General features: G+C 41.5%; 4 protein-coding genes across 5 annotated transcripts; 3 read left to right on the top strand and 1 right to left on the bottom strand.

Moving 5' to 3' along the window:
- The first annotated feature begins 16,189 nt into the window (after nucleotides 1-16,189).
- Nucleotides 16,190-17,848, top strand: LOC116310247 (H-2 class I histocompatibility antigen, Q10 alpha chain-like). The gene is made up of 2 exons (XM_039621609.1): nucleotides 16,190-16,260; nucleotides 16,774-17,848. Exons 1-2 carry the CDS (start codon nucleotides 16,190-16,192, stop codon nucleotides 17,846-17,848), a joined length of 1,146 nt encoding a protein of 381 aa, XP_039477543.1.
- Nucleotides 17,849-21,670: 3,822 nt separating this feature from the next.
- LOC116310181 (piggyBac transposable element-derived protein 4-like) lies at nucleotides 21,671-23,345 on the top strand. The gene is made up of 2 exons (XM_031726917.2): nucleotides 21,671-22,100; nucleotides 22,258-23,345. The coding sequence occupies exons 1-2, from the start codon at nucleotides 21,671-21,673 to the stop codon at nucleotides 23,343-23,345; spliced, it is 1,518 nt and encodes a 505-aa protein (XP_031582777.2).
- A 13,354-nt stretch (nucleotides 23,346-36,699) lies between these two features.
- Nucleotides 36,700-50,840, top strand: LOC120443389 (polymeric immunoglobulin receptor-like). 2 transcript variants are annotated; one of them, XM_039621998.1, is made up of 10 exons: nucleotides 36,700-36,806; nucleotides 36,987-37,307; nucleotides 37,501-37,815; nucleotides 37,935-38,028; nucleotides 38,165-38,259; nucleotides 38,386-38,420; nucleotides 48,740-48,796; nucleotides 48,950-49,006; nucleotides 49,498-49,566; nucleotides 49,684-50,840. In XM_039621998.1, exons 1-10 carry the CDS (start codon nucleotides 36,761-36,763, stop codon nucleotides 49,723-49,725), a joined length of 1,131 nt encoding a protein of 376 aa, XP_039477932.1. In that variant the 5' UTR covers nucleotides 36,700-36,760; the 3' UTR covers nucleotides 49,726-50,840. The 2 variants fall into 2 exon arrangements, with proteins under 2 accessions (XP_039477932.1, XP_039477933.1); XM_039621999.1 differs by lacking the exons at nucleotides 48,740-48,796; nucleotides 48,950-49,006; nucleotides 49,498-49,566; nucleotides 49,684-50,840 and adding exons at nucleotides 38,545-38,601; nucleotides 39,222-39,883.
- Nucleotides 50,841-68,028: 17,188 nt separating this feature from the next.
- Nucleotides 68,029-70,912, bottom strand: LOC116319176 (polymeric immunoglobulin receptor-like). The gene is made up of 10 exons (XM_039621374.1): nucleotides 70,860-70,912; nucleotides 70,340-70,660; nucleotides 69,881-70,168; nucleotides 69,624-69,744; nucleotides 69,402-69,496; nucleotides 69,195-69,285; nucleotides 69,038-69,094; nucleotides 68,870-68,920; nucleotides 68,294-68,362; nucleotides 68,029-68,111 (listed from the first exon to the last, which is right to left on the bottom strand). Exons 1-6 carry the CDS (start codon nucleotides 70,903-70,905, stop codon nucleotides 69,203-69,205), a joined length of 954 nt encoding a protein of 317 aa, XP_039477308.1. The 5' UTR covers nucleotides 70,906-70,912; the 3' UTR covers nucleotides 68,029-68,111; nucleotides 68,294-68,362; nucleotides 68,870-68,920; nucleotides 69,038-69,094; nucleotides 69,195-69,202.
- Between the last annotated feature and the right edge of the window lie 1,177 nt (nucleotides 70,913-72,089).

Below are 72,089 nucleotides of genomic sequence, written 5' to 3' on the forward strand. Positions count from 1 at the left end.
TGTGACAAATGTTCGGGCCTTTGTGTTTTTAAAAGGTTCGCTGTATACTCATTTATTTGAGAAAAATGCATAAGAATAGCTCTATCTTTTTGTGTTTTTGATAACCATTATTTTACTCACGAAATAAAATGAAGTACATTGTATACTCCTAGAAATGTTTCTCTATCTTTTTGTGTTTTTGATAACCATTATTTTACTCACAAAATAAAAATGTAGTACACTGTAATACTCCTAGAAATGTTTCTCTATGTGTTGTGTTTTCGATAACCATTATTTTACACAGTTAGAAATGTAGTACATTATATACTCCTAGAAATGTTTCTATATTTTTGTGTTTTTGATACCATTATTTTACTAACAAAATAAAAATGAAGTACACTGAATACTTCCTAGAAATGTTTCTCTATCTTTTGTGTTTTTGATAGACATTATTTTACTCAGTTAAAAATGTAGTACATTGTATACTCCTAGAAATGTTTGTCAGTTTATTGTTTTTTTTTTGATAACCATTATTGTACTCACAAAATAAAAATGAAGTACACTGTATACTCAAGAGATGTTTCTCTTTTTGTGTTTTGTGATAATACACTTACAAAATAAAAATTTAGTTAGTACCGTTCAATGTGAAGTCTTTATTGTCAGATCAAGTCAAAAAACAAAAAAAATCAGATGATAAATCTCAAAAGAATCAAACTAAATACTACTCACTTGACTAGTTTGAGTTTTTACAGAATGGGTCTCAGTATAACAAAAAATAAATCTCCATTCAAACAAAAGCTTTAAAAACCTATAAACTGAGTTTGAGTTTAATAGTGTGTTGCTAAGCCTAAAACTTAACTGACAAACTTGAAATATATCCGTCCCATTTCTCTTTTATTGTTTTTCTCTGTGCTGTAAATCTTCTGTCTAAGAAAAAAAAACTAAGGCTAGCTAGTTCTGAGAATGAGACACCAAAGCTTTTTCTGAATAAATAAAGATTCATTTATGGGGAAAGCTGTTAAGGCTGACAGACATTGGTCCGTGAGCATCTGTGAGATTAGATAGATAGATGATTGATAGATAGATAGATAGAGGGAGAAAGAAAGGCCAGTGTTTGTTTAGCTTTGGAGCTGTGGGTATGTGTCCTTTACACTTCGATTAGGCTCTTGATGTGTTCAGTGGTTCTCTATTAGCACTTGTATGAAGTTATAAGAAAATATCATATAAGTTATTATGAGAAACTAGTGTGAAAAGATCAAAGGGTCCACTAACTTACTTTAATGGTTATGAATTAAACTTTATAAATGAGACACAACTGTAATAAAAAAACAGGCTGAGAATAACGGGTATATTTTATATGGCTTTATTAAGAAAAACTTTGCATATTTTGCTGGCAACTTTATAAATGACACACATATACACTTACATATTTTTTTTATGACACTTTGTTCACATAACGGTTGATAATGAAGAAGGATGAAGGTGTGACAGTCACATGTCACGAATACAAGCGGATAACGTCATTGGTACCATAACACTTACGGCAAACAGGGTTAGGACACCCGCATGTTCCATGGCTGCAAGGCATGATGTACTTTCTCTTCTCCTTGCAGCGGGTGCATACGGTGTTCGACACAGTTCTCATATCCACAGATCTGTAAGAGTTCCATCTCTTTCTGCATATAGAACACTTTGAGGAACAAATTCTCCTGCTCATAGCAATGCATCCTTCGCACATAATGTGCCCACAGTCAAATACACACAGAGAATTTGACTCGAAACACACCGGGCAACTAATAACCACCTGATCCTCCTCACTGGTCGCCTGGGATTGATCGATGTCAAGCCCAACCGCGGGATCCTCCCCACTGGTTGTCGCGGATTGCTCGCTGTCAAGCCCAACCGCGGGATCGTCCTCAATGGTTGTCGCTGATTGCTCGGTGTCAAGCCCATCCTCAGTTTCCGAGTCGGATTCCGTTGTAATAATCTCAACGTCGGAATCTGTCACAATGAACGTGACCCTACTAGAGGGCGTAGGCCGCTCGCTTACAATCAGGGATCTGGACGATTGAGGTTGAGTGGAGGCGGCAGTGCCACCAGCGTTACTGGATGTTGTAGGCCGCTCGCTTGCAATTACGGAACTGGACGATTGCGGTTGAGCGGAAGCACCGGGGGCGGCCTGTGTAGATGTTTTCGACGGCCTGGAGATCCCCATGTCACTCAAGGTTTGGTCGTCCCCGTGAGGCCGTCCGGCTACCTTCCATGTCAACTCTGCGCACGGAACGTCTGGATTGTGTACGGGCACGTACTGGTTGTATTTTTTGACAGCACTTCCAAACGACAATCGGTGTCCGGAGTCATCTGTGAAATTCAAGGTGGTGATAAAATATGCGGAGTGAGGCCTGCCAAGTGTATAATGCACAAGATCACTGAGCGAATATTCGGACGTCAAGTATTTCACCGCAGGAGCGGGCAACCAGGATTGGAACAATGCTGTGAATTTCTCCGCGTAGTCCAACAACTTGCCCTCAGGTATTAGCACATGCATTATGGTCAACATCTTCCGGTTATCGTTTCCCGCGGTGATCCACCTGTTGACGCAGTACCGGACGAGGTATCTAGCATGAGGAGGCGCTCGTTTAGCATCAACCGCGGTCACATGGCGTACAAATCCAGCAACTACATGCTCGTGTGCCATTGCGGAGTAATGCTTGCCTTGTTATGTGTTTAAGCTGAGGGTGTTCCGTTGGAACAAACAGCCTCTCTCGGAAAAAGTACTTTTCAGGAAAAGCAGCCGAAATGAGCCAGGGTTTCTTTTATACTGGGAGTCTAGCAAGGCATACCTCGGTCGGGAAACGTTATACCTCGGTCGGGAACGGTAATACATCGGTCGGGGTAACATTATACCTCGGTCGGAAACTGCAATGCATGTAATACATCGGTCGGGAAACTTTAATACGTCGGTCGGGAAACTGCAATGCATGTAATACATCGGTCGGGGTAACAATATACCTCGGTCGGGGTAACATTATACCTCGGTCGGGAAACTGCAATACATGTAATACCTCGGTCGGGGTAACAATATACCTCGGTCGGGAAACTGCAATACATGTAATACCTCGGTCGGGGTAACAATATACCTCGGTCGGGAAACTGCAATACATGTAATACCTCGGTCGGGGTAACAATATACCTCGGTCGGGAAACTGCAATGCATGTAATACGTCGGTCGGGGTAACAATATACCTCGGTCGGGAAACTGCAATGCATGTAATACATTGGTTGAAACAATATACCTCGGTCGGGAAACTGCAATACGTCGGTCGGGGTAACAATATACCTCGGTCGGTAACTGCAATACGTCGGTTGGGAGGGTTGGGTTTAGAGTATAAAGGCAGGTTGAGCAAAGCCATAGCATATGCACTTGTCTTTCTCGAACAAGACAGACCTTCAACTTACAGCTCTCAAGATGATTCTACCACTGATCCTAGCTACATGGATTGCAGTCGCAGAGAGCTCCAGTGAACATTCTCTCATGTTCACATATACCTACATGAACAAACCACCGGCGGACAAGCCTGCGTTCTACGCAGAGAGGCAACTGAACGGCCGCACTTTTGCGTCCTACAGCAGCTGGACCAACACCTCTCGCCCGGAGGCTGAATGGGTGAAAGACCATCCAACCATGTGGACCAGAAACAACTCCAGAGGCAACAAACAGAGCTGGTTCAAAATCAACACTGAGATCATGATTGCCAGAATGAATCTGTCTGCCTCTGAGAACCATGTGCTGGAGTGGATCCACGGTTGCAGAGCCACAACGGGCATCCGAGGCCGGCTGGTGTTTACACGCGGAGAGGACCGCATGTTCTTCAACGGAAAGCCTCTGCTCGCCCTGGACTATGATACCTTGAAGTTCAGAGGGTTGGACGGCGCCGGCTTTGGGGACGCTATAGCTGCCAAGTGGAATGAATTTTTCACAGCAGCAGATTTTGACTTTTACCCTACAGAGTGCATGGACAATCTGAGAAATCTGGAAGCAGTTGAAGCAGCCTTTTTTGGACTGTGACACATATAAATGACTCTTCACAATGTTTGTATTGTTACAAACATTACAGCCATAAGAATGTGTATAAAAATTGTTATGTCAAATAATTGTTTATAACAATCATAAAGAATGTGTATACATATATCACTTGTTATCTCAAATAAATATGTTTTTATGTACCTCAAAACACTCAGTCTTGTCTTGTTATTTCTGTTAATAACAACCATGTAACATCAGCCAAAAAATAGTCAGTCAAACATAGTGGAAAAGTGAGTTTAATATCATATTGAATTTTTGTTAAACAAAATACTATGGTTTAGCACAAATACTGTAATTTGAAAGAAATGCTATCATTTGGCAGATATCATTTGACAGAAATGCTATTTTTCAGCAGAAATGCTAATGGGTTTAGCATATATCATAGCCCCACACACTGACATTCAGAAAGTTTGTTTTCAGCAGAAATACTCAGCATATAATAGCCACACACTGACATTCAGAGAGACAGTTTGTTTTCAGCAGAAATACTCAGCATATAATAGCCACACACTGACATTCAGAGAGACAGTTTGTTTTCAGCAGAAATGCTAATGGGGTTAGCATATATCATAGCCCCACACACTGACATTCAGAGAGGCAGTTTGTTTCTACACAGCCCAGTAGGTAATTTACCCAAACCCTCCATGAGAATATCAAAGTGCAACTAAGAAAGAAGTAATTTCAACAAACCATTCTTCAGAACAGAAACGGTGTGCTGTTGTTAAGATATATAGAATCATTGCATATAGAGTGCAAAGTATGAAATGTAGAAAGAATAAAATGTAAGAGATAGAAAGAATAGTGCAAAGTATGAGATGCAGAAAGAATCATAGAGTGCAAAGTATGAAATGTAGAAAGAATCATTGTATATAGAGTGCACAGTGCAGAAAGAATCATAGAGTGCAAAGTATGAAATGTAAGAGATAGATAGAATCATTGCATATAGAGTGCAAAGTATGAAATGTAGAAAGAATCATAGATTGCAAAGTATGAAATGTGAGATAGATAGAATCATTGCATATAGAGTGCAAAGTATGAAATGTAGAAAGAATCATAGATTGCAAAGTATGAAATGTAGAAAGAATCATAGATTGCAAAGTTTGAAATGTAAGAGACAGAAAGAATATTGCAAAGTTTGAAATGTAAGAGACAGAAAGAATCATTGCATATAGAGTGCAAAGTATGAAATGTAGAAAGAATCATTGTATATAGAGTGCAAAGTATGAAAGCAGAAAGAATGAAATGTAAGAGATGTAAAGAATAGTGCAAAGTTTGAAATGTAATGTGTAGTCTGTTTTTTCGGAAGATATTGTGATGTTTTTCTCTAATGTCATGTACATAATGTCACAAACAAAAAAAGTTTGGCGTATATAGGTTATTGTTTATTACATATTTTACACAATTTCACAAAGTATCTTTCCAGAGCAAACATGGCAACTGGAAAGCAATTGGCATGCAAGTGTGAAGTACAAGGTCAGGAGAATCAATAGTCAACTTCAACAGTTGCATATGCGTAGGCCTTGGCCTCGGCCTCCTGGTAACATTTTCCACAGCGTACTTTGTCAAAATAGGAACTGTGAAACATACAGTCCTGACAGACAAGGTGGTCGCAAGGCAGTTTGTTCAGTGGCTTGGTGTCGTAGCATAACGGACAACACTCAGCGTCGGCGGACCGGGGCTCCTCTCTGCAATTGTTCACAGGGATTGCCAGCAACAGATCTCTGTTAGTCACATCATCCACAGAGGGACAGCCAACCCGGTCATGCTGGCCGTATCCGAGCGGACGCCACACCCATTCGTTTCGCACGGCGGCGTCACTGAAGGGGTATCCGAGCCTACGCCGCGCAGGTGCGGTTGGGACGCACATGTTGTACATGATGGCTCTGTCAGTGAATTTAGGTGCAGGCTTCTCGTCCTCCGAGAAGGTCTGGATGAAGTACAGATGTGTATTTGGGACAGCTTTGGCGCTCAGCATGTCTCGGAGAGAGTCTGTCCGCTCTAAGGTCTGAGGGTACGGAGAGCAAGGCAAAGAGGCCCCCTTGAACAGGTCGAGTGTCATGCACATGTAGGTTCCAGCAGCATTCTTGGGGACCATCATGTGCATAACCACCAAATTCTGCGGAGTGGGATACTTCTTGGCCCATCTGTTCACAAAGAACCGCTTGAGGAGATCGACCTCAGGAGGATCCAGTTTGTCCCATGGCTCTGTGTTCCGCAAAAGTCCAGCGACCATGTGAACGTATTGTAGAGACATTGTTTCTTCAGAGTGTAGTAGAAAGGCTGCTTCTGCTTCTGCTGCTGCTGCTATCGGCGAACACACCGAGAATGTGGGGATGTTCGCTCAACTGCGCTCTTAAATAGAAGTATACCTCGGTCGGGAAACATTAATACCTTGGTCGGGAAACTAAAATACCTCGGTCGGGGTAAGTAATACCTCGATCGGGAAACTAAAATACCTCGGTCGGGAAACTAAAATACCTCGGTCGGGAAACTAAAATACCTCGGTCGGGAAACTAAAATACCTCGGTCGGGAAACTAAAATACCTCGGTCGGCGTAAGTAATACGACGGTCGGGAAACTAAAATACCTCGGTCGGGAAACTAAAATACCTCGGTCGGGGTAAGTAATACGACGGTCGGGGTACTAACCTGAATACTGAACCCATCAACACCATCACACTGAGTGTTGTTCCTTCAGGTGAGTGAGTGTGTGTGTGATCAGAGGTGAAGCTGCTTCCTGGTTGTTGATGTTTGTTTGTAAAGATGTTGTTGATGAGACTTTGTAGAAAGCAGCTGGTCTGAGTGATGTGATCAGAGTGCAGTAGATAATGTCTGACAGCAGTTTGAAGAGGAAACGGATTCTGTTCTTCACTCATCACCTACCTGACAGCTGACACCTCACACCTGTTTCTCACCCGCAGGTCAGACAGGAGGAGATACAGAGGATGTTGGACTGAAAGTTGGTCTTCCAGTTGCTGTTTTCCTTGTTGTTGGCGGTGCCATTGTTGGTTGTTGGATCTTCAGAAAATATAAACAACAGACTCAGGACTCACATCCTCCTCCGCTGAACCACAGATCGACCTCTAGAGACACTTGTGTTGTTGTACAATTGAAGCAATAAAAAGAGTTTTTATTTTTCTAAATCACGAATGTTATTGTGCATTTCTTATGTATGACATACTGAACATAAGTCGCACATGGAGAGTGTGTGAGAAAAAAAAGAAAATAGAAACAAAGTTCCGTCGTCAACCTTTTTATTTTTGTTGAAGTATAATTGTCACATTTCATCACGTCAAACAAACGTTTAGTGGTGTTGAAGTACGAAATGTCAATCGATGACAATCACAGTGTTGATTCTATACTCTTCCGGACCAGTGTGTTTACCGAGATACACCCATCCGGGTCCGGCGCAATGAGCGCGGTCCAACGTACCCGCTACCAGCACCGAAACACCGTCCCGGGATACCGTGAAATCCCCGGGTTGCGCTAGAAGATGATTCTCCTTTATAGTTTTTACATCAGCGGGAGGCTGAAACCATTCCTCGGCATTATCCTTTTTGACAGAATACCACAGTTTCTGCTGCTTGAAGCCAGGGGGACTAGGGCGTATGTAGTAGTCCACAAACAAGGAGCCTTCCACTTCGATGTATCCCAGATCTCCGTTCTCAAGTTTGGGTTCCGTGCAACCGGGTCTCCTTACAGCAGGTTCTTCGATCGGCGCTCCGCTGGTCGGTTGTATGAAATTGGAGCTGACTACACATGTGCCATGATGATGAAGATCAGCATCTTCTCCTACGGTGTACACAACGCAGGACTGGTGGGTCACATCTAAGTACACTCGAAGCGTACCCCGGTCGCTCTTTTTGATATCCTCAAAGTCTGCAGATACCACAGCCTTGCCTCTAGTTGTGAAGTGGTACATGTCTCCCAGGCGCACGGCTCCGTCCGCGGTGGACACCACAATGTCGGTAGGCAATGCGACGGGATCGCGGTCTACCGCGCAGGGGTACAACTCAGATTTCGTGTGATTGGGATGTATGGTCACGTTGATGTCGCCCGTTACGCGTATATCCTCGTATGCCACACGCTCGACCGCGGCCCGAGCTCGGGTGAATTCCTTAGCGATGCAGACATCACCCTTGTACTTCTTTCTGGGCGCTTGCAGGTTAGCCATGTTGCAACACGGAACAGGGCACACGGTCCGATTCAACAAGGGGATGTCCGCCTCAGCAGGATGCCTTTACATAAATGTGGCGCAGTAGATGCGTGTATCGGGAGAGTATAATACATTGGTCGGGAGAGTATAGTACATTGGTCGGGAGAGTATAATACATTGGTCGGGAGAGTATAGTACATTGGTCGGGAGAGTGATACGGCAGGCGGGCATTTGTGGTGTGTCAGTCCGTATCGCAGAAAGACAACCCGCGCTGACACTTGTTTAGTCATTTATATGGAACTGTTGTAAAACAAAAAAAATATTGCGAGGCAGATCGATAGCATCGTGACACTTTGTGTGTAGCGCCCAACGCCGTTCGCACCCTCGGTCACCGCGAGAACCGGTTTCCCTGTGGCATTCGCTTTCTTTGTGGCGTTCGCACACGGCGTCGGAATCCTGTCGACTACTCTTAAGAACAACCTGATCTGAAACGACATTTGCGGTACCTCACAATCGTAAGGACCGGTGTCCAGGAATTTCAGTTGCCTTATCACTATTGAAAAGTTCCCCTTCTTGTATTCATCTGGGAAACTAACCACTCGGTTAGTGAAGAAGGGGTCTATCTTGTCAGTCTTTCCGTTGATCACATCCAACACGACCTTGTCATCTTTATCTCTCCAGAAAATATTGAGCGATTCAGATGCCGCGGGCTCAAGAGACACACAAGGCAACAAAATCCAGTCGTCCTTGTAGCCAACATATGTCTTGGGGGTGGAGGTTGCGCCCACACTTGTCACCGTGTTGATCGCCGCAAAAAGCGCAAGTGTCCAGAGGAAGAGCATTGTGAAAAAAAAACACAGCGGCCCAAAAGCTATAGTTGTGCTACGCGAGCAACACTGCACTAAAGTGAACCGTCTGTAGTTGGTGTATTATATAAGTAGGCGCGAGTCCCGCGGACCAGTCGGTCGGGGTGAGAATCCAGAAAAATAGCGTTGCCTCACAGCATCAACAACCAGACAAAGAGACAGCGATGAACATGGCAGTCTCGACGGCGTATCAACTTGAACGGGAATTTCGAGGCTTCGAATCCGAAGCGAAGATGTTCTTGCCAATGTCATTCTGCGGACCCGTCAGAACGACGTTTGAGCTGAGATCCGACGAACAAGGGCTTTCCAGCGACGAGATTTTTCGGAAACGATTAGGAGAGCACTTGCACACCATCAATTCGCCACAGGCGCCACACGTTCAAATCGTACAAGGAGAACCCGTGATCGTAACGCACAGGAACGACAGACCGTGGTTGGACCGCCCGTCAGAAGAACAGATACTTGCGGATTGCACCATAATGACGCCCGTGCCTCAGACCTACGACACCTACAAATGCAACGATTGCGGCGTGATCCTTAGCGGATACAAGGTCGGCGACGTGGATGTGGAGGCTCACATTTGGAAAGGGTCCGCTCGGTGTAGGTACATCAAGGCTAAATTCAGAGGCCGCGAAAACCTCCTGCTCGCCTTGCACGGGCGAGTGCGATTCAACAAAGGTTGTGTGGCATTACCACAGTATCTTCTGTGTGCCAACGAGGGCTACGTCACCGTCGCCGGACGCAAACTTTGTGTAATATGTTGTGCCACCAAAGGCAATCCGCACGATTACATGTGCGATGCCGTTACACAGCGGATGATCCGGCAGTGCAAAACCTTAGGTCTGTATGCGCCTAGGACGGACGGTCCCGTGTTCCGGGACACGCAACTCGGCGAATTCAAACCCACGCGGGACTCCGCGGTCTGGATACACAGCGAGTTTAAAGCAGACCCCGCCAACATGCATTACGTCCCGGGCACCACGGACAGTCATCACTGTCCCGCGTGCGGCGTAACCATCAAGGACTTTGTGGAAAACGACACTCTGTTAGGCGAACACATCTATCACGTGTACAACAAGGGAGAGGTGTGCCCTTACATCGAGGAGAGATTCCAAGGGAAACGGGACAACCTACAACTCATTCTGGGCTACGAGCGATACAGGAGAGGCATGTTTGCGTTCCCCGATGCTGTCGCCAACAATCGCTACGGGTTCGTGGAAATCAACGGACGTCACCGTTGTGTTGTTTGCGCAGCCTCTGGAGAGTACGGGGCATACTACACCGCTAACCAACACCATAGAATCATGTGCAACGACATCAAGGAGTGTATATTGATGAAGTTGCGTTTTCTCAGATGAACACGTGTTAAACATATATCGCCGCAGAAAGAACAACCAAAGCATTCAGCCGAGTGCGGTGGAATCACATTTATGTGAAACACATCAGAGTCTTTCAACATAACAGTTTGTTTAAACTGAAAGTGTGTATAATGCTGATAATATTGTGTGTATGGACACCATGGTGCGCTGTATCCATTGTTGCAATAAAAGCACCTTGTAGAAAAAAAATATTCTGTGTACGTGTATTTGCTGACATTCTGGTAACACATAACCACTACACCCCAGCATGTGAGTGTACGGGGAAGCAATAACACATAAGACAACTGTATAGTGGTAATGTAGTTTTATTTGGTTTCAAAATCATACAAACAGCAAGAAACAAAGCTGATACACGTGCGTGACAGAAAAGTTATTCCGCGGGCAACGTGTCTTCTTTCAAGGCTGTAACCCTCTGCTGCTTAGTTTGCTCATCCTGTGGTGCGGAGCGTAGCTTTTCATCAGATCCTTCTCCTGAAGGCACAATAACCTCACACAGCAGCGCTGAGACGGTGAACACAGCAAGAGAAGTTGCAGCTATTAAGAGCAGAGGAGAAGCTGCAAGAACTTTGAAAGGATGTTTTCTCATTGATGATACAATGTCGAGGTCGAGGTTGATTGTGGGACCCAAGCCTTTGTGATTAGTAGGTCCTGCGGTGGTGTCTTCCGAGGCGTTGTTCTTTTCTTTCACGGAGTGAGGGCCATCTCTGTGCATAGGCGCAATCATACCATCACCACCGACCAATATAGCATCGGCGCGCCTACGCCTCTCCTGGTCTTCACATCCAAGGGCAGATTCGCTACGCGCGCTTTCATGGTCCGTTGCGCGCTTTTCAGCGTTTGTGCTCTGTCGACAGGCGGTGTCTACCATGGTATTGTTTGCACGCAAGGCATGCTCCGGATTGGAGTTGCTATCACTCGGTTGCGGTCCAGTGCGCGCGCCTTCATCGGTGTCGTTGCGGTGTGCAACAGGCAAGGCCTCGGTTGTCATTTTTGCATAGGAAGACCGTTGTCTCCAATACGATTGCAGTGTGGCATACATGTAAGGATGCCGGTTTTATGAGATGATCACAACGGGTTCTTTCTTTAGGAAAAAAAGGTCCAATTGCAAACGGCTGCTAAAGCATGTGAAGATTAGTAAGCGTATATGATATGCTTTTATGCAACTCTCTTGGTACTGTTATAATGTCACACATCAACTTCTGGAACCGGGTTACGTCTCCCGACCGGCGTATGTTTTTCCTTCCCTCTCTATCCGAGTACCCCAACAAAAACAATAAGTCACACACACACACACACACACACACAGAACTCAGAATTGTACCATGTAATTCAAATTTATTGCAGCTCACAAGATAATATAATACACGCAGTGGAAAGAAAAGCACAAGGCATCTAACATAACAACATGATAACATAATTCACGGGTACCATAGCCTAGCGGTCGAGCTCTGGCGCTCCTTCTCGCAATTGTCGTCGGTGGCACACCACAGAAGACAGTCGCCTCCGTGTCTATCTGTGCGATACACTTGTCCCATGCGAGGCATAGCGGCCATCCTGTTGTCGATCAGTTGACCGAAATCACCGTGTTCCTCCTCGGTTGAGACAGACATCAGTTTATGTCTGAACATGTCATAATCGCGTTCTCCGTACAACCTTTGCCCGTAAGGCGTATTGCGAATTAATGTACGGCCAAAGTGTTCCTTGTACGCCAACCATAGATTCCTCGAGAGGTCCTCCGTGTCCTTCTCGGTCTTCCCCTCGGCGTTTAACATCAGGGTCACGGCCCACCCCGCTGCGGCCGATCTAGACACGTACACGTACCAACCGGCCCATCCTACCACAAAATCTTCCAGCTTACAATTGAGCCAAAAGTCCACCATTATAAGTCCGTCTGCGCACATTTCGCTCATGTCCTCCAGGTTCATCAGAGTTGTGTAACAGGGCATCTTGTCGTCCCAACAGGGCGTCTTGTCGTCCCATTCTTCAGGGGATCTGATCCTGCTCGCCATATCGCTCAATGTCATGTGTATTTCCATGATATCCTCAGCCCAAGCCTCGCACAGGAACCACGCGTGCAGGAGCTCGCTGTCCGGCAGCTGAGTCTTCGGGTGCGCCAAACGTATGCTGTGCACTTGCGGCATGCCTGTGTTGTGTACCACCAACAACGATCCTTGGGTTTCAAATGTGATAGCACAAGCATGTGCGCCTTCGTTTTATAAAGACAATTTGGCAACTTTTAACGGCCGTGGGCGTCACGGCTAGAAAGCTAGACGGTTGATATCCCGGGGGTAACATTGTATTGAAAAATAATTTTTATTGTTTTTAAGGCATACAATCAGCAAGGAAAGAAAGCGTATAGAAGTACATGGTAAAGTTATTCTGCGGGCAACGCGTAGCTTTCATTTCAAGGGATTTTACTTGCTGCTTGTTCGATCGCCCTGCGGTCCAGAGGGTTTCTTTCCATCAGATTGCTCATCCTGTGGTGCGGAGGTTTTCGTGTCTTCTCCTGGACACACAATAACGTCGCATAACGCCGCGGTGACGGCAAACAATGCAAGAGAAGTTGCTGCTATTATCATCAGAGGAGAAGCGACAAGAACTCTGAAAGGATGTTTCTTCATCGATGCTAGAAGCCCGTCAAGGTTGATCACGGTGCCACCCCCTCTGTCACTATTACCTCGAGCGGGGGGTTTTTCAGAGGCATTTGTGCCGTCCGGGCAATTAGGCTCGATGGTCACATCGTGTTCTTTACCACGTTTGCGTATAGGCGTAATTCTGTAATTACCCCTGATCATCACGGTGGCGTCCGGGCACCAAGTACTGTCACCGCCAGATGAGGTACTGGAAATGCCGTCGTCCCCCCCTGCGGCCCCAACGGTTTCTATCTCAGGCTTGTGGTTAGGCCTAAAAACAAAATCGCCTCCGATGAGTATGGCGACATCTGGGATCCAGGGACTGGTGTTTGCTGCATCATCTGCCAATGCGGCACCCTCGGTGTCCGAAGAGGTGTCGTCTTCCGGCACGGTATCCGCGTTGCCTGTCGTGTTGATGTCCACAGTCAATGCGCCCATTGAACCGTGCTCGCCAGTGTTCAGTTGCGGTCCAGCAGGCGCATCCTCATCTCCAGTAATGTCACTGTGGTGTGCAGCATGTGGTATTTTCATGGCCATTTTCTCGCAAAAAACGAACCTCTCAAATAGGAATGTAGTATCGATACAGGTCTGTGTGATATGGTCTACAAAAAGAGTGTTAACTGCGATTTGCTGCTAAAGCATGCAAAGATTAGGGAGACTTTATGCTACCGCCTTCTGTCTTAGTGCTATTGTAATGTCACACGTGAACTTTGTACCCTGGTTACACCTCCAACCGGCGTACAATTCTTCCCGACCGGCGTATAGTGTATAGTTTTGTTCCCGACCGGTGTATAGTGTATATTTTGTTCCCGACCGGTGTACAATTCTTCCCGACCGGTGTATAGTGTACATTTTGTTCCCGACCGGTGTATAGTGTATATTTTGTTCCCGACCGGTGTACAATTCTTCCCGACCGGTGTATAGTGTACATTTTGTTCCCGACCGGTGTATGTAACGTGGCCCTCGCTACCCGAATGCCCCTTTTATGGTCCTTAGTTCATGTATTTTACCCCAGCAAGAAGTCACACACGGAACCCAAAAACAAATTTACCGTGTAAGTCAAATTTATTGTAGCTCACATGATAATATAATACACACAGTATAAAAAAAAGCACAACACATCTAATATAAAAAATGAAAACCATAATTCTCATGATAATATAATACACACAGTGCAAAGAAAGCGCAACGCATCTAACATAACATGAAAACCCATAATTTGTCATGATAATATAATACACACAGTGCAAAGAAAGCTCAACGCATCAAAAGACATAACACAGAAAAACATAATTCAAGGGTACCATAGCCTATCGGTGGAGCTCTTGCGCTTCTGCTCGCAATTGTCGCCCGTGGTACACCACAGAAGACAGTCTCCTCCGTGTCTGTCTGTGCGATACACTTGTCCCATGCGAGGCATAGCGGCCATCCTGTTGTCGACCAGTCGTCCGAAGTCACCCCGTTCCTTCTCGGCCGAGACAAACAGCAGCTTGTCTCTGAGTTGTACAAAATCATGGGCCTTGTACAGGGTTTGCCCGCGAGGCGTGTAGCTGCTGATTTTGGAGTCAAAGTAGTCCGTGTACATCGCCCAGAGTTTCCACGAGACGTCCTTTGCGTCATCTTCCGTCTTCTTCCCCTGGCCGTCCAACATCAGGGTCAAGGTCCACCCCTCCGCGGCCGACCGAGACACGTACGCGTACCAGATAGGCCATCCGAATGTAAAGTCTTCGAGTGTACGATCGATCCAAAGGTCAACCATGTTAAACCCGTCCAAGCACATGTCGGTCATGTCCTCCAGGTCGATCAGAGTCATGTAACAGGACGTGTCCTCGTCCCATTCTTCGGGGCATTTGATCCTGCTCGCCATATCCCCCAATGTCATGTGTGTGCTCATGATGTCCTCAGCCCAAGGCTTGCACACGAACCAAGCGTGCCGGAGCTCGCTGTCCCGCGGCAGCTGAGTCTTGGGGTGCGCCAAACGTATGCTGTACACTTGAGACATGCCTGCGTGTTTGTCTAGCACCAGCGTCGATCCTTTAGGCTGCAAAGGCAATGTGACAAGTGTGCGCTAGGTTTCAAAGTCAGTGTGACAAGCGTGCGCGCCTTCGTTTTTATGAGACCCTCGGTCGGTCGGGCGGTCGGTCGGTCGGAAACACTCGAAAGTACACAGCGTGGACATTTGTATTGACAAGGAGGTTTTATTATGCAAAGACCAAACATTTTCATACACATGTTAAGAGCTGGCAGACACACATTATACAATGTGGCCAAGCGATACTTTTGATGTGACACAACACAAGAATGCAATCAAGCTAAAGCGGGTTTACACTTTCCAGTAGCAAACGTCAGATATCTCTTAATAAGCCTAAGAGCTGTCATGTTGATGGGACCATCCATTTTGACAGATCTCAGTCTCTTCGATCTGGGGGTCCAATACACCACGAATCTGCACGCTCCTGTCCATGTTGAGGCGAAAACTTCTTCCGCGTGTTCTCTCAGCCTTTTCACATTGTATTGCACCGAGTCGTCCTTCATGGACAGACATCTGTTATTCAGGTTGTGCAATTTCCTTTTCGCCCTGAAGACGTCCAGGCTGGGGTGCGGCGTGGCATAGGATTTGACTTTAACTCGAATCGGACGAGGCTTCCGCTTTAACAGCGTAGCCTTCTTCCACCATGCACCTGATGACTCTCTCAATCGCGTGCCACAGTATTGGGTCCAGCGTTTCATCTTCACATTCTTCTCCGGGCTCTTCTTGACCGTAGATGGCATGGAGTTTGTTGTTTAGCCAGTGGAGCTCGAATGTGAAGGTAGAGTACAGTTTGGTGTGCAGATCAGAGTTTCTGTTCCTGTACACAAACTTGACCTTGTCGATGATGCCTTGAAAATTTCTCAGAGTGAATTCTTCGTAAGACTTCCAAAACACGGGTCTGGGTATCTCGTAGAATTTAGGGTCGTAGATTTTGGGTTTGTCTAGGTAATAGGAAAAGTTGACAGTGAGAGCCTTCATAGTATGACAGTGTCAGATTGGTCTTTTCTCAAGGTGTCCTTTAGTTGTGTCTTAGCACACAGGTTCTAGTATAGTCGGACATGCGGACATTCCCTTCTTCTCAATCTCCGGATCTTGTTCCCGACCGAGGTATATTTGTTTCCCGACCGAGGTATTACAGTTCCCGACCGAGGTATTACGGTTCCCGACCGGTGTATTTCCCGACCGAGGTATGTTGTTTCCCCGACCGAGGTATATTTGTTTCCCGACCGAGGTATTACAGTTCCCGACCGAGGTATTACGGTTCCCGACCGGTGTATTTCCCGACCGAGGTATATTTGTTTCCCGACCGAGGTATATTTGTTTCCCGACCGAGGTATTACAGTTCCCGACCGAGGTATTACGGTTCCCGACCGGTGTATTTCCCGACCGGCGTAATAGCATGTAGCATGCAGGCAAGCTAGCCTCAACGGGCTTGTTATGCCCTGACAATAGTAGAGTGAACTTTGTTGTGATCACCCGGAAACCGGTGTCAGCTTTTGTTATACACAAGGGTATCCAGATTCACTCGCACGCCCTCACCCCCGCACAAGGTAGTGCTCACAATGATGGCGCACCGTGTGTTTTTCTTTTTCTTCTTCTTCTTCTTCTTCTTCTTCTTCTTCTTCTTCTTCTTTGTCAGTAGAATACTGGCAGCGAGCTCTGAGAGACATTCCCTGATCTACATTTACACGATGCTGTCCGCAGACCTAGACGTTCCGGGTATTCACAAGTTTACAGCAAGCGGTCTACTGGACGGTAAACAATTTGACCGTTTTGACAGCGAAACCCCCAAGAAAATTCCCACGACAACATGGGCTAGACGACACTTAAACGCCGCGTACTGGGAGAAGGGCACGAAAAGTCGACTCGGCAAGCAGCAATGGTTCGAGCTCAACCTACCCATCGCAATGGAAGCGATGGGACACGGGGAGTCCGACGGGAATGTGCATGTTCTACAGTGGACACACGGATGTTATGGGGAAAAGAACCCCTCCGAGGATGATCTGCGGTATGTCCGCGGGGTGGATAAGTACGCTTACGACGGTGAAGATTTCATGTATTTCGATCATGTCACGCTGCAGTGGATAGCTGCGGTCGAAGCGACGAAACCCGCCGCGACCAAATGGAACGATGTGACCGTGTTAATGGAGTACACCAAAGGCTATCTGGGCAACGAGTGCGTCGACTGGTTGACTATGTATGTCAGGGCACGGGTGGATACGGTGAACATCCCTGATGTGTACTTGTTTACACGGGAGACAAGCGGACCTACTCTGACATTGACTTGCATGGCATCTGGTTTCAACTTCAACACGGCTGTTATGAAGCTGATGAAAAACGGCCGAGTTCTCGACGCGGACGACGGTCTGCAAGTGTCCGACACGCTCCCAAACAACGACTACACCTATCAAAAACGGATCGCTGTGGACATCTTACCATCTGACACCGGGAACTTCACCTGCGAAGTGTCTGAGGAACAAACTACATATCTCCTTGTCAAACACTGGCGGCAAACCGGGGATCGTAGCGCACCTGGCCTAGGGAATTCCGGTTTGCTCTACGCCTTAATCTCAGCAATGGTGTGTTTGTGTACTGTAGCTTTGTGTGTGACGGTGTGTATCGTACGAAAACGGAGGAGTAGACAAGTTGTAAACCAAACCGAGATTGTTGCCTACAACAGCACGGGCTACAAGGGACATTCGGAGTGTGACACATAGTGCCTCGTATACGCGTGTGTCCCAATAAAAATGATTTGTCACTACAAGTTCTACTGTGGTGTTTGCCTGTATGTGTGACAGCGAGTGCGTTACACCGTAACCGCTGATTGGATGGGAGCGCATTGATAACACGGTCAAAGTGTACAAGATATACGCTACAATGACAGCACGCCATTCCATGGATAGTGAACATAATGTTAGCTGTGTACAATGCAAGCAATAAAAACGAACCGACACTGTGTATGTCCATCCGTCATTTATTGTCATTTCACAGTCAAAATACACAATAATAGCAACGTATACCGGGGCACGGTTTACATGGTGTGTTCTGTTGAAAACGTTGACACATTTCAAACACTCCCCATCATTCCACCGTAACCTCTCGCGGCGGACAGTGTGTCTTGTTTCTTCTGTGTATGACACATCCAATAGCAACTATGACGAGACCAACGATCAGACCCAAGCTCAATCCAATTGTCAGTCTAACATGTGTGGTCTGCTTGCCTCCCGTGTGATCTGTAGGGACAGGTGTAGTATACCCAGTCTCGTTGCCACTGCCTTTAGGGACAACTATCAGCCTGAACACGGCAATAGTTTCCACAGCTCGCTTTGTACGATGTCTTGGTGTGGTCAGAACAGAACAGCTGTATATTCCAGCATCACCAAATGACACATTCCGAAAAATCAAAGACAGGTCTCCTTCACGTATTCCTGCGTCTTGTAAAACCACTCGGTCTTCGAAGGATGGGTGTTGGGTGTGTGGTATACACCAGTCATCACGACACAGAAGAACATAGTCATCATCCATCAAATCAGTTCTCCTCCACATCACACCCGCAATTGCGGTCATCGGGTATGGACATCGACATGGTAGAATCACAACCCCTTGTCCGCTCCCAGCAGTGACAACAGCGGGATTGGCCGTCGCGTTGATCAGTTGACAGCGCGCAACTAAAATCACAACGGTTAGCAGTCCGACGGTTCGTACGTCTGTGCCACTGCCAGAGTCGGATGTGTCCTTTCTGTTTCCTGCGGAGAGTAGATATACACAGACACTGTCAGATCCATCGCACTACATACACACCCTCGTTACAATGCCAGGTACTCATCCACTGACCATACGCCATCCCAGCGGTGCGGTCCCCCTTCCCGACTCTAAGATCGACAAACCCTCTAGACTGTACAGCTGCAGACTAGACAGAATTGTGAAATTGTGCTGTCGAGCTCAACGATGACAAATATGACCGCGCACGACAAGCCCAACCTGCACACGTTACACCCGTCCGGAGTGCGTCTCCCAGCCTGCGGGGTGTTTTTATGCGACAAAGAACATAGATGTTATGGCGGTCGGGGAGATTTGTACGGCGGTCGGGGAGATTGCTACGGCGGTCGGGGAGACTGCTACGGCGGTCGGGGAGATTGCTACGGCGGTCGGGGAGATTGCTACGGCGGTCGGGGAGACGCGTACGGGGAGACGCGTACGGGGAGCGCTACATTCTTTCTGTTCACCCGAAGGCACAGCGAGCGCGGCGGCTGACTGTTGGTTTATGTTGTTGTTTCTTGTCAAAGAGACACAATGGTCGCGGCGTTAGCGCGATCAACCTTATGGTGGCTCGCCGCGGTGTTGTCGGCGGCCTCCGTGGAACCGTTCTCCCTACAAGGGCACTCGGACATAACGCTGGCGGGATCTGACATGACGATCAGGTGTAGGATGGACATGAGCGTGAGCCAAGACCTGACTCAAATAAGTTGGCAGCGGCGCACAGGGATGTTCCCTCGGAACGACAACTTCCTGACAGTGCTGCCGCGAGAAGGCCCGCTGTACGTGGGAGGTGAACACGGCGAGCCGTATTTGGCCGAGGAGCGCGACCGAGTCAAATTCATCGGGGAGTTCCGCCAGGGCAACGCGGACCTGCTGATACGCAACGCTCGACCCGAGGATTCGGGCACGTACACGTGCCTCTTCACGCTGTTCCCAGCAGGCAACCAGAAGGTGGAGATCCAGGCCCGGGTGTGGAGGAAACCGAGGGTCACCGCGTCGGTCATCCCCGCCGCGGTTGCCGACTGCGGATGTTCTGGAAAAAGTCCGTTGGCGGTGTGCATCGCGGAGGGAGGCGACCCCGAGCCTAGGGTGAAATGGGTACATGTAAACGGCACGGTCGTGGAGAAAAAAGACCGGGATTTCACCGTAATATCAAAGAGCAGAAAAGCTAATGTCACGCTCGAGGGCACGGTAGAGGACATAGTGGAAAGCGTCCTACTTGGAATACCCCGCGTGAAGTGGAACGGTGAGAAGGTGTCGTGCGTGGTCGAGAGTCCGGACGACGGCGTTCTGTACGCCGAGACGGCGGAGGTGCGGCTCAACGTGACCTACGCGCCCGAGGCTCCTGTGGTCACGCTCAACGTGGAGACCGGAGAGCTCGAGTGCCGCGCGGACGCTAATCCTCGTGCGAACGTGTCGTGGGAGAGGCCGGACAAGATAACGTGGGAATGTGTGGCGGAGAACGATCACGGAACCAGAAGATCGAGGGTCTACCGTGTAGAGTCGACCCCGACCCGCGTCACCGCGTTGATGTACGGTGCGTTGTGCTTGGCCATGGGGACCACGGCGTATATTGTGTTTATGTGGTGTCGTGGTCGCAAGCGGGGTCCGCATGTGACCCAATGGAATTGAAATGCGTGTTTTTGTCTGGATGTAATTGAAATAAAATTAAATGAAATTGTGCGTTTGTCTGTGTTTATCCAAGTATAATACGTTCAGTTATCTGTGTGTTTGTTTTTTTTACTTGCTAGAACGATGGTGATGATGATGATGATGATGATGATGAAGAAAATAAAAAGAACATTGAAACAGGATCGCATGTCATGGTGTTTTGTTTTTAAATTGTCATACAAATAAGTGAATTCCTTAACAAAAACAAAGGCAGTGACACAAGCAACTGGAGTAGAAAAAAAGCGGCGAGTGATAAGAGAACGGATCCTAGATACTAAGCCCGCTACGTTTTGGTTTTCTTTCCCAACCGCATCCCATAACACCGCGAATCATGATGAGTTTGTCATACGCTTGGGTTATCGAGTACTACTAGCGCGTGGTTGGGTCGAAAGGCTCACGCAAAAAAAACCTAGGCTATGTCGCGCACCAGACCTTGGCATCAACATAGTAAGAATAAAAACGAGATCCGGGAAGTAGCAGTCGAGAGCGAACAATCGTCGGTAACTACCACGGTACCCTCGTGGTCGCGTCCGGGTCTGCCTCCTCCTTTATTGAGACCGGCCACGTTTCGCTATCGGGGGTCATTCGACGGGGAGCGAGAAGAGAGCGAGCGTAAGGCTCACCGGGCGTTATTGGAAAAAGAAGAAGAAGAAGAAGAAGAAGAAGAAGAAGAAGAAGAAGAAGAAGAACATGAAGAAAATAGCCAATCGCGAGGTAGGCACGAGGAAGGCTCGCAGAGCGAAGATTTCATACATCTCCTGTCGCACGACGGGCAGGCTTGCTGTCCGAAAGACCGACCGAATGAAACGCAAGGAGGAAAAGCGCGGCGGTCACGGAGCGAGGATTATTTCTTTGAGTCGGACGATGAGCAAGATTATCGCAGTGGCTCTGTCTGCCATCGCGCTGATTGTGGCCTGGGCGGGGATAGCGATCCTGGCGTGCTAGTGCGCGGACCCGGCATGTTCGAGCAGCACGTGGACCACGACTATAACGAAGAAGAAGAAGAAGAAGAAGAAGAAGAAGAAGAAGAAGAAGACTACGTCCTCGAGGAAGGAGGCCCCAGCGAAGAAGCGGCCGCCGCGGCCGTGCTAGACGAGGTGTCGACGTTCATGGCCTTCTTCCCTCCCGAGATCGAGGACACAGTGATCGCCATGACCAACCTAGAGGCGTCCAGGCGCAGGCTTGCTATAGATGGATGGAAAACAATGGACCGTGCGGAATTCAGAGCCTACCTCGGGCTGCTGATACTTGCCGGTGTGTACAGGTCGCGAGGCGAGGCGTGCGAAAGCCTGTGGGACTCAGAGAGCGGAAGGTCCGTGTTCAGAGCCGTTATGCCGCTCAAGACCTTCCGGGCTTACTCAAGCGCCCTGCGGTTCGACGACCGAGAGACCAGAGAGCCCAGGCGCGTCGACGACCGCGGTCGATACGATAAGCTGGCCCCGATCAGAGCGGTGTGGGACGAGTGGTGTGCGCGCTTGCCTGTCATGTATCGCCCGGGACCCGAGGTCACCGTGGACGAGAGACTGGTGCCGTTTAGAGGTTTGTGTCGAGTCCTCGATGTGTATAATTTCTTATGTAATTTGTAGTTGGTTGGTTGGTTGTTTCCCCGGCTGCCTGATTTTACGGAAAAAGAAAACATCTGACACATTATGAACACACTGTCTTGGTTTTTTCTTGTGGTATCATCACCCCACAGGAAGGTGTCCCTTCAGGCAGTACATGCCCAGCAAACCGGCCAGGTACGGGATCAAGATATGGGTCTTGTGTGACTCCCGGTCCAGCTACGCGTGGAAAATGCAGCTGTACGCGGGCAAGGCCGACAAGCTCGGTCCTCCCGAAAAGAACCTGGCCGCGCGAGTGGTCATGGATCTCACCGAGGGACTGGCACCCGGACACAACGTCACCTGCGACAACTTCTTCACCTCGCGCGAGCTCGCCGCGAGGCTTTTCCGCGAAAGGGGCCACACGTTACTGGGCACCCTCCGAGCCAACAGGCCCGAGATCCCCAGAGAGCTGCGCTGCGTCAAGGGCAGACCCGTGGGCTCCGCCGAGATCGCGGTGCTCCGCGGCGACCCGGACGGACGCTCGCCGCACGCGGTCGTCATGTCCTACGTGGCGAAGAAGAACAAGAACGTGCTGCTCCTCACCACCTCTCCCCGCTACCTCGCGCCCTCCGGGTCGCTGTTGGAGCCGAGCTGCGACCCCGACGGAGGAGCCCCCGCGAAACCCTTAATGGTGCTGCATTACAATCGCACCAAGGGAGGCGTCGACAACCTAGACAAGGTCGTGGGGACCTACAGCTGCAGGAGAAAGACACTTAGGTGGCCCGTGGCCCTTTTCCACAACATGGTGGACGTGGCGGCCTACAACGCGTTTGTCGTCTGGAGGGAGACCCGCCCGGACTGGATGTCGGGCAAACTCAACAAACGTAGGCTGTTCCTCGAGCGTCTGGGCAAAGCGCTGGTTCTACCCACGCTTGAGGCCAGGCGGCGACGAGGAACTCGAGGACCACAAAGAGAAGAACAGGGAGAAGACGCCGCCGTTTCCGAGTCCCGCAGCAGCGACGAGCCACAGGGAACCCCTGTCAAGAGGCAGAGGTGCCGCGTCTGTCCCAGGAGCAAGGACGTCAAGACTAAGATCGTTTGCTTCGCCTGCCGCGTGCATGTGTGCTCAAGGTGCGCGCTCACCTACTGCCCCACCTGCGCCGCGGCCCACCGTCCGGTTCAACCAGGATACCCGGACGACAACCAGCACGAGCGCCCGGGGCCGCGGGGGTCGGATTAACCCCCTCTTCCTACTCGTTTCTCCTTCTCTTCTTCTTCTTCTTCTTCTTCTTCTTCTATCTTCCTTCAAATGACTTGACAGAAATAAAGCTACCTTAGCCGAGGTCATGCGGACCCCGACGACATCACCAGCCGTCACGAGCGCGTTTCCCGGTCGGCTGGGTGTTTTGTGTGAAAAAGAGCGCGGATTTTACGGCACGGGTGGCGAGGGAGGCCCGTCGGAGGCCGCTGTTAACCCTTGTGCACCCGCGAGTACCCCGCGAGTACCCCGGGCTGGGGTCTCGGCGTACCCCCCCTCTCTCCGAGCTGGGCTGGGGTCTCGGCGTACCCCACCCCCTCTCTCTCCGAGGTGGGCTGGGGTCTCGGCGTACCCCCCCTCCGAGCTGGGCTGGGGTCTCGGCACCCCACCCGGGGTGTGAAAAAAAGAAAGATCACTACCGCTGGCGGAGGAAAGCAAGGACTGTAGAGGACAGAAGTGTGATGGTTGTTTTTGTTTATTTTGCTGAAAACAAAAATACATGATGATGATGATGATGATGATGATGATGAAACAGAGTGTTTGATTAAAACTATATCAGCACACACCGACCCGTCCTTGTATTTGTGATTCAACACCAACACAACGTAGCCTTTCCCTTTTTGTAATAACACACACACACACACACACACACACACACACACACACACACACAGTTACAGCTGCGCCGCGGGCTGGGGTCGCGTGGACCCCACACCCCGAGTCTGCACTTTGGCTTTCTTCCCTAGGTTGTCTGTTCACAACCAGGGGTGCACAAGGGTTAAAAATGTAGGAGGTAAAATCACAAAGTTGTCAGAAAAATAAATACTCAAGTAAAGTAAAAAATAGCTGAAAATTCCACTTAAGTAAAGTAACAAAAAACATTTGTACTTTGTTATTTCTCGGCTCTGCCTCTAAGAAACAGAAGAAATACGAGAAAGGTGAAGCCGCTAAAGATAAAAATATTTTTTTTCTCCATTTTGTGGTAAAATATGCAATTACTTGCCTAATTATGTCTGAGATATATTTTTAGTGGTTAAAGAACTTTTGTCAAAATTATGGCATCTTACTTCCTCTTTCTGCTGATGATCACATTTAAATTATTTTTGATACATTTAAGACTTTGCTACGCTTGACTGCTGGTTGGTAAATGCTAATTTACCAACCAATACTTCTTTTTTAAAGGGTAGGTGTGATTTGAGACAATATTGTAACTTTCTATATAAAATTGAAGCATTTCACATTATTGCACAAGAGAAAATATTTTGGGTCATTTCCTTCACATATTGATCCAGGCAACTACATCACTCATTTGTATGCCAACTTGCACCACTTTTTTTCACTTTGTACTGTGAAAAATGATGATAATGTTTTCTTCATTAATAATAATTTATAATTATTAGGGTTGTACTTTACACTGATATTAATATTTTTGAATAACCATTGATGATCTCAAATAATGTGTCGTGACACCTGGGGACACAAAGCGATTGAGGTCCTTCCCCGGCTGCCTCTACGTCACAGCTAAGAAAAGTTAAAAGATCTTAATATCCAACCTCATGTGAGTAAATATGATCAGAGTGCTAAAACAAGCTTTACTACCTAATAAAGCATTTTCATTCTTAATCAAAGATTAATCAAAATACACATTTGATTAATATACAAATGAGAAAATTAGGTTGAGAAATGACTGTTCTAATGTTCTAAGTTTTGTTGTTGCATATGTGTGTGAACATGAGCCAGCTTCAACCTTGGATGATATGTGTGTGTCTGGAGGAATGCAGAAAGATAAGAAAGGTTAGTTACGTTGTAATCTTGGTTCTCTGAGTGAGAGACTATCTCTCCACTCCGTTACATATTCCATATGGAGTAACTCTTTAACCCTTGTGCACCCCTGGTTGTGAACAGACAACCTAGGGAAGAAAGCCAAAGTGCAGACTCGGGGTGTGGGGTCCACGCGACCCCAGCCCGCGGCGCAGCTGTAACTGTGTGTGTGTGTGTGTGTGTGTGTGTGTGTGTGTGTGTGTTATTACAAAAAGGGAAAGGCTACGTTGTGTTGGTGTTGAATCACAAATACAAGGACGGGTCGGTGTGTGCTGATATAGTTTTAATCAAACACTCTGTTTCATCATCATCATCATCATCATCATCATGTATTTTTGTTTTCAGCAAAAATAAACAAAAAACAACCATCACACTTCTGTCCTCTACAGTCCTTGCTTTCCTCCGTTGTGCGGTAGTGATCTTCTTTTTTTTCACACCCCGGGGTGGGGTACGCCGAGACCCCAGCCCAGCTCGGAGAGGGGGGGGTACGCCGAGACCCCAGCCCACCTCGGAGAGAGAGGGGGTGGGGTACGCCGAGACCCCAGCCCAGCTCGGAGAGAGGGGGGGTACGCCGAGACCCCAGCCCGGGGTACTCGCGGGGTACTCGCGGGTGCACAAGGGTTAAACAAATATATGTATTTTATACTGCTTACATTGTCAAAACAGACGCGTTACTTGTGGTTTGACGCATTTGAGGGGAGTTACTATTTCACATCACTGTGGGCCTTCAAACCAATCTAAGGTCAAACAGTAACAAATGAAAGGCAATCCTGTGTGTTAATCACCAAGGGATGTTGGGTAAAAAGAGATGAAAGACACAAACTGTGCTTTAGTCAGAGGTTAAAGTGGGCTGGTGATTTAGTTTTTTGAGACTACACTGAACAACTGCAGGTGTCCATAACTGCAGATTCAGTACAGTGTACGGAAGGTTACTTTTAAAATGTATTCCACTACAGATTACAAAATACATGCTCCAAAATGTATTTTGTAACGTATTCTGTTACGTTACTCAATGAGAGTAACGTATTCTGAATACTTTGGATTACTTAATATATTATCAAGCTTTTTACAACTACATGAATGTACTATTGCTGTGTGATTTATTACTATTACTGAAGGTTACTCGCCATACCAATCCCAACTATATTTTTAAATCTTAATATAAAATGCATAACAGTAGGGTGGACATTAGGTAAGGCTGCGCTTTTTGCAGTGATCTCGTAAAATTATTCCGCGCTTTTATAAAACAGGTCCACGGCTCCGAACCGTAGTAACAGGGCCTCTGGCTTATAGGCCGGGTTCCGTGTCGGGCTCGTAGCCGAAAACTAGCTTTACTTTGTTGTCTGGGTCAACTTTGCTAGCGAGAGACAGAGAGAGGCGTTGAAAGGCTGCTCCAACGGAACTTATTGTTTTGGAGGAAAACACGAACACAGTGAACAGTCGAGTCTTAATAGCTTACTTACAACTGGGCTCGTCAGGCACTCTTTTTGGCTGCAGTGGTTATTATTATATTTACATGCTTCCATCTCCCGTTTCTGGTCGGTGACAACTCGTAATTTTCGACTCTGATTTTTCTTCCTCACTCCCTCACAGACATAACAGGTATGGCAGTCCATTCTCCCTGCAGCACGGACTACACTGCCCATGAGGCTACATTCTTTAGGGCTATGCCCTATAACACTCTTTTTTTGAATAATAATTTTTAAAAATATTTCTTCACGCCATTATGCGGGTCGCAAGTAGAGGTGACATGGGCCGCGAGATTGAGACACAGGCATTAGAGCCTCTTAATGCGTCTTTTGTTTGGGTTTCCACCGGCGTGGAATTGCCGAAAACAGAGTGGGCATAGCCTAACATGACCCCCACAAGAAAAGACCGCAGTGTAATCCCTTTATTTCAGTAAGTAAGTAACTGTAATCTGAATACCACCCTTTTAAACAGTAACTATAACGGAATACAGTTACTCATATTTTGTATTTTAAATACGTAACGCCGGTACATGTATTCCGTTACTCCCCAACACTGATTCAGTACTTCAGCATCTATAGCTAGCCCTACAGAAGAAGAGCAAATAAAGTGAGTAATATTTTTAAGTAGCAGGAAATTTCAAATGCAACATTTTTATCAGCTTAACAAACATCAACAAACATACAAAGTGTTTGTGTGCAGTTTGTCACACTGTGTGTTGCTAGCTAAATGTCCAACTGCTGTTTTTCACAGGGAGGGGAAATAAAGAGAGGTAACTTCACTCAGAGAAAGATAAGAAAGACAGGACAGGAGAGGAAGAAGAGAGGTTAGATTTAAGGGTTAAGGACTGCTCAGTAGTGATGTGTCGGTCGCGAACGAAACGGCTCTTAGAGCCGGATCTTTGACGTGCATGACGCGAGCCGGCTCCTTATCGCGAGCTGTGGGGGATTTTTTTCCTTCTCTCACCCTCTCTCTCGCACTTTTTTTCCGCTTCACTCCGCACCCGAGCCTTGTGCTTTGCGCTGGGAAGAGGGGGGAGGGGCGGTAGTTACACTCGCAGTAGCACAGGAACAGAGCAGGAGGGAGAGACCATTGACTGTAGAAACATGGACGACGCCACAGCTCCCCAAAAATGAAGCCAAAACGTCTCTATCGCCCCCTGGTGTCTGGCTGCAGTATAGGTCATAAACCCCGCCTCCTCCATGTTAGCGGATGGGACTGGGGTCAGACTAAAATAAATTTATTCTCCTTAGATAATTTTTTTCCAAAGATTCTTTCTTTTGTTATCAATAGTTCTCATCATGCTCATTGATGTCCAAGGGGTCTCCTTTCCCATAAGTTTGATTCTAATTCCTACCGCGGCGATGTTAAATTGGGGTGAAACGTCATCATAGCAGCTTTGACTGGCAGCTGCAGTCACGGAGAAACTTGCGTATCTCTGTTCGGGAATAGCAGATAGAGCGTAGACTCTGAGAGGAGGGCCAGCGTTTACGCTACTGGCTCACGACCGAGTGTTTTAACCTGACAGCCTGAGGTGTTCTTCAGTAAACTGGACTACCCGACAGAAGGACCCGAGGCCCGGCTGCACTTTTTCGGTAAGTTAATCGTGTTTGTAAACTAATCCGTAACTACCGTCCTTAGCTATGTCCCGAGACCTAGCTAGCTAAAATGAGCACTCGGCTGTCAGGGTTCGTTTAGCTAATCTGTGCAGGTGAATGAATTTACTAAAGACATCAAGAGAAACGTTCCGGGCTAATCAGTCACTAATTACTGTACTTTTATTACAAGTATTATACTGTAAAAGCAACAGGCTGCACCCTGCTTCAGCTCCTGTGCAGAACTGAATATTAAATATGTGCAAACAACAGCATGTTTTCAGTCTCTTGCCACATCTGTAAAGACAGTAACATCTTTTTTAAAAGCTTGTACTTCAGTAACTCCTCATTAATCAGGAACTATGGATTAAAGTACTGTAGTGTACTGTAATACTGAAAAAAATGTAAGAGAAGAACTTCAGATCCTGAGTGTGTGAGGACAGAAGAATCAGCTTTATTTCAATTTTGAGGGATAAAATTTATATTTGAGTTTGATGGTTCTGTTCTCTTTGTGATTACAGGAGCTGCCCTCAGATTCAGACCTCAGCACCACCCAGTGACAGCAGACAGATCATCCAACATGTTAACTGCAAAATGAACTGATGAAAACAGTACAAAGGTTAAAGTACCACACGTGTTGTAGTGAAAGCTGCAGCTTTATTGATAAAGTTAAAGACAAAAAACAAAAGGATTAATCACTCATGTAACTGTGTCACTATATATCAGCATTAACAGGACCTCAGTTTGTATCTCAGACCTGCACAGCTTCTGCTTTAAACAGTTGATGTACTCAGCTGCATGAAGAGCATATGAGATTTTCTCTGGCACAATTAAATAAAACCTGATGAAGATCAAACGTCATCACTTGTATGTTGAACTACAAACTTGTCATCTGGAATTCTTTCACAGTTTTTTTTTTGCAGATAATGTGTTATTTACCATAAAGTGATTCAGAGTTAGGGCAGCACGGTGGCACGGTGGTTAGCACTGTTGCCGCACAGCAAGAAGGTCCTGAGTTCAATTCCACCATCAGGCCGGGGTCTTTCTGTGTGGAGTTTGCATGTTCTCCCGTGTTTGCGTGGGTTCTCTCCGGTACTCCGGCTTCCTCCCACCGTCCAAAGACATGCAGCTTGTGGGGATAGGTTAATTGGATAATCCAAATTGCCACTAGGTGTAAATGTGCGAGTGAATGTGAGTGCGAATGGTTGTCCGTCCCTGTGTGTTAGCCCTGTGACAGACTGGCGACCTGTCCAGGGCGTACCCGCCTCCTCGCCCCCTATGACAGCTGGGATAGGCTCCAGCGCCCCCCGCGACCCTGAAAAGGATAAGCGGAAGCGAATGGATGGATGGATGGATGATTCAGAGTTATTCATACCAGAGTAACCAGAGAGGATCATATATTTTTAAATATATAACATTCTACAGGACTGAATATAATATCTTTATGTAAAAGTCTGGAGCCTCTGGGGAGTATCCGAGTATTTATAACATTACACAAACCAAAGGTCTCCATCACAGTGTTCATGAAATGCTGGGTTTATCCATCTCCTGGATCGGGCCTACGGAGGAGTGCTGAAGATTTCCCTGTGAGGGAGCTGCTGGTGAAGATCATGAGTCCTGCTTGATCAATGCGATGAGCTTCAGTCTTCCTGGTGTTTCTTAAATGAAGCCTCTTTCAGTAGGTCAACAGCACCTTTGGCACAGGACAGCTGTGATGAAAGAAAAGGAAGAAGTTTCTCCAAACCTCTGGACCCAGGAAACCCAGCTTGGTCCTGATGGTCTCCCTCACTAGTTTCTCTCCAGGGTGAATGTAGCTGTTGATATAATATGGACTCTATTATTAAATGAAAAGAACAAATTAGACTACACTAGCAACAACTAGAGGCATGGTGCCACGACAATAACTTGGTCTTAAATGCCAAAAGACCAAGGAGATCATTGTGGACTTCCGGAGGAAGGGTCACAGCAACCATCTGCCTCTCTTTATTGGCGGTGGGGAGGTGGAGAGGGTGAGCAGTTTTAAATTCTTGGGGGTAACTGTGACCGAGGACCTGTCCTGGGGCAACCATACTAGCTAGCTACCATACTTAGCTGCACGGAAGGCCCAACAGCGCCTCTACTACCTGAGGAGACTGCGGAGTGCACACATTCCCAGACCTCTGATGCTGAACTTTTATAATTGTGCCATTAGCAGCGTTCTGATGTATGGATTGCTAGTGTGGTTCCCCAGCTGCACCAAGGCCGATCAGCAAGCACTACAGCGGGTGGTGAAAGAAGCTGGCAGAATTATTGGAACAACTCTGCCAGAGATTAGTAATATCTTCCGCACTCGCTGTTTGAGGAGGGTGCACAGTATCCTGCGGGACCAATATCATCCTGCGCGCCACCTTTTCCATCTGCTGCCCTTAGGGAGAAGGTACAGGTCCATACAGGCCAGAACATCCAGATTGGCCAACAGCCTGTATCCACAGGCTGTGAGGCTTCTGAACTCTTTGCCCCCTCTCTCTCACGGACAATAACCATATCCAACTTCTAAATATTACTTGTCATGTTGTATGTTGTTGCTAAGGACTGTTTTATTGCACTGGAGTCATATTTACACTTATTATTATTTTATTCACGGGTGTATGGAAGCTCCAAACGCAATTTCATTGTTTTCTGACAATGACAATAAATATTTGAATTGAATTGAATTGAATTGATACACTACTGAAACGTTCTGCTGATGTTTTTAAAGTCTCCATGTTACCAGGCTGTAGAGGGCTCTGAAGATTTAAACCGTTTTAGATCCATTACACTCACAGTCTTATGTTAAAATCTCAAAGGACAGCATTATGTGTTTGATATTAACAGTAACTCTGGGCTTCTGTAGCGTGTGCAGATGATCTCATCGCTGTCTAAAAATGGATAACAAACATAAGAAGTGCTGAATCCTTCAATAACACAGACTATTAGAGTATTAGGTGTGTAGCATCGCTAACTAGCTAACAACAAGCCTCCAACACAGTGCGTATGCTAGCGGCTAATCTAGCAAACGAATTAACAACAAAGTGATTTTAGAACTATAAGATGATAAGCTGTGCGTCTTTTTTTTATAACAGTGACATGGTTGTATTTACCTTAATTAAAGAGTCGTCAGTCGCGGTAAACCAGCAAAAAAACTCGAGCAGCCGGGCTACGTAAAAAGTGTAGGGGGGCGTGTTTGCGGTCATGTCCAGCGGGTGTGTGGGCGGGAGCGTTACACAGTCGCTCCACCTCAAGTCACTACTGCGCAGACTCTGGCTCCAAATTTGCAAGATGGCAGCCTCCACAAGCGGGATATTTTGGCTTCATTTTTGCACAATGGTAGGAGGCGGAGTCGCGTCGTCCATGTTTTCTACAGTCAATGGGAGAGACAGAGAAAGAGCCAGGGACAACAGCGTCACATTAGAAAGGTATAGTAATCATCCACAACTATTTTCAGTTGCAGATGATAAAGGATTCAGAAAGTTTAATCATGCAGGCCCATATGACAGAGAATGTGCATCTTCTTTTTGTTTTCATATTTTAATTTATATTTAATTGTGTTGTGGTTTGCAGTGTTTTGTGTTGTTTCACTTTAAATTTGTTTAAAAAGAAAAAGCTGAAAATTTAAATAGTTAAAAGTTGAAATGTGAATAGTTGGTTTTTGTATTATATGATTTATTTATTACATTTTATGTGGAGTGAATAAATAAAAGTATATTTACGGTGGCCCCTAGAGACAAAGCATGTACAAACTTCAAAACACGTACGAACCCTGAAGCACGTACAAACTCCAAAACACAACACGTAAAAACTCCATAGCACGTACAAACTCCAAAACACGTATAAAAGACAACAGAAGTGCTCCAGAATGCTAAGCGCAGTGTTGAGCTTTTGTTACCTACTACGCAAGCCAGCAAGTACCAACGACCGGATTTGGTGTGTGGTAGTAACAGGTAAATGAACTTTTTTTTTTAAATTATTTGAATATATATGAGTGCTTGTGTATAAATACACAAACAATACACATATGCTTTCAATTGTGTAATTTAAGTGATCTAGGTAGCTCTGTTTTGGAAGTTCAGTTAACGCTAGAAATGTGTTTTAGGGTTTGTACATGCTTTTTGTCTCTAGTGGCCACTGCATATATTTATATATAAACATATATAAATAAAACCACTTTTATTTTTACATTAGTAATTCCTTTTGTGCATAATTTTATATTGTTGTTAATAATAAATTAATTAAAGCAACAAAACAACCTGAAGAGCCGGCTCTTTTTAGTGAGCCGAGCCGAAAGAGCCGGTTCTCTAAAAAGAGCCGAAAATCCCATCACTACTGCTCAGTGGTATTTGATAAAGTGGAAATTTAAAGCTTACATGTAAGTCCTCATGTTTTTAAATTAGATATTGGGTCTCCATGTATGGCATTTTGTTTTTAACAGTCTAATTGTTCTTTAAAGGTTGCATGAAAATCCTCTGCAGTTTAGGATAAACTGGTTAGTTTGCTGAACTGTGATGGCTTTAAAGTGTGTATTACTGGAGCCCAGTGACTGTGGTGCTCATGGTCAGAGTTAGGTTACATAAAGGGTAGTAGAGATAAATTTGAAGTTAGGCTGATAATGGCTTTAGAGTGTAAATTATAAAGACACACAAACAGTGTACTGTTAGTGTAGAGGATGGAAATCAGCCAGCACAGCTCAACAGAAATTATTTTGAGTTGTGATTCTCTTATTACAATTAAAATTTAGACTGAAATAAAGTTTGTACTCCTATCTACTAATATTATTACATTAATATAGAACAAGGTAAATAAGCTTTGCATAAAAGGTGCTAGAAATGTTCCTCAAGGAGCTACTTTCTAACTTCGAGTACATCTCAGAGTCCGTATCTTTCTACTTTTACTTGAGTAAAGAATTTGAATCAGTACTTCAGCTTTTACTGGAGTATTTTTTAACACTAATATCTGTACTTTTACTTAAGTACACAAGGTCTGTACTTTTTCCACCTCTGCTCAGAGGCAAGTTGTCAAATGTGCTGATGAGGATGTGGCATACAGCTCTGTGGTTATTGTAGTTCAGCAAACCACACAAAGAGTACATGCTTCATCAACACGGTTTCTCACACACTTGTGTGTTTCTTCTTTGTATACATTTTCACCGCATGTGCTGGATGGAAATGTTGTTTTTTCCGCTGGTCAGGTCACTACTTTATAATGAAATATTCTAAAGAGTAGCAGCACATTTAACTCCACATCTTGAATCAGTGTCAGAGGACCACTGTGTGAAAAATCAATTTAAAAAGAAAAGTAACTATCTGTCAGTGCTGGTATTCTGTCTGTTTCAGCCTAGAAATGAAAAATAAAAAGTAAACATCATGTACAAATAGTATTAAAGAAAGATGTGTGTGGGCCAGAAGGGGTGGGAGCACTGGGAAAGTATGTGTATCTCTCATGAGAGATAAAGACACCCAAATGATTTAGGATGAAGTCATGAGGAGCCCACACGGCAATCCAGGAAGTTATTTAGAGCCAGATCTGCAGAGTTTTTATTCTGTGTTCATATTGTTTATACTGTGATTTCTCTTTAGTTATTTGAAGATTTGAATTGGATTTGCCAAACATATTGCCTGTTTCATCATTGTTTTCAAAGTTTTTTCCTTTTTGCTGCTTGATTAGAAATGGGATCTTTTAATTTTCTTTTGTTTTTTAACTGACGCTTCCAAAGTCTGGGGTCATTTTTGTTTGTTCACTGGAGTTTTTGCAATGAAAGTCTGCTAACTTTCAGATTTTTGCTTTGACATTTATGTAGTTGTTTTGTCTTTTTTACAAATTACAGATTTTTCCTCTGATTAAAATTTTTTCTTCTTTAAATAAGACTGATGGTAGGATTTATGGAGAGTCATTTATCTCTAAAAAGAATGCCCACTCTGCATAAATGAAGCTACTGAATTCTGGGTCTGTAAATCTGTAAATATTAGCATATTTTCAGATTAAACATTCAGTAAAAAGGACTAGATGTTACAGTCCCTGATAATGCATTGCTATAGATGGAGAGACTCTTGAAGGCTATTATGAGGAAAGGCAGCCCAGAGACTTTGCCAGCAGCACACATCGTTGGGTGCCTCAACTTTCGGTCTTTTAACCAAGCTAATCTGCCATTTTCCTCCCTTGTTTAGGTTTAGGGATTAGAGATCTGATCTAGCTTATCATTTTAAAATTTGGGACACATCGTCAGTAGTGGACCTTGGATTCATCCGGTGTTTCGGCCATTATCACTAGACACCCTCATCCAAGGAGGCCCTGCCAGGGTTGATCAGGCCTTGGAGTGTGTCACTGGTTTATGTTAACTTGTTATTTCTCTTCTTCTTTCTTCTGCTTAGTTCCCTACAGTTTATTTTCTATCTATTCACTGCAACTGAGAAATAATACTTACCTCTTTAGCATTTATGGAGCCTAACTTCTTCAAAGGGATAGAAAAGGTGATAGAGAGAAGTAAGACAAAAGGGACAAGACAGGAGAGCCGGAAGGGGGGCGCCCAATCTGGCTTCCCACACCTCCCCGCTGGATTGGGCTGTACGCTCTACCTCCCCACTGCCTCCCAGAAAAGGGAAGAAGAGCAGAGGGGAGAAGAGCGGAATATTTCTTTTCTCTCGCGGTTAGCTGACTGCCTTAGCTGCCCAAGTGATGTCAGCCCTTTTTAACCATAGCCAGTGACTGGTCCTCTCAGTAGTGTTAGCTAGTTCTCTTATAGCCTGCTGTTGTGCCTGTCCTCTGATCCCAATCTCTCTAAGCAGCTTTGCTGTTGTGCTGGCAACAAAGCCCCTGCACCCCACTTCCACCGGGCGCACCTTGATCTTCCAGCCTCTGTCCTCTGCCTCAACAGCCAAGTTGGCATACTGCAGCTTCTTACGCTCAAACGCTTCCTCAATTGCTTCCTCCCATGGTACCGTCAGCTCAATGACGTACGCAAGTGTTTGGGAGTTAGACCAAAGGACGGGGTCTGGTCGCAAATAAAATGTGTACAAAGTTCTCATTAGACAAGGCGGTGTTGACATTTTGTTGGGCCACTCATTCGATGCGATCTTCAAAGTCTACAAAAATATAATTAATACCAGTTCATCAAAATAAGTAACTTTTAATTGAAATGTTAATACAAATACATGTACTGAAGGGGCATGCTTTCTCCCAGTGAGAGGCAGCCTGTCTGAAAAGATGCATATGAGGGAAAATCTTTCATAACTTTAACAGATGTAACCACTTTTTTTTTTTTTGTTAGGTTTTTTTTAAAGCCAAAAACAGCAAACCAGTCATTAATGGCCTCTCAGTGTGTTAAAAATGTTCAGGAATATAACATAACCAAGAAAGAGAGCGTAACTTTCATGACATCGATTTCAAATAAGGATTTTGTGTATTAAGTTGTTTGGTATTTTTTTGACATTTTAACACAGTGTTACCTGTTTAAGGTAAATCATTATTGTAAATTTATTACAATAATTTTGAGGCCATTTTCATGGACATTTTGATCAGTCACAGTAAAAGAACCACAGGGCTGCACTCTGTTTATTGCACTGAATTATTTCCTTGTGAGCATGGTTGTAACGTGTGACCCTTTAAGCATATGCTGGACACGAATGTGCTGACAGCAGAACTTTTATTTGAAACTGTGGTTTTCGTTTTTCACTGGGACACAGAGACTCCCGCTCTCTCTGCTGTCACGTCCGCTCTTTCTGCTCTCCGACTGTCACTGCCAACATATAAAGAGACACAATCACTGTCAGATCCCAGCACACCTGTTCACCCCGCCCCTGCGCCGCCCTGGGAGCTCACTGCATCACCCCTCCTCTGCAGCTGCTCAGAGACCACACCCACGCCACAATGGTACTAAAAGAATAATAAATTACAAGGTGAAATATTATACTCAAAATGAAATATGTCTGGGATTAAAATGCTGAGTGCTGTGAAATCCTCTGAAACTGACACTTAAGGGCATTCAGAGAGTTAACATGTGAAAGCATTGCTGATTAAAGGTCTGTGACAAGTTGCAAGTGAGATCAGGCTGACACTGTTTAATCTTTCTGTAAATTATATTTTCTAAGTCAGGAAGAGGTAATAACAAAACATAAATAAAATAATCTCGATTATCCCCAGTAAACTGTAAGCATCAGCATCAAAGGATTATCCTAACCTCTATTTTCAGATTTTGTGACAACTCATAGCACATATTAAACATTTTTGTTTTTATATTACTCCCAATTCCTGGACTGTCAATGTTATTCAGTGTTATTATATTATGAGAATGCATATTATTGTTAGTAAATGAGTCCATAAAGATTTTGAATATTGTGGATGATAATTTTTATATCTCGTCTATAGCAGAAAAAAAATGCAGCTTATATAGAGGAAGTAGGAGGAAAGCAAGTTTGACGTGTTGCATTTGCACGTTGCATGAATTCAAAAATAGAACCAGACTTGACTGTGGTTCATGGGTTTTAATTCTTCTCGCTCACAGGCATGGCTGCTCATCTCATTGTTCTTCTCCTCTTCAGTGTGCTTAAAGGTTGGTCACAGCATTCATTTAAACACCTCATTTTTCAAAGGTGAATCTCATCAGATTATTATTACATTATTAAATTAATGTCTATTGATAAATTTTGTGTTATTCACTTTTGTACTTCACTATACTTTAAAGTGTCCACCACTGTCTAGCATTCAAATACTTTATTTGTTCTTGTTGCAGGAGTTCACAGCATATCTATAGTCAGTAAAGTGTCAGTTGAAGCTGGAAAATCGATCTCCATCCCATGTCTCTATGAGTCCCAATACATAAATCATGTGAAGTACTTGTGTGAAGGACATACATGGGGCTCCTGCAGACATGCAGTAAAAACAAACAAACCAGACCTTTCAGGAAAATATTTAATTTCTGATGACAAAGAACAGGAATTTTTCACCGTTACTCTAAACGAGCTGACAGATGAAAACACTGATTACTGGTGTGTGGTGGAGATTAATAATGGAGCAGAATTTGGACAGTATTTTCAGCTGTTAGTTATCAGTGGTAAGTGCTTATTTTCATGCACATTTCAAAAAGTTTATTTCCTTCAGAAAAAAACAACATGTAAATTTTTCACAAAGACTGAATGTGCTCTTATTTGTCATTCATTCAATAGATATGAAGTCTGAATTACCAATGAATTTTTTTATTGAGCGCTTTTTAAAACCTGTTTGTTTTTTATTTGTTTTACCTGAAGGCACTCCGAGTCTCTATGTCGATCATCAGAGGATTACAGGATATATTGGAGGTAACATAACCATTAGATGTCACCACAGTAACTCTGGAGAAATGAAGTGGTGCAAGCTGGGCAGGAACTGTGTGACAGGATCGTCTGGATCCACAGATGGAACAACAGAGACGGCTTATATGAGAGAACAAAATGTTTTCACAGTGAAAATGAGTGGACTGAAGTCAGAGGACAGTGGCTGGTATTTGTGTGCTGAAGGGGACATTCAGATACCAGTATATTTAAATGTTACAGAGAAACTGATTACTAGTACTACTACTGCAGGTAATAATAAATGTTCATGTTTTACATGAACTGTACATATTGTAAATGTTAGGACTAAGAGGTATTAGGATAATAATCATTACAGTAGTGTACTGATGATGGTCTTTGTTGAAATATAGCCACAACCCCTACTACTGCTACTGGCAGTAGTACTACTCATACTGTTGCTGGAAGTGGAACAATCACTGCAGTAGAAGAAAATAAAGAACACAGGTCAGACAATTTTTTCTTCATTTCTTCATATTTTTATGCAGTAAAATGTTTTGTTTAAGAAAGATTCTACAAACATTTTTACAGATGCTATTATTACTTATTGAACTAAATAATGTTTATAAACTGCATGTTGTAGATCTTCATTTGACCCAAAGATCCTCATCATCCGTATGAGTATGTTGACCTTGATTGTAATTGTGATGCTGTACATCTGGTTTATAATGAGACACAGTAAGTCTATTAGAAATTTGATTAAAATCCATTTCAAATTTATTTGCAAATCTTTAGAAATAATTCAATATTTAAGTTATTGTGCATTGTTACAAAGAGTCAGTAACAGTCATTTTGTTTTATTAGAGCAGAACAAAGCAGAATCATCAGCCACAGCAATGGTAAGTTGTACTGATTTATTTCTATGTGGGCATCGTACATGATACTAAAATAATAGAGAAAGTGAAACAGTTTCATAATTACAGTTTGGCAGATGTTTGAACTGTGTTTTGTTCTCCAATGCAGACTGGAGACGAAGTAACATACTCTGAAATCAGACTCAAGAAAAAACGTTCACCCAAGGTAACCAAGTACAGCAGTATCAAGCAATTCAAATCTGAGAATGTTCAGTGAACATACCGGTCATCTGAGAGTACATTGGATATGTAATCTATTATAGATTCATTTCTAATATGTCTGAAAATTCAAACATCTACCCCTTTTCTTTCATTTAAATTCTGGTATTTTGTCAACAACACTGATAGCCGGCAATTGGACTAGTGAGAGTACTAGAATAGTAGAGAAGTACACACCAGATTTGTAAATGTAGGAGAAATATCACCCAAGGTAACCCTAACATACTACAACTACACATTTACACCTGAGAATATAAGTAGACTTTAATCTATTTTTTCTTAAAGCGCAGCAGAAATATAAATAGTCCAATTTCTATATTTCTTCTCTTCCAGAGTTCATTTGCCGAAAGTGATGTGGAAATCATTTACAGTTCAGTTGTTAAGAAAAAGTGTATGAAAAGGGTCAATATTAAATGACCTGAAACCAAACACACACTGTATCTCACTCCCTGTGTTTCCTTGATTTCAAATAATTTTACTTGTTGTCCTGATATGACATGTTTCACTTTGAATTTGGTCATATTTTGCTTTTTCTTTCTAATTATCATTTGCTTCTGTTCTCAACAGGGTGACCGAAAAGCCGCAGAAGTTACATACAGCACATTAGCTGAACTTTTTTTTTTTTAAACTTTTCTTGGAGTTGTATTTCTTTATTCTGTACATTTTATTACTGGAGTATTTGTATTTGCTGCTCTGTTATCTTCCTTCATTTACTTGTTATGTAGTAACTTTTAACCTTAATCCTTTTAACTGTTTTGTAAACAAGTTCATTTCTGCATAGCTGCAAATTTATTCAGAGAAGCATTGAGCTGTTTTTGTTTCTTCTTTTTCAAGATCATTGACATATGTTTTCATTCTTGTAATAAAGAAGCTTTGCAGACTGTTAGACTGTGTACTGTTAGATAGTTTTAGATATTCCACAATCACCTGTAAGTAGTTCTATTGTAATATGGAAGCATTTTAGGAACTAAAGCGTCTCAGCCATGAAGTGTAAACCATGTAAATCTACGAAGAGGTTCACCGAGTTCTGAAGCATATACTGCATAAACGTCATTACTCTTTGACCCAATCACTGCAGAGCTCTGAAACACCTCTGGCATTAACATGAGCGCAAAACTGTGCCTTCTGGAGCTTCATGACATGGTTTTCCATGGCTGTGCTGCTCCTGTAGGTGTAATGTGTTGTTGGCCCAGTACTTTTGTCCATGTCGTCTGTTTTCATGATCTGAATTTATGTGTACAACATAGGTGAAAAAACAAAAACAAAAAAATAAACACTTGTAAATGTTGTAGATGCTTGGATTTACACCCAGTCTACAAGTTACTAATATTAAGACCATACAGTATGAGGAACCACTAGCAAGGCACATTTGAAGTGTTGCAATTTAATTTTATAAAAATTCAAAAGTAGAACCAGACTTGAGATGGTTCATGTTGTTTAAGTGGCTTCAGTACTTGTGTGACATATATCATTGGTACAGGTATAACTGCAGTTATGTAGTAAAAACAAATATTCATATAAATAGAAGTCCACGGCAATCCAAAGCAAACACAAACCAAGAAATACACTCAGCAAACTAACATGATGGATGATGTGATGAAGACGCAAACTCAGGGCTTAAACATACACATAAGGTGTCAGAGTAAATCGTTAAATGTTGCCATTGTTGTACTTAAATTTGTAAACCTTGTCTTAAACAGCATGTTTAGATATTCTTTTGTTCTCCTCCATGGCCTGTTGAATGGTGGGGAGTTTAACCGCAGGCACATTCTATGTGAGATTCTGGTTTCCTTATCTTGTGAAGGATGTTCACTCCCGGCCATTTAGGGGCTCGCCTATGCTTGCATATGGTGAACCATTGCAGTGAAGCCATATACGGGTGTGGGAAGATGACCTTTGGATAACTAGGAAATGTGGTTAAGCAGTTGTAAGCATATATTGTGTGGCAGGAAGTCATGTATACAGGGACACGCAGACACACACACGTGCTCGCACATGCATACACACATTTAACCTTTTGTGACCATATGAGTGTTACAGTGGGTGGTGCTTGTATTCACTGAATAAAAGGCTGCAGGGAAGGCTGTTTCTTTGAAGTTGGCTGGGAAGCAGGTGAGGAGCATTCAGCTCCAAGAGCCTGGTTCCGACCAGCCTTCCCTTGCTAGCAAGTTAAAACCGGTTAAGCTGTTTTAGTGATGTGCGATATCACTGATTTCTTTTCCTATCCGATACCAAGTAAAATTCAGGGTGGTATCAGCGATACTGATACGATACCGATACTTTGTACAGAAACTTTTTGTTTTTACTGTACTTTTTACTTACTTTTACCGTTTATTGTATCTCAAATTATAGCTTCATAATGATTACAGGCAGATTACTTGTTCTTATCACTTAATAAGGCAGAATTATCATATAGAAACCTGAAGTTGTGTGCCATTTGAGTACGTTGCCTGCCTGCAGCACTAAAGGACTCCGTGAGAGACGTCTGTCTTGCCCTAGCAGCACCTGTCCCTCTCCTCCTCTTCAGTTCGCCTCAACATACACTCATCATATTCTGTGATATGATTTACTCTGAGGTGTTTGACGAGGTAAATGGTGTTGCCACAACACCTCACTGTCTTGCCACATGTATCGCAAACCGCATCTTGGCTGTTTGTGGAGGTGAAATATGTCTGCACGTGACTCCATTTACGCCCAGCCATTGTTGTGAGTGCACACACCAAGGGCTGGACACATTTATACAGCCGTATTTCACACATGACTATGAAAGGCGGAAGAGGAAGTAGTTCCTTCCAATGTTGACAATCCGAATGATATAGTTTCTTTCCACTGTGTTCCTGTTAATGATAAACTAAAAATTTACCCTAAATTACTAAAATATCGATATTTTAATATCGATTCTAGAACATAAATGACTGGTATCGAAGGAATCGACATTTCAGTATTGATCCGCACATCACTAAGCTGTTTGTCTTGCTTTCTTCATTAGTGATAAGTCTCTGAACTAACGGGCCTGCTGAAGCGCAGACCCAACATAAGGTAAGGTCACAGAGGAGAACCAAGAGAAGCAAAACTGAAAATAATGCACACAGAATAAAACACTATTAAAATACAGCAGGAAATGGCAGAATACAGGAACAGAAATGCAGACTTGACAAAGACAAAGGGAAACGCACAGAGACAAGACTGATGTCTTACAAAGATCCTAGGTACAAAGCACAGAGATGAGACAAGGACAGACTGGGAACAAAAGGGAATTAACATCAACCAAGGAGAACTAGAAACAAAATTCAGAAGTGCCTGGACACAATACAATACTCAAAGGAAAAAACAATATAGAACTTGAATGGAAATCACTTCATAAACCACAAAACTCAAAATACTCAACCTAGGAACGATTACAGTACCCCTACCCTCCCTCCCTCTGGAGACAGGCATAGGTGACAGGACGGACACCTGCCACCCCTGATACCACCCTGAATTTTGCAAACACTTCCTGGGTGGAAGTGGAAGGAACAGGGATGGGTAAGGGAAAAGGGTCAGAGGTGGTCTCAGGTGGAATAATAGTTTCTTGTGAGGGCACAGTCTTGAAACATGAAGGCTGAAAAGCAAAATAGTCTTTGTGAGGGGCCCCGCATGAAGCAGCAAAAAAATACTTTGCACCATTAGTCTTTAAATAGCCCAACTCATAAACACAGTTCTTGGTTCTTAACAAAACAGGCAGTTTTATTTTGGAATTCATGTAAATTGCAAATGCAACACTTCAAATGTGCCTTTCTGCTAGTTTCTCACATTATATGTTAATTTTGAATTATTTTATCACTGGTATATTTGCTGTAGACAAGGTGTAAGAATCACTCTTTAGGTGATCGATATATATATATTTTTGTCCCCCCATCTCTTTTTTGTTTTGTGCCCTTTATCACCGTTCCTCTTCCCCGCTGTTTTTCTTTCCCTCCCTCTCTTTCTTTCTCCCTTTCCCTTCCTCCAGTCATGTCTGTGACACATACATACATGTCTGTATGTAACAACTGAAAATAAAATAAAATAAACAGTAAAAACAAAGGTCAATCAAATGGACCAATACGGCAAGGCCGGGATGGTCCACTTGGTAAAGTAAATCCGTTAGGCATCTTTCTTGGCCTTTAGACAATAATTCTGATGGCAAAAGAACCAAACGGGACAGGTGGGGAAAAAAAAAAAGACAACACACTGAAACACTAAGTGAAAAAGAGGTACAGATAAAAAGATGAAAGTCCTCAGAAAGGTTAAAAGGCAAAGAAAAAGGTAATCAAATTAAAAGGGAAACATGACATACTAGAATAAGGAGCAAAAATGATTTGAAATAAAAAGAAATAACAGAAAGTGAGAAGAAATGTATACGGTCCATTTCAGGTCTTTTAATATTTACCCAGAGGTGGGTAGAGTAGCCAAAAATTGTACTCAAGTAATAGTAGCACTACCTCAACATAGTTTTACTCAAGTAAAAAGTAGCCATCCAAGATTCTACTCAAGTAAGAGTGAAAAAGTATTTAGTAAAAAAGGCCACTTGAGTACTTACTTGATCTCCAAGTGATACAACAACAAACCTTATGTACAAACTAGAACTCTCACGTTGACATAAACTGTAGGTTTGTGTCTGTGTCTCATGCATTTTTGATCCAGAATGCTACAGCAAAAAGACAAAAATGCTCAAGATCAAAAATACGTTTCTGTGGATGCTGTTTATGATGTTCTGCTTCAAAAACTGAAAAATGTAAAAATCACTTTAAAACTTTGAAAGAACAGCTGCAAACTGTTTCTGCTCTCCGAGTCCAATTATATTGTATATTCATCATAAGTATATTGTTTTCTGCATTTAATCTTTGTGTATCTTTTTCATTCATGTCTGTGTTTTAACTGAATGCCAGCATTTAATGTAATATATTTACTGTCCCTGTGCTGCTATTTTTGCCACAACCGAAGAAAAAGCAAACACACAAGGGGCAACGTTTCAGTGCTGTGCTATTACTGCCAATACAAACACTCATTCACGTTTTCTCTGAAATATCGGCCTTGGACACCTTATGTAAACACTCGGTAAGAAGGATCCTAATTATGTAAAAGAATGAGAAATTGAAACTTTATTGAAAATGGCAAAATAAATAAAATTCATGAAAAATGTTTTCTTTTAAATCAGATTTGATGTCACGTGATAGACATGAGCTGTCTCAACCTTGCATATAGAACGTTTTAATGTTTGTTACGGTGAAGTGGAGTCTGTGAAGTAAACACAGTGTTCGGTATCATCTTTAGTGTGTTTTCGCCGGTTAGATGTTCACATCGCCACATTTCTGAAAGCATTTAAACAAGTTTTGAATTTGTCTTTACGAAGATTTTCGATTCATCTTTAACAAAAAAAAGAACATCAGTCTACTGCTTTGGTTTGTTTTGCCATTTCTCAAAACCACTACCAACCGAGATTCAGAGGACCTCCTCACTGCGGTGGGCAGTACGGTCCCCCCGATGAATACAGTGGTCTTAGAAAAGCTTTTGAGAACTGCAGGAGGGAAAACCTTCACCCACCTACCTACGAGAGAGCGAGTACCGACTGAAAAGTCGCCTAAATGGTCTTCTGGCAGAGAGGAGGAATTTATGCCATAAGGATGGGCTTGTAGCTCTTAGAGAAGAAATGGAGTCCCATTCCCATTCCCTGATTGCCCTGTGTGTATTTAAGCCCTGTGTTTTCTCGTGTGCGTTGCTGGTTCGTCTGCACCCGTATCGTGCCTGCACCTCCCTCTGCCCTTCGTCTATCCCCTTCTTCCCTCCTTCTCCTCCTACCCCTGCAACCTCCATTTGCCATCTCCATCGGCAGGTTGTTCTACGTGAAGATCTGTTTTCTCTGTATCGTAATAAAAAATAAATAAAGTTGAACATAACCAGAACTAAATAAGCATTTGTTTTTATGAGAAAGCACAATTATACAACCTGTTTCCCTATAAACTAAAAACCAGTGGGTAAACAGACTAATGAAAAGGTAAGAAAACTTGTTAGACTCTGCTTGAAACCTGATAAACCAACATAAGTACTCAGCTTTCAGGGGGTAGAAATGCTGCCACCTTTTGGAGAATTATGAGGATGGTGTACATTGTAGACCCTTCAGCTGTGCATAAAATCACTGAAAAATATACTGTCACACCACACAAAAATGAGAATCTTGCTTTAGCTGTATACTTCTATCTATAAATTAGCCTTCTTGTTATTTTAATGATCACAGTGTTGTATGTTGGAGCAGCAGTTTATCGGCAGCCGAGAGGAAGAGGTTGGATAAACTCATCAGGAAGGCCAGCTCTGTTCTGGGATGCACCCTGGACCCAGTGCAGGTGGTGGGAGACAGAAGGACTCTGGCCAGAATAACATCTCTGATGGACAGAGGCTTCCACCCCATGCATGTAAATGTTGCTGAACTGCAGAGCTCCTTCAGTGACAGACTGCTGCATCCTAGATGCATGAAGGAGCATTTCCGCAGGTCCTTCCTCCCTGCAGCTGTCAGACTGTACAATCAGAACTGCTCCCAAGAAACATAGATGTTTACATCAGCGCTGTAACTGCCATAAGTTAATTAACCGATTCGCACTACAACCTGGTTTGCCTCTTATCTGTAGTTATTTTTATTTAATTTAATAACTGTACAGTACTCTCTGTATATAGTAACCATTGTCCTTAATGTAAATATGTAAGAAAAATTGTGTATGTTTCTGTTCTGTGTCCTGTGTACTGTTTGTTTGTATATGTGTCTTTTTGGCTGCTGTTACAACCAAATTTCCTCTTGTGGGACAATTAAAGGATTATTCTATTCTTCTATTCTAAATTGTTTGGGCTGCTGTTTAAACTACACAGACACCAGGGAGCTGATAAACTTTTAGTATAATAAATAAAGTAAGGACTTCTGGGAAGTGGACACCTCCCCTGGCCCCTGAGCTTTTAGCCAATCCTTCATGATCTTCCTCCCACACCCAGGAGTCTTTCACCACAAACACCACCCCTCCTTTTTCTCCACACGGCGCTGCTTTCACAGGCAGCTTAGAAGCTCCTATCAGATGCTGCAATCAGTTTTTGTCAAAGCGGCTTTTATATCTCGGTAAAAAGTGTCACTGACATTTAAAATGTGTTTTTCAAGAGAAATCTAGCCAAGAGGACAGCAGAAATTGTAAGAAATATAACATCACAGTTCTGTAAACTTACTTGAAGTCACTAAAACGGACTGGATTGATGACAATATGGGTACAAATAGGCAGAGTCATAAAGACACTTCAAAAACTGTCATTTGTTTATTTTAAACATAACCCCTTTATAAATCTCAACTGCATAGTGTAATGTGCTGTAATTTGTTTTTATTAAAAATCAAATACTTTCCTGAAATTTATGGCTTTTTGTTTTATAGCATATGTACCAGTGACATCTGTCACACAAGTACAAGTTTATATATTGGGAATCATGGAGACAGAGAGATCGATTTTTATGCTATTACCCAAACTTTGCTGACTCTAGTTATGCCATAACCCCTGTAACAAGTAACTTTTTTAATGTATATAACGTGTTTTAATGATTATGTTTACTTCAAAAATTCTTCATTCACATTACTGGATTTTATTGACAACTTTATCATAATCTGCTGATGTTAGCCTTTGAAACATGAGGTATTTTACAACTCTTGTGACAGACCTTCAAGTACACTGAAGAGAAAAAGAAAAACAATAAGTAGCCATGCCTGTGAGTGGACTCCAACCACATGAACCAAGTCAAGTCTGGCTCTATTTTGAAATGTATGCAATATCCAACACTTCAAACGGGCCTTGCTACTAGTTCCTCATACAGTACTTGTACTTGTCTTATTTTTAGTTACTTCAATTTTATAATTTGTTGTAGATTAGAACCAAGCATCTACATCATTTAGAAGCTATATAAAGAAAGTACAACAAATACAAATGTTGATGTTGATGCTTAGAGCGAACAGACAGGTCTATGATTCTTGTGTTAGTTTAACGGACTCAAGAGCAGACACAAAGGGACAAAGAACTTGACTTGAGTGTTAAAGAAAAAACAAGCCTTTATTACTATACCTACTGTACAGCAAAAGATAAAAACAAAAATACAAAATAACACCTGATAGTAGAGGAATTGGGAGGAAGGAAGGATTGTTGCATTTGCATAAATTCAAAAATAGATCCAGACTTGACTGTGTCTTATTCCACTCACTCACAGGCATGGCTGCTAACCTCATCGTTCTTTTCCTCTTCAGTGTGCTAAAAGGTTGGTAACATGAATCATTTAAATACCTCATGTTTCAAAGTTTAATGTCAGCAGATGAAAAAATGAATGACTGTTAATTTTTTTTTGCATTATTTAATTTTATGCTTGACATTACTATAATTTAACAACATGTGCAAGATAAGTGAAAGAAGAATGTGTTAAGTAAACAAAACCATCAAAACACGTTGTTCTTGTTGCAGGAGTTCACAGCATAACTATAGTCAGTAAAGTATCAGTGAAAGCTGGAAAATCTATCTCCATCCCATGTCTCTATCACTACCAATACAGAGACCATGTGAAGTACTTGTGTGAAGGATATTTTTGGCCGTCCTGCAGATATGCAGTGAAAACAAATGAAGCAGACCCTTCAGGAAAATATTTAATCTCTGATGACAAAAAACAGCAAATTTTCACTGTGACTATAAACCGTCTGACAAATCAAAACACTCATTACTGGTGTGTGGTGGAGATTAATAATGGACCAGATCATGGACAGTATTTTCAGCTTTTAGTCACCAATGGTAAGTGCCTATTTTTATACGCCAATTTTTTTCTGAGAAAATGAGGGTTTTCCTTGGAATATTTATTAACAGCGACTGAATGTGCTTTTATTTGTCATTTAAACCTAATGAGAATTGATATGAAGTCAGAATTACCAGTTATTTTCCCACAAAAATCTATTGTTTCCATTTTTGTATTCATTTTACCTGAAGGTACTCCAAGTCTCTATGTTGATCATCAGAGGATTACAGGATATATTGGAGAAAGCATAACTATTAGATGTCACCACAGTAACTCTGGAGAAATGAAGTGGTGCAGGCTGGGCAGGAACTGTGTGACAGGATCATCTGGATCTATAGATGGAACAACAGTGACCGCTCATATGAGCGAACCAAATGTTTTCACAGTGACCATGAGTGGACTAAAGTCAGAGAACACTGGCTGGTATTGGTGTGCTGAAGGGGACATTCAGATACCAGTATATTTAACTGTTACTGAGAAATTTAACACTAGTAAGTACTGCAAGTGATTATAAATTTTACATGTATGTGAATCCCATCCATTGTAAATGTTAGTACTCTAAGAGATATTAAGATAGTCATTGTTACAGTACTCTACTGATGATGTTCTTTTTTGAATTATAGCCACTACCCCTACTACTATCAGTATTACTTTTCATACTGTTGCTGGAAATGGAAAATTGACTACAATGGAGCAGTGGAATAATTTTACAATTGTAGAAAATAAACAACACAGGTCAGATTATTGTTATTTTTTATATGCAGCATTTAGTAATACTGTACTTTTTAAGGGAATCTGTATAATTATTTTTTATTTTTTTATTTTTTTACTGGCTAAATAAAGCTAATTATCTGTTTTCAAACTGTATGTTGCAGAGCTTCATCATTTCCCCCAAAGATCCTCATCATCCCTCTGAGTGTTTTGATCGTGATCGGTATTGTGGTGCTGTTCATCTGGTTTATACTCAGACACAGTAAGTCTCACTGAACTTCGATTTAGATTTGTGGAAAATGTACTAGGAAATCTTTAAAATGAAATGAATATTTAGGTTATTCTGCATCGTACACACAGTTAATAACAGCAGTTTTATTTTAGTAGAACAGAGCAAAGCAGAATCATCAGTCACAGCAATGGTAAGTTATACTGACTGTTTTTCCCCCCTGTGGGCATCATACATGATACTAAAAAAAAATAGGAAAAGTACATCACAGGGCAAACTTTCATAATGACAGTTTACGGATGTTTTAATGGTGTCATGTTCTTCAATCCAGGTTGGAGAGGAAGTAACATACTCTGAAGTTAGAACCAAGAAAAAATGTTCACCCAAGGTAACCAACTGCAGTACTATGAAGACATTAAGTGTACAATTTTCAGTGAACATACTGGTTAATTTTTAATATGTTTGATAAAATGAATCCTCATACGGAAACTATTCTTGTGTGTTTGTTATGATTTGAACTATGTTTTGTACTTCAATGCAGGCTGGAGACAAAGTAACATACTGTGAAGTCAGACCCAAGAAAAAACGTTTACCCAAGGTAACCAACTACAGGAGTATCAAGCAATTAAAGAATTTTCAGTGAACATATCGGTCATCTGACAGTACATTGGATGTGTAGTCTATTACAGATTCATTTCTAATATGTCTGAGAAAAATCAATCCTCATAGGGTAAACTGTTCTTGTGTGTTTTTATAACTTGAAAAATACAACGGCAGCTATCAGAAGTAATTAGATCATGAGTCACAAAGCTGTATTTTGCTTCTGATAAGTCAAACTTTTATCTCTTTTAATTTTTTTAAATACTGATATTTTGTCAACAACACTGACACCCTGCACTTACAAAAGTGAGAGTGCTACAGTAGCAGAAAAGTCTCCAGTCATGGAAATGTGGGGAAAAATCACCTGAGGTAACCCTAACATAGTACAAATGCACGTTTATATTTAGGAATACAAGCAGGCTTTTTTTTTTTTTTTCTTAAAGCACAGCAGAACTGTAAAATGCTCAGTGTCTACTTTTAATTTTTCAGAGTTCATTTGCTGAAAGTGACATGGAACTCGTGCACAGTTCTGTTGTTGAGAAACAGCGTAATGAAAGGGTAAATATTAAAAGACCTGAAACCAACCACACACTGTTTCTCACTTCCTTTGTTTCCTTTTAATTTAGTCACATTTGTCTTTGCGATAATTCCTAATTGTCACATTTGTTTCAACAGGCTGAAGGAAAAGAAACAAGTTACATACAGCACATTAGCTAATCTCTACTGAAATCTGTACTGAAACTTTTTTGCAATCTTAACTTTCTCTCCTTGTGAGATAAATGATGTAATGTGTTATGTGATGTCATCAACATGTTATGTAGTAAATATTTTTTATGTTAAGTTCATCTTGTTATCTTAAAGCTCCTAAGTTGCTCAGTGTTTAGTCCTTTGTCTATTAGGTCCTTTTGTGTCATCACCCCTTGTGTTTTAGTCTCCCTTGTTGGTTCATGTTGTCAAGTTAGTATCATGTCTGCATCCCGTCATGTTTCCTGTTTATTTTGAAAATCTTGTTTCCATGTTCTGTGTGCTCAGTTTACACTTCCCCTGTGGTGTTATTATGGTCTGTTCTGTCAACTGTTTGCTCATGTGTTTCCACTTCCCTTAATCTCCCCTATGTGTATTTTAGTCTGTGTGTGTTCTTTCAGTCTTCATCAGATCGTCTGTGTTACCACCCATCTCGGCTTGTCAAGGTTTTTGACTTTTTGTTCTGGGCATGTTCATGTTTCTAGTTAATGTTTTTTGATGTCATGGTTCCTCTCATGCTCCAGTGCAAAATCATGTTCATAGTTGTTCAAAGTCTGTCCTAGTGTTCCCAGTTTCGGATTTAGTTTAGTTTTCACCATGTTGCCTTGTTTTGTTTCTTGTAAACATTTAAAAGCTTTTGTCAGTACGGAGACGCACGGATTAGTAAATAGATGCGCCCGTGTTGCGTGCTGACTTGACCCAAACGCGGCAAAGACCTGACAATGGGTTGGAAGATGCACGCAGTTTAATTTAGTAACACCAAGAGCGCAAACCGCGGATTCGGACAGAAATCGATGTTATGAATTGGAGCGGGAACACGCAGAGTGCAAAGACACAGCACTTACGGAACTTAAGGTGAAGGAAGGCTGACGATCAGAAGGTATCGGAGCTCCTGACACGAAAGTAACGACGTCTGAGCGAAGAACAGGTGGGTGGATCTTACTCTTAAAGCCAATCTCCGCGGTCACCCGACCACTACTTGACAACTTTATGGGCTCATTTACTTATTGCTACAAGTAAACATTAATATGCATTCCCATAATACTGAATAACACTGACAGTACATGAAGTGAAAGCATAAAATAAAAATGTTTAATATGTGCTCTGAGTTTTCACAAATCCTGAAACTAGAGGTCAGGATTATCCATTGATGTTGATGCTTTTGATGCTTCTTTATTTCATTTAAACCAGGCATCGTGTCAATGATCTTAAAGACAGCCAAATGTAACAAAGAACTGTGCAATAAAGCCTTATGCTTTTAAGAATAAAGCAGAAGGCTTTTCATAGAGTTGTTATAAAGGAGATTAAAATAGGCTACAAGGTGATGTGCAGTGGCACCCTGGGCGAACACTCCCCCCCCCCCCCCACACACACACACAACAAACATATTAAGGATTGTACATTAACATAAAACTGTTGTCAGAACCATACTGAATTTCACCAGAGAAACACACACACACACATATATGAAGAGAGAGTATGCATAATATGCAAACGGCTACCGGACAGCCATCATAATTCGTCATACAATGAGAACAGGACAAATCAACAATTGACAATGACTAATTAATATTAAAATCTGTAACATAATGTATTGTTTGGAGTTTAGTCTGTTACTGTTACTATTTTTACCATTTCTTCTTGGAGCAGCTGTAACCCACATAATTTTCATAGGGATTAATAAAGTATTCTGATTCTGATTGTTTCAGGATGACCTGCCATTATCCAATGACACATCATCTTACCTGTATCTTTTGCTCGTTTCTCCTCCTCCTCTTTTCTCTTTTTTCTAAACTGAGGACCTGATGGCTTTGAACTTTTCTTGTCCATCTTCCATTGGTTTTAATTTTGCACTCCAGTATGAACACCCATACCCCAACTCGAGGATCACCACAACATAATCTAATAGACCTACACCTTAGTTCACAGATTCACTTTGTCTAGGGTTTATTTCTGGGATTTCGCACAACCCAGGATTCAAATCATGAAAACATAATGGGCTTGGATTGACAACATTATGAATGAAATGTGCTCTTTGGAAGCAGCCGCCCCCCTCCCCTCTCGACAGGTTGTGTGTGAGACTTTAAATCATCAAACTGTAAATTATAAATTTAAAATTATATTGTTTGTTTACTTGCACTGCTGTAACTGGAGCCTCGTCATTTCGTCTCTCTATATACTGGACTGTATGTAGCGGAGATGCCAATAAAGTTTACTTTGACTTCAGCAGCGAGCAGGCGCACCGAGGGCTTGATTTGTGTGGTGATTAGCTAAAGTGTGTTTCTGTGAGAAAAAAACATGACAGTTGGGAAGGAAAAGCAACAAAAAGGTGATTAAATCACAATGGAAACATGACATACTAGGACAACAAGCAAATGAAGCAAACACAGGAAGGAAGAAACAGTTTGATTTGTTTTTAGTTCTTTTACTATTTGCCCATTTCATATTTTTTATGATTAAAACATAACTGCACATGCTGTCCACATCACTGACTAAATGACCTTTATGTCAGAATAGAAACTGAATGCTTTACACTTTAAGGCATTTTAAATAGTTTTATTATTCTGCACTTTGGGGGAAAAAGTGTGCTGGCATTTTCAAATACAAAGACATAGTTGTATTATATTGGGGATAACTGAGATGACTTTAAACCAGTTTATGTTATGTTACTTCCTCTTCCTGTCTCAAATGTGAAAATGTAATTTACAGAAAGCCTGATGTCACTTCCAGCTTGTCACAGACCTTTAATTAGCAATGCTTTGTCTCACATGTTAAAGGCTTCATAGCATTCAGCTACTTTCTTTCACAGAAATCTTTCACATCTTGAGTATAACATTTCACACTGTCATTTATTATTCTTTTAGTATCGTGTACCATGCTCACAAGGAAGTAACTCTAAACACAAAATTTATAGACAAAATAATTGTAATAATAATAATTTGGTTTTGAATAGGAGTTCTAACCATGTCTAAGTAATTGACAACAACACAGTGAGTAATTATGATCAATATTAATTTATTATGAACTGCAGTCCTTTGCTTTTCCTACTGTGACAGGTGAAACTTGTTGGTGATTTTAGATGTTCTCATATGTATTCATGAGCTCTTATTCTGGCGACACACTAAAAAGATTCCTACATCTTCCAATATACCTGCAATCTCCACAACACATTACTAATAACTGCCCTAATATGTCAATTTTTTAATAGTCACACTGAAGGTTTTTTGGTGTTTGTCATCACACATTAAACATTTTCCCAAACTCTTTGGCTTGTTTGGTTTATACTGCATAAATGGAGCCTTGCCAATCATATACTTTACAAGAAGCGCCTCACATGGTTTATATATGGGGAGTTAATGGCAACATGGGATGTCAATATATTTTCCAACTGTTACAGCTACTTGACTGATTGTGAACAAGAACAAATACAGTATTTTAAGTTTTTCTTTCACTTAAAACATTCTTCCTTCACATAATTGGCCTATTATACATATAGGAGTACTGTCAAGTACAAAGCTAGATAATACAAAATATATTTATAATCATTAGTTTTGTCATCTGCTGGCAGTAGCGTGTGAAACATGAAGTATTTAAATGATTCCTGTGATGACCTTTGAGTACACTAAACATGAAAAGAACAGTGAGGTGGGCAGGCATGTTTGTGAGTGAACAGAGTAACGTAAGATTCTATTTCCTAATTTAAGTAAAGATGCAACACTTCTGCTAGTTCCTTAAATTGTATTATGTTAGAGGTTAGATTAGATGGCTGATATACTGTGGTGTGTATAACTGGTGTAAGACCCAGAATCTACAGCTTTTCTAAAAGCTATATGGACTCATTTACCCAAAACATGACAGTAGCAACAACTAAATCACATATTATTAACTACAATGGAGAGAGCATAAAGAGCAACCATAAAGACAAAATACATAAATACAGCTCTTATGATGTTGCTCATAGAACTATTCAGCTTTACATTCACACACATTTACTTGCAAATGATGTAATTTTATGATATTTAATAGTACAGCACTGATAGAACAGGAAATTAAAGTACAAAAAAATATGATACAAGCTCCCACACATCCTCGAATTAGAGGTCGGACATTAAAGTCAAAGAACATATCAGTGAACTTAAAAAAGATACCTAACATTTCTGCTGCTATGCTGGATTAAAATTTGTTACGTAATTGAAAAGACAAAACGGGTGAAATATTTTGAATGAAGAAAACATAGGAAACAAAAACAATGTGTCGTTGGTTTAAGGTCTTTTAATATTTACCCTTTTTAAACTTGTTTCTTTATGTTAATAAAGACAAAAGTACATGCTGTCCACATGACTTTCAGCAACTGACCTCTGGAACAAGGAAACAAAGATCGAAGTACACAAATTTTACACGAAAAAAAGTCGATAAGATTTTTATATTTTTACATTCTTTTTATATTCTTTATATTTTTCTGTCATGGTCACCGTGTCTCTCTGGCTGGCTCACGATGGCTACAGGTTTTGTTTTTGTTTTTCTCTTCCTCTCTGCCTCTCCCTCGCTCCTCTCTGCCTGGGCCGAGCTCGTTACTGGTGCTCGCTCTTGGCCTACGCACCTGTGTGATTGTCACCACCTGCTGCTGATCTGGCTGATTCCCCCAGCTGCAGGGGGTGTCCAAATTCATGGGCTGCATCCTCCTGAGGACACATTTGTAGACCGATTACGTCACAGCGACACGCCGAAGGCTGTCCAAATTCGTAGACTCCTCCGAATGCAGCCGACAAATGCGTCCTCCTTTTCCCCAAATTTGAAGGATGGGTCGGGTGTGTCCTTCGTGGCCCACCATATCCCAGAATTCATAGCGCCCCCAGCCAAACTCCAGTTTCCGCAATGGCGGCCGCTACTAAGTTTTAAAATTACTCTTATTAATCTTTCTGGGTCACAAAATAAACTTTTAACATATTTTCAGGCGAGAATATGGGTGTGTAAACTTCAAATATCTGCTCGGCTTATCAAGATATCGCATATTTGCAAAAGTGCTTTGACGTTTTCGGAGACGTCTGTTACCCACCAGCTCGATAGCTAGCCGAGAGCTCGAGGGTCACTGAAGCCGCCGAGAACGGCACAACTCCCGGCACATCATTTTCAGATCACCGCAGACTTTCGCTACTCAGGTTTACGCCGGTGTCCTGTTATATTTTAGATAGCAGGGAGCAGACAGCCGAGTTTAGTAAACTCCACCGAGACAGCGGTGACACAAATCAGAAGGCTAGACTTTCCAATTTCACAGCTGTTTACTTCCGGCCTACCCGACCTTCTGAGGACCCGGCCCACATAGACCGCGAAGGCCGGGTCCTCAGGAGGATGCAGCCCATGAATTTGGACACGACTCCAATTTAAGGCAGTGGCACAGAGCAGTTCACTGCTGGAACGTTGAATCTCCTGAGTTTGTGCTCTCAGCTTCATCAGAGAGCACCCTCTGTATGTTCGCCTGTGTTACTAACAATTGTATTCTGTGTGTAGATAACCTCCTCCTTCCTGTCTGTGGCAGCGTGAGTGGAGTTTTGGGGCGAGTGCGGCTGAAGAGGAGTGAGTGTGTGCGGAGGAGGAAGCGTGTGTGTGGATTACCCCTTCTCCCTGGAGCCCTGGACCCCCCGCCATGCTTCCAGAGAGGAGCTGATATTAATGCTTTTAAAGTGTACATTTGATACATTTGTAATGTAAGCTAATGACACCATGCCTGGGATTACCGTAATTACATAATCTCAGTTAAACAAGTTGCTGCTTTCAGGAACCATTGGAATTCTTTCAACTGAGCAAATGGGTCAGAAGTTGCGGGAGTTACCGATGTTAAAAAACAACAACTTTGCAAACACCTGTCTGACGCCAGCGACAGGTGAGGCTTTAGAGGGTTAAAACATCGGTCGTGTCCAAATTCATGGGCTACATCCTCCTGAGGACCCGGCCTTCGCGGTCTACGTGGGCCGGGTCCTCAGAAGGTCGGGTAGGCCGGAAGTAAACGGCTGTGAAATTGGACGGTCTAGCCTTCTGATTAACGTCACCGCTGTCTCGGTGGAGTTTAATAAACTCAGCCATCTGCTCCTTGCTATGTAAAATATAACAGGACACTGGCATAAATTCTCGACCATCTCACACTTCTGTTTAATCAGTTTTCTGTTTGACGTTTATTCAGCTGTGTGAAAACCACCCGGGGGATTAATAAAGTTTTATTTTATCTAATCTAATCTAATAACTTTAATCTCAGCCAAACCGATTTACTCACGAACAAATAAAACACTGAAAAAAGCCAAACAATATCCTTTTTAGGTTGTCTAAGTGACTTATATATTACGTTTAACCTGAGTAGTGAAAGTCCGCGGTGATCTGAAAATGATGTGCCGGGAGTTGTGCCGTTCTCGGCGGCTTCAGTGACCCTCGAGCTCCCGGCTTGCTATCGAGCTGGTGGGTAACAGACGTCTCCAAAAAACGTCAAGCACTTTTGCAAATATGCAATACCTTGATAAACCGAGCAGATATTTGAAGTTTACACAGCTATATTCTCGCCTGAAAATATGTTAAAAGTTTATTTTGTGACCCAGAAAGATTAATAAAAGTAATTTTAAAACTTAGTAGCGGCCGCCATTGCCGGAAACTGGAGTTTGGCTGGGCCGCGCTATGAATTCTGGGATATGGTGGGCCACAAAGGACACACCCACCCATCCTTCAAATTGGGGAAAAGGAGGACGATTTGTCGGCTGCATTCGGAGGAGTCTACGAATTTGGACAGCCTTCGGCGCGTCGCTGTGACGTAATCGGTCTACAAATGCGGCCTCAGGAGGATGCAGCCCATGAATTTGGACACGACCATCATATCAACCCCGACTCATGTCTTGCATCAGGTTCTTTTAATGGGTCACATGATAGGGTGAGGCAAGGTGGCACATATTCAATTATGGTTAATTACACTCTTAAGGGAGAACTCCCGCTAATATTTAAATAAATGGGACTCTCCACCTTTTGGTTTTAGAACTGAAGTAGCTTTTCAAATTTCCGGGCTCCTTAAACTAGGAATCTATAGCTTATTTCTCTTAATAAATGAATTCATAATTTAAAAACTGCATTTGGTGTTTACCTCAGTTTTCTTTGTCAAGTATTAAAATCTTTTTGATGATCAGAAACATGGAAATGTGAAAAGTGTCAGAAACTAAGAAATCAGGAAGAGGGGAAAATACTGTTTCAAAAGGCAGTTTAAATGAAAAATGGTATGACTACTCCAATTATATTGTTATATTTTAAATGTAGTATTGATAGTAGTTAGTTGAACCTAGGATACAGGAGGGTTAATGTGATCAGTCAGTCACTGTTCACTGCACAGTCCACTGGAGAAACCAAATGAGAAATAAGAAACCTTTGGAACCATTTTCATAAAATCATCCACTCATCAGGGGGCACTAGTTTTTGCTGGTACTCCATCAAGGTAATGGTAATCAAGGTAATCTGCAGTAATCCTCTTATCTAGTCGGTTAGAAAACAGAAGAATAATGGGTCCATCATGTAGTGGTTTACATTACACACACATCCTATGCAAAGATCTGCCAAATGAAACATTTAGGAAGAGAGAAAAATATTTTTGTTATTATTATTCATAGATCTATAAAACATTGTTACGCCCTTTGCATGTGTTGTTTTCTTTTGTTTACGTTCTAGTTTTCTTTCTCTAGGCTGAAAAGTCAGTATACCACTCAACTTGCTTTTATTGGAGATCATGTATCGGAATTTCAGGACCACGCCTCCAAACACGCTCCTTCCAGTTCTCATCTAAATAGGTTCCCCAGTTCTGCAAGCTGTCATTCTCGCCACGTGCCCCACCCCACTCCCCTTTTCAATTCTTTAACTTCTTCACTTCTATTTAGTACATGGGGATCTGCCAGGCCCGGGAGCCGTCGCCAGTCCCCTTCGAGGCCTTCCCCAAACCGCAGCTCAATTCATGTCCAAGCATTCACCTTTACCTACTTAAACGCTGTCAAACCTAAAATGAGGACGTGGGCCCAGCTAGTGAAATGCAGCTTATATTAAGAACATGGCCATTTATCAGTGTTATTATTTGTGTGTTAATTCGTCCACACAGTGATCCACTTGACACTATGTTGAAGATTTGCAGCAGACACACCAACATTGTTGTCCATTGAGTCGTGCTATGCATTTGGTGAAAACGTGTAAAAAGAAGAAACACTTCAGTGTGTGAGCAACAGTGTTAGATGAAGCCTGTACCCTTTGTGTGGTTTGTTGAATTACAATAAGCACAGAGCCGTATGCCACATCCTCATCATCACATTTAGAAACTGTTTGAGAAACAAAGACAAAACGTGAGAAATCTGCTGTTGACCGAGTTAAAATGTTTTTGACTTTTGTTACACTAGATTAGATAATATCAGGATGAAAAAATATGCTAATGTGCTAACCATGACAGCCTTCACATGACAGAGGGATGACGTGATCTGAGAAGTTACAGTAACTTATTCTTTAAGATGACATAGAAATAGATTTGTTGTAGATAATAAAATCGGGTTAAAATGTACAAACACAAGTAGGACTTGTTATGGTTAGAATTTATTTGAAATATTGAACCGGATATCACGGCAAAACATGTAATAGACACATCAGCCTGCATTGTCCATTTGATGTTTGCCTCTCAAAAGCGTGAAATGGACACGCATGGAGTAGTTGCATTACCAGCAGGAGCAGATAATATATTTAAAGCCAAGATGTTGGTCGTGAGCAAAAAAATGTATGAAGATATAAATCCAGGGTCCTAAATCACCAGAAATGATTTAGCAAGGCAGTTAATATGTATTTACATGTGACAGGTCTAAATGACTATCGGCCAGTAGCCCTCACGCCAATTGTCATGAAATGCTTTGAGAGACTGATTATGGCCCACATCAAAGCCACCATCAGTATCACTTCAGACCCACACCAGTACGCATACACACCAGTAGCTCTTCTCTTTGTAACTGGATTCTGGACTTCCTGACCAACAAACCGCAGTCTGTGAGGATCCACAATGTCTCCTGGGCTGAGTGCTAAGTCCCCTCCTATTTACACTGCTTACATATGACCGTTCACCTAACCATCCAGGCTGTCATATTGTAAAGTTTGCGGACGACACAGCTTTGGTTGGATGCATCACAAACAATGATGAGACCGGCTACAGGAAGGAGGTGGAACATTTGGAGGGCTGGTGCAGGAAAAACATCTCTGTTTAAATGAGAAGAAGATGAAGGCGATGATTGTGGACTTCAGGAGGGGAAGACAGACACACACACGCACACACACACACACACACACCCCTGTACATTGGAGGATCTGCAGTCGAAGTTGTACCCAGCTACAAGTACCCGGGAATGTACCTAGATAATAACCTCACCTGGAAAAACAATACTTCCAGTCTGATCAGGAAGGCTCACCAGAGGCTTTACTTCCTGAGGCAGCTGAGGCGGGCGGGACTTGAAAGCTCAATCCTCATCTCCTTTTATAGATGTGCGGTAGAGAGCGTTCTATGCTCTGGCATCAACGTGTGGCACAGAAACTGCACTGTGGCAGAGAGGAAAGCCCTACAGAGGGTGGTGAAGGCTGCACAGAGCGTTGTCGGAGGTAGCTTCTCAACCTTCACATATATATACACCTCCAGAAGCAGGAAGAGGGCCACCTGTATATCAAATATGTAATCTGACAAAGACTCCAGTAATATGTATACAGATAAAAAAGCAAAATATATACATATATATAATCTTATAATGTTTCACTGTGTTATATATAATGTCTGTGTCTTTTCATTTACTCTGTTGGAGAACAGAAAGAAATATGAGAAATAAGAAAGGTAAGCAAATTAAAAGGGAAATGTGACATTAGGAAAATGATTTGAAATGAGGGAAACACAAGAAGTAAGAAGCAGAGTATATTTGGTTTGAGGTCTTTTAATATTTACCCTTTGTTTCTTTAAGGTAAAACACAGAACTGTACATGCTCTCAGCATCACTTTCAGCAAATGATGCCTGGAAAAAGGGAACAAAAAAAGAAGTTTGAAACCTTTGCAGTTGTGACTGATTTAATAAAAATGAAAATATATATGGTTGGAATATGTTAGAGATACCTCTGATGGTTGTTTTTGCATGTACACAACAATGGAATATGTTACTTCCTCTTCCACCTGTGTAGAATAAGCAACATGTAATTTACAGAATGGCTGAACAACGTCACTGTGGTGTTATTCCCAAATCTTACTCATATAGACCCTTGATCAGGACCCCTTTGTGTAGCATTCACAATCACTGAGAGCCCTTTAGCATCATTTTCAAAATGTAGGGTGTGAGTTGACAAGATACAAGTATCTGAATGAATAAGAAAGGGTCTGAATCATCAGAAGTGTTGAGAAAGGTGGGAGTGAAAGACATTCATTACATCTGAGAGAGGGTAAAAGGTCTTAACATCCAGCTTGTTATGCTTACAGTGATGCAAAGTGCTATGACAGAGTTTATCTGTATATGCTTTTGCTAACATCAAAAGCATACACAGATATATGCTTTAATTCTTAATCAAAGATATAATTAAAATAGAAGTTTAATTAATATGATAATTGTGCAATGTGGTTTGAATAATGGAAATGTCTGTTCTAATGTAGAATAGAATAGAATAGAATAGAATGGAATAGACCTTTATCGTCACTGTTACAAGAACAATGAAACACAGTTTGGCATCTCTCCATTAGCAGCAGGTAGAGTTTGTGTGTGTAGACATGATCTAGCTTTGAACTTTGTAGCTTTACATTTGTGTGTGGCAGGAATGTGAAAAGTATGTTGTAAATACTAAACACAGGATCGTAATTTATATGTGATCATAATTTATCTTGCTGATAGTTAATCTTGCCTAACTGCTGAATTGTGGATAAGAAAATATAATTTTCCGATGAGTAGACCTTGCACTCACAGTCTGTGTAGAGATGGCCTTGGAGGCTGTGTGTTGTGATTAGCATAAAGAGTTTTTAAGAGAAAAACTGAGAAAAAGTATTAATGTAATTGAGTTAATGATAGATCATGTTAAAGTACAACACTGAAAAGAATAAAATGTAATGAAGAGATTTTAACATTTAAATTTTATTTTAAGAGGATGATAAAGTGTGACTGGACATTGGGTGATTAAATGGCAACATCTGTGATTGAATGTCGGGTTGGATGAAAGTTTTGTGGAGGAGAAATACGTTGTCTTCCCTTTGTCTTCTGTGAGATGAGCACCTCAGAAGATTGGATCTAAGAGTTCACATTTGGAATATGACTCTGAGAAGATTTGGCTTCCTGTTGGTCTATTATAGACACGGGAAGTGGGATAAGTGCATTCTCAGATTGCACTTTTCAACATTAGCAGATGATTTGATTATTGTTTAGTTTTTATTATTATTTGATTCTGCTTTGCTTCGCTCCTGCTAAATTGCTTTAATAAAACATCCTGCAACCAAAAAGTATAAATTTTGCAGATTCTCTTTTTAACTCTTCGGGAAACAGTAAAGGTAAAAACCTGAGTATTAATTAACATTAGTATAAATAACTCTTAGAGGTTACTCCAGCCTTTTTAAGGAACAGACCCTTGGGGCTTGCAAGGCTACTTAAAAAAGCCCAGTCGCCTTCTTTTCAAGGTCCTATAATTGCCTTCTTCCTGATTTCTTAGTTTTTGCATATTTTTCATACTTACATGTTTTAGATCATCGATTTATGATGTGATGATCTTCTCTGTGGAGAAATTTTGGCCCACACTTTGAAGAACTGCTCAAATTCAAAGTGTTTGATAAAATACATCTTCATAGGCTAAAATGTTCCTGTTCCCCTTTTTCTATAAATGATCAAATACAGCAATATGGGCACCACTGTGTGTTGTTTCTCTTGATCTGTGGAACCAACATCCTAATACAGGAAGTTTGGATTGGCTCTCTGTTTAGAAAGTCCAGTCTCTTATCCTATGAGTATTTGCCAGTAGGCAGTGCCGTGCTAGGATGGAGCCAACGAATGAGGAGACTCGCCCAGTTCTAACTTCCTCTAGCCTGCGAATGTCTACCCTCCCTTTCCCAATGAAAAACAGGCAGCATTAAGTTTCTTGAACATGTTTCATCTGTCATCCAAGAAGCTTCTTCAGTAACTAAAACCAAACTGTGGACAGTCCCAAGTATTTAAACACTAGTGGGAGTTGTTCCACTATCATGTGGCTCACCACATGCGCCAAAGTGTGAAAAAAGTATCACCATTGTCAGCACAGTTTCAGATGAAATGATTGTGAGACCTTGCCCCCATCCTATTATCAGACCCACTGAGCTCACTTGACGCATGATGTGAGTGGGGTTTAAGACACCAGGGAAGGGATTTCAAAACTGCATTGTAGATGGCAGACAGTTGGTGTGGTAAGCCACGCCCTCTGATCAGAGATGATCATTCATAGTGGACACAGATGGCCTTTTTCACTCTGCTTTCAAACCATCTGTCTTCTCTGTCCAAAATAAGAACATTGGCATCCTTGAAAGATAGAGACTTTAAACTTATAAAGGCAGCTTATGTATCAAAGAGCAGTGAGTAATGATTTATAGGATCAATCATCATGAATTTGCAAATTGTGATTTGAAATACCTCTAAATCACTGTGATTTTTAATTTCCACAATAATTAGTTAACACAACAAAACACACCTTTCAGCTTTTCATGTATTTTGAAACTGTTTTTTTTAGACCTGGAATGTAAATATGCCTGTTTCTAAACAACTTCTGTTGTTTGAATGTGCTATAGGATATAAATAAAATAGAGATGATAGTCAAAACAAAAGGTTCAGAATTTTTTTTATAGTGAATGTTTGAGTTATATATTGTTTATTTCCTAAAAAATAATCTATTTAACAGAATTCACAGGGCTACATGCTAAACTTAGAAGATAGAAACAAAATATTGAACCTACCACCATATTATTGATCCGATCCCAATGCTAGTGTTAGTATTTGTACTATGGATATCTGGATTGATCGCCCCACCTCTAATACACTATGTAGTTTAGCCAACAAGCTAAATGTTAGTGAAACACCATGACCAGGATGACTGAGAACCTACACAGACAAGAGGGCAAATACTCTTTCAAAGGCACTGTATATGAAAAATAGTATTACTACTTTAATTAAATGGTTAAATGTTAAATGTATAATATAAATGAACCATTGTTTAAAGAGGAAACCCTTTTAGTACCAATTAATCTTTTGAACACATAAATAGGACATCCAACAATCTATCAGTGAGCACTGTGTTACTCTGAACTAATGAGTTCAAATCAAGTTCAAAAAAAGAAAAAAATAATAGTGTCAATATGATAATTTTTCATGTTTATATGGTATGTTTGTTTTTTATGGTATGGTATGTTTTCCATGTTCGGCCACTTATTTGAAGACTGTACTTCTTCATTATAATATTTTACCCTGTGTTTCACCTTCACCGTTCATTTAGTATCATGTAGGATGTCCAGAGGGTAATAATTCAGCATAACTTACCATTGCTGTGGCCAATGATTCTGCTTTGCTCTGCTCTAGTAAAACAAAACAGCTGTTACTGACTCTGTAACAATACACAGTAATACAAACGTGAATTTGGCATCGATTTAAATCACAGTTCCATAAGACTTACTCTGTTTTAAAATAAACCAGAAGAACATCAAAATTAACAAGATCAGCACACCAAGAGGAACGATGAGGATCTTTAGGTCAAATGAAGCTCTGCAACATGCAGTTTGAGAACAAATAATTTAGTTTACTTTAATGAGTAATAAACAGTGTTTGTAAAAAAATTAAATAACTACACAGTCTTTTTTATGAACAGTTGTACCACTAAATCCAGCATACAAATACAAAAGATATCTGACCTGTGTTTATTTTCTGCTACTGTAGATTTGCTCTGTTGTTCTATTGTGGTAAATGTTCCATTTTCAGCAACAGTAGTAGTCGAAGTAGTTGAAGTAGTGGCTGTAGTTTAAAAAAAAGAACAGTCATCACTAGAGTGCTCTGAAAATGATCATCCTAATATTAGTTAGAGTACTAACATTTATAAATGAATTCAATTCATATAGCTGTAGAGTTTAGTTGATAACTTACAGTACTTACTGGTAATCGGTTTTTCAGTAACAGTTAAATATACCGGTATCTGAATGTCTCCTTTAGCACACCAATACCAGCCAGTGTTCTCTGACTTTAGTCCACTCATGGTCACTGTGAAAACATTTAGGTCTCTCATATGAGCGGTCACTGTTGTTCCATCTATGGATACAGATGATCCTGTCACACAGTTCCTCTCCAGCGGGCACCACTTCATTTGTCCAGAAATGCTGTGGTGACATCTAACAGTTATGTTTTCTCCAATATATCCTGTAATCTTCTGATGATCGACATAGAGACTGGGGGTACCTTTAAGAAAAACAAATAAATAACTTAATAAAAGTAATGAATGGAAAATTTCTTGGAAATTCAGTCTACACGTCTATTCTCTAACATGACAAATAAGAGAATATTCAGTCTGAAAAAAAACTAAACTTTACTATTTGAAATGTGTAGAAAAATGGAGACTCACCACTGGTAACTAACAGTTGAAAATGCACTCCATCATCCACCCATCCATCAATCTCCACCACACACCAGTAATCAGTGTTTTCATTGGTCAGCTGGTTTATAGTCACAGTAAAAATTTTCTTTCTTTTGTCATCAGAGATTAAATATTTTCCTGAAGGGTCTGGTTTGTTTGTTTTTACTGCATCGCTGCAGTACCTCCAATAATATCCTTCACACAAGTACTTCACATTATTAACATATTGGGACTCATAGAGACATGGGATGGAGATAGATTTTCCAGTTTTCACTGATACTTTACTGACTGTAGTTATGCTGTGAACTCCTGCAACAAGAACAAAGTATTTTAATGGTTATGTTTTTTTATAACATTTATAACACACAAAGTGTTTTCATCTACAAGACTGTATATGTTTAATAGTCATTAATTCTATCATTAACCTTTGAAACATGAGATATTCAAACAACTGACCTCTGAGTACACTGAAGAGGAGAAGAACGGTGAAATGAACAGCCATGGCAGTGAATGAGTAGACAAAACACATAAACCAATGTCAAGTTTGGTTCTACTTTTCAATTTATGCATTATGCAAATGCAACACTTAAAAGATGCCTTCCTATTAGTTCCTTATACTGTATGATGTTCACTGATAAGAACCACAATGCAGTACAAAGAAGATGAACTTTCAGTGAGACAACAAGTAGAGCATGCACACATACATAACCCTGCTGCATGGTTTTGCTGCAACATTTCTTAATATATGGAGACACCATTACTGATAAGGTAGCTGAAGTTTTAGTTAACTTTAAAGTTTTAAGTTAACTTTTGTGTTCTCTTGAGATATGCTTGTATGTCCAGTAGTGTATACATACACTACTGGGTGAGATATTCTACATTGTTACATTTTGTTTATGTGGATAATGTAACTATGTGAACAAATGCCAGAAATCTTTTATTCTGAGGTTTTGGAACGTGTCCAGACTTATTTGTAATTTTTAAAAGTGATCTGATGCAATTGCTCTCCATGCTTTCTGAAGGTCTTTAGACATTGTCTGCTTTTTTACTCATTTTCAGTCCAGTCCTTATACCTGACCATTTCAGAGGAATGTATTGTAGTACATCTGTTGCTACATGATTCCCAACAGATGCACCATGAACACAGTGGTTTCTCATTCAATACACATTTTTCTGTATTACGGACAATTATACAGAGAGTTTTTGCACTGTTCACTGCTTGTACGGCCCATCTCACTCAATCAGTAAAGGTAAGTCAGAGGGGAGGTTTAATAATATCAGTGTATCTATAGATCATCCACAACATTCACATTAGTCAACATCAATGGCGATCCATCTTTGATTTCCATAATTGCTTTTCATGTTTATGTGACTCAAAAATTTTACTAGAAACTTGATTTCTGTCCTCAGTGCAACACATGATCAACTAAACCGGTAGAATCTGGGAATCCAAAGACGTGACAAAATATTTGAAGCATTACACAGACAAATATCTACCCAATAATTATTGATCAAGTCCCTGTTTCTCCCACATCAAAAATCCAACCACATGTCAAACTGACCACAAGATGGCGCCGTATAATATTCCTTCAAACCCAGAATTCAGTAGTTTCAATAATATAGAGAGGGCCTTTATTCTGGAGATGAAAGATTCTTCAGAATACTGTTCTTGTCACTGCAGTGTACGTATCTACTTTTATTTTCAGACTTTCTGTGTAGTATCTTCAAATGTCTACTAGATTTCATTAGTGAACAGGCAAAGCACGTGAGCCCCAAGATGGCCCCATTTATCAGTGTTGTCATTTTTTTGTATTTTGATTCTTCCCACAGTGGTGCACCTGATACCACGTTATAGATTTAGAGTTAAATGTGTTCCTACTCTTTACACTGACACACTGACACCGCTGTCAGTCAAGCCCTGCGAATGAGAAAAAGTTTCTCACAGTGTGAAAACAGTTTCGCACCGTGTGGCAAACAGATATCTTAAAGTATAGTCTGATGAAATGATAACCACAGAACTGTATGTCACATCCCCATTGTTCTGACCCTTGAAAAAAAAGAAGAAACATCAGAGACATGTAAATGTGGTAAAATAAGAAATTATTTAAACTCTTTAATCTTGAGAGTCTAAAAAGAAGAAAAGCTGCACTTCTTTAGTTTATTTTTTTTTCACCTTTTTTAAAAATATGTTTTGCCTCTCATCCAAGAGGCTTCTTCACTTCTAAAGCAACTGGTGAGGAGTCACAGGTTATATACCCCTAGTGGGGACTGTTCCCTTTGGAGGTGATCCTGAGAGCCGCTAATCAATCATGTCAATCATGTAGGTTGTCACATGAGACAAAGTGTGAAAAAAAGCCTGAGTCATTAGTAATAAATAAGAACAAGAAGACAGATGTTTTGAAAGACTAGTAAAGAAGTCCAATAAAAAAAAATCCCTTTGTAATTTACAAATCTCATGTTATCAAATATTAGAATTCAAAATATGGAAAAAGACTCTGTTAAAATCATTAAAAAACATAGTTGTATAGAGTTTCAGGGGCAGATGATATGGTTCAACACTGCAAGAAAAATATTCATGCACACAGATCTCATACATCACATTCACATTTAGTGTACTTACTGCTTGTGAGAGTATCATTAACAGCTACGTGCTTTCCATCAGAATTCAGATGCTACACATTAGCTGGCACCACTTTATTTTTGCAGGGTTTCCACTGTAATTTCCTGCCTTTCCTTTTTGTGGATTGAATTACTTAAAACATGACAGCAATAACTTTTTTGACCCATGTTGTACGCATATATTCAGATACTGAAATACACGGCACAGACAAAGTACTGGGCCAACAATTACACCTACAGGAGCTGCTCAGACATGCCATGAAGCTCAGGGGCTCAGTTTTCTGTGCTGATGTTGATGCCAGAGGAGTTTTTGAGCTCTGTTGGTAACTTTTATGTAGTGTAAGCATCGCCACTCAATAACCCTGCTCTGTAAAATTACATCATCTGAAACTTCATGGCTGAGAGACTGTGGTTCCTAAATGCTTCAATGCAACAATGTGTGGAATATCGAGGAAATTTAACAAAGTGACATGGTGCAACCGTGGGATCTTACCACTACAGTACCAATTTAGTGAGCTCTTTTGAATGACCCACTCTTTCAAAAAGATAAATAAGGCAGACTGCATGGCTAGGTTCATGATTTTATCCACCTGTTGCAATGGACTGTAAACATTTAAACTGAAAAATTAATAGGTGTGGCCCAATACTTGCCTATATATCAGCCCACTCTCATCTTAAAATCTCCTCTGTTGCTCATAGAGCTTTTCTATTGACAGGCACTTTTTCTTTAAACTATAGTCACAAAAAATAAATTTATATAATATATAATAGAACAAATAACACAACAGATTATAGCACAAAACAAAAATGTTTAATATAGATTGAAAGGTCAAGATTAAACATTATTGTTGATGCTTACAATACAAGAACCAAGAATCACATTGATGTTCTTGAAAATGAGCAAACAAACAGGTCAATGCTTCTTTTTACAGCTACGCAGGAAAAATGTTAGCAAGAAGAAGAAAAGATTTACTAATAACAAGCTGATGGCAGCAGATAAGACATTGCACCACAAGACTCCAGTAAAATTGCAAATGTTTGAATATTTAATCTTTTAAATTCTAGCTAATGTGCTCTAATGTAACTCCTGTGTCTTTTCCGTCACCCTGTTGGAGAACAGAAACAAATCTTATGAACATTTGTTGGGAAATTAGAAAAAGCAAATAAAAATGTGATCGAATTAAAAGGAAAGCATGACACTGGGATAACAAACAGAATGATTTAAAATGAAGGAAATAAAGGAGGTGAGATACAGTGTGTGGTTGGGTTCAGGTCTTGTAATATTTACCCTTTTCATGCGTTGTTTCCTAACAACAGAACTGTACAAGATTTCCGTTTCACTTTCAGCAAATGAGCTCTGGGCAGGAGCAAAAATAGAGACTGAGCACTTTACACTTCTGCTGTGCTTTAAGAAAAAATCTTAGATTAAAGTCTACGTATATTCTTACATATATATGCATAGTTGTAGTATTTTAGCATTACCTCAGGTGATTTTTACCCACCTGCCCAACACTGGAGGTATAGTTTTCTATTGCTCTAGTACTCATACTTTTCAGAGTGTAGGGTGTCAAGAAAATAGCAGTACTTAAATGAACTACAAGGAGTAAATGTTTGATTTATCAGACACGAATCAAAATACAGCTTTGTGAATCATGGGTTAATGTCTTCGTAGCTGTGGTTGCATTTTACAAGTTATATAAAATACACACCAGTTTACTGTATGAAGATTCATTTTATCAGACACACATATTAAATCCACCTTCTAATACTCAAATCAGTCACACATACAGTATACTTTCATGTGACCGGTATTATAAACTGAATTTCTTGATAGCACTGTAGTTTGTTACCTTGGTTAACTTACCTTCCTTTTTTCGTTGAGTCTAACTTCAGAGTATGTTACTTCCTTGTCCACCTGTGTAGAATCAAAATAATACAATGCATTTACACTCACTGAGTGCCCCATAGGATCATTATTAAGTGCATGGTGTCAGTGTTGAGAAAATACCAGATTGATAAAGGTTAGAGGTACCTTGGCTAAACTTCTTTTCTTGGGTCTAACATCAGAGTATATTATTTCCTCTTCAGCCTGCATTGAAAAACAAAACACAATTCAAACACCTGCCAAACTGTCATTGGAAAATTTTGTACTGTGTACTGAGTATTTTGTAGTGTACTATTTTCTTCACCTATTCTTTCAGTACTGTGTACCACACCCACAAGGAAGTAGATCAGCATAACTTAACACTGGTGTGACTGATGAGTCTGCTTTCCTCTGCTCTAGAAAAATAAAACTGCTGTTACTGACACTGTGTAACAATGTGTAATAATTTAATTTGAAAGATTTTGGAGAAAACAATTGTGATGGATATAAATTCAAGTTCAGTAATACTTACTGTGTCTCAGTATAAACCAGATGAACAACACAACAATTACAATCCAGATCAACACACTCAGAGGGATGATGAGGATCCTTGGGTCAAATGAAGCTCTGCAACATGAAGATTGAAAATATGATTTAGTTTAGTTTAATTTTTAATGTAAAAAATGTTTATACTTTTTTTTTAAAGAAATATGTTACCTCTGAATACTGCAAATAAATATACAAAATATCTGACCTGTGTTGTTTATTTTCTCCTACTGTAGAATTTTTCCCTTGTTCCATTGTTCCATTTTTAGCAACAGTATGAATAGTAGTAGAGATAGTACTAGTAGTAGTACTAGTAGTAGGGGTAGTGGCTATAATTTAAAATAAAGAACAGTCATCACTAGAGTACTGTAACAATTATCATCCTAATATCTGTTACAGTAGTAAAATGTAGAAAGAGAAATAATTCATATACATGGATTTTATTTGATATCTTGCAGTACTCACTAGTGATCAGTTTTAAATATACTGGTATCTGAATGTCCCCTTTAGCACACCAATACCAGCCACTGTCCTCTGACTTTAGTCCACTCATGGTCACTGTGAAAACATTTGGGTCTCTCATGTGAGCGGTCACTGTTGTTCCATCTATGGATCCAGATGATCCTGTCACACAGTTCCTGCCCAGCCTGCACCACTTAATTTCTCCAGAGTTACTGTGGTGACATCTAATAGTTATGCTTTCTCCAATATATCCTGTAATCCTCTGATGATCCACATAGAGACTGGGGGTACCTTCAAGGACAAAAAAAAATGAATAAATTAAAAAAATAAATAACGTAATTAGTGGAAAAAAGGATAAAAAAAAATCAGATTTTTAAATCACTGGCAATTCAGATTTAATGTCTTTTTTTTATTAACTTTTAATGACAAACACTTTAAATGTTTACAACGATGGTCACGTACCACTGGAAACTGACAGCTGAAAATACTGTCCATCATCCGGTCCGTTATTAATCTCCACCACACACCAGTAATCAGTGTTTTCATATGTCAGCTGGTTTATAGTCACAGTGAAAATGTTCAGTTTTTTGTCATCAGAGATTAAATATTTTCCTAAAGCGTCTGGTTTGTTTGTTTTTACTGCATCGTTGCAGTTCCTCCAATAATATCCTTCACACAAGTACTTCACATGGTTTTTGTATTGGGACTCATAGAGACATGGGATGGAGATAGATTGTCCAGCTTTCACTGATACTTTACTGACTGTAGTTATGCTGTGAACTCCTGCAAGAAGAACAAAGTATTTTAATGGTTATGTTTATTTAAAACATTATTCAAGTCTTTTCTTTTGTCCATGTAGACACATTACAGTATTGTAGTATAAAATAAGTATAAAACTGCATACTACAAAAATTATTAACAGTCATTAATTTGATCATCTGCTGACATTAGCCTTTGCAACATGAGGTGACCTGTGACCAACCTTTGAGCACACTGAAGAGAAGAAGAATGATGAGATGAGCAGCCATGCCTGTGAGTGAGTAGACTTCAAACATATGAGCTACTGTCAACTCTGGTTCTTTCTATGAGTGTATGCAACATGCAAATACAGCACTTCAACCCTGCCTCCCTGTTAGTTCCTCCTACTGTGTGATGTTATATTTTTAATCTATTACATCACTGGCGTATTTTTAAAAGCCACATTGCTTTTTCATTTAACAGTAACACAAGTGAATGAGAAATATGTACCCCCTTAACATATAATAGTACTGACACTAAAGTAAATTAAAGTCAAAAAAATATTTATGAAAACAGTTTTAATGAACATCCTGAAAATAGAGGTCAGAATCATCCATTGATGTTGATGCTCATCTTTATTACATTAAAACCAGTGAACACATCAGTGAAAGCAAAAGCAAAGTACGCAACAAACTTTTCTTCAATGTCACAAGCATAAAGTTTGTTGTCATTAAAAAGAAGAAGATATGTTATTACACAACAGGTTGATGACAGCAGACAACACACTACAGCACTAACTGACAAACATAAAATGAAAATAAAATTGAAATGAAAATTATTTGTTGTAATATACTTTAGCGGTGATTACCTAATGTGTTGTAAGTGACTTATATACCTTCACCCTGTTGGAGAACAGAAACAGAGATGACAATTAGGAATGACAATACTGTCATACAATTACTGTATAGCTGCACAAATGATTTCTCCAGAGTTACTGTGAAATATAATGGTGGTCGTGTGGTTTTTCTACCGTGACAGATTAAAATGTCTTAAACAATAAACACTGCCACCACCTTTGTTAAAAATATCTGGTACGGTGCAGAGGCCAATAAAAACCAACAGTCAAATACTTTAATACACAAAATCTTTATTTGAAATCGAGGTAAAGTTCAAAATAACATTAATAGTTAAGTTATATAAAATTTATATATAATTTAACCTAGCCATTAGTGAGCAATCTGAAATTTGCAACCTCCCACCCACCAGTACCACGAAGTGTCTCTCCTTTTTTACTCTTCCTTTTCTTTTTATTGAGTACTTCTCTATTGCTGCCCCCCAGGTTTTAACAGTACCATCAAATCTGACAAGGATAAAGCAGTTAGCTCAGTGCAAAACGGGCTCTCCCATCATCACCACAGTATTTATAAGCTCTTACCTTTGTGTGACAGATAGGTGAAAACAAATTCCCACATCT

Source organism: Oreochromis aureus, linkage group 13 (genome assembly GCF_013358895.1).
Source record: "Oreochromis aureus strain Israel breed Guangdong linkage group 13, ZZ_aureus, whole genome shotgun sequence".
In the NCBI taxonomy this organism is placed as follows: Eukaryota; Metazoa; Chordata; class Actinopteri; order Cichliformes; family Cichlidae; genus Oreochromis; species Oreochromis aureus.

Coding starts and splice junctions, on each gene's coding strand:
- LOC116310181 (XM_031726917.2), top strand. CDS start 21,671: ATGGCCTTCTTCCCTCCCGAGATCGAGGACACAGTGATCGCCATGACC. Junction 22,101..22,257: donor GAGACTGGTGCCGTTTAGAG/GTTTGTGTCGAG, acceptor ATCACCCCACAG/GAAGGTGTCCCTTCAGGCAG.
- LOC120443389 (XM_039621998.1), top strand. CDS start 36,761: ATGGCTGCTCATCTCATTGTTCTTCTCCTCTTCAGTGTGCTTAAAG. Junction 38,421..48,739: donor AATCATCAGCCACAGCAATG/GTAAGTTGTACT, acceptor TCTTCAATCCAG/GTTGGAGAGGAAGTAACATA. Junction 49,007..49,497: donor AGAAAAAACGTTTACCCAAG/GTAACCAACTAC, acceptor TTAATTTTTCAG/AGTTCATTTGCTGAAAGTGA.
- LOC116319176 (XM_039621374.1), bottom strand. CDS start 70,905: ATGGCTGCTCATCTCATCATTCTTCTTCTCTTCAGTGTGCTCAAAG. Junction 70,661..70,859: donor TCTCTTCAGTGTGCTCAAAG/GTTGGTCACAGG, acceptor TTCTTCTTGCAG/GAGTTCACAGCATAACTACA. Junction 70,169..70,339: donor TCAGCTGTCAGTTTCCAGTG/GTACGTGACCAT, acceptor TTGTCCTTGAAG/GTACCCCCAGTCTCTATGTG.
- LOC116310247 (XM_039621609.1), top strand. CDS start 16,190: ATGCGGACATTCCCTTCTTCTCAATCTCCGGATCTTGTTCCCGACCGA. Junction 16,261..16,773: donor ATATTTGTTTCCCGACCGAG/GTATTACAGTTC, acceptor CTTTGTCAGTAG/AATACTGGCAGCGAGCTCTG.